Source organism: Alternaria arborescens (assembly GCF_004154835.1).
Source record: "Alternaria arborescens strain FERA 675 chromosome Unknown contig_76, whole genome shotgun sequence".
Classification (NCBI taxonomy): domain Eukaryota; kingdom Fungi; phylum Ascomycota; class Dothideomycetes; order Pleosporales; family Pleosporaceae; genus Alternaria; species Alternaria arborescens.
The window spans coordinates 1-57687 of record NW_021167931.1 but is presented as its reverse complement, the minus strand read 5'-3'; the positions used below and the strand labels follow the sequence as shown (position 1 = coordinate 57687).

The 57687-nt window shown below is 50.7% G+C and overlaps 21 protein-coding genes across 21 annotated transcripts; 6 read left to right on the top strand and 15 right to left on the bottom strand.

The window, feature by feature from the left end:
- Nucleotides 1-696: 696 nt before the first annotated feature.
- On the bottom strand, nt 697-1635 carry AA0111_g12366 (hypothetical protein; the record flags this gene model as incomplete). Its single annotated transcript, XM_028646337.1, has 1 exon — nt 697-1635. The coding sequence occupies one exon, from the start codon at nt 1633-1635 to the stop codon at nt 697-699; it is 939 nt and encodes a 312-aa protein (XP_028500052.1).
- A 672-nt stretch (nt 1636-2307) lies between these two features.
- AA0111_g12365 (hypothetical protein) lies at nt 2308-2802 on the bottom strand (the record flags this gene model as incomplete). The annotated part of the gene is made up of 1 exon (XM_028646336.1): nt 2308-2802. The coding sequence occupies one exon, from the start codon at nt 2800-2802 to the stop codon at nt 2308-2310; it is 495 nt and encodes a 164-aa protein (XP_028500050.1).
- Nucleotides 2803-4360: 1558 nt separating this feature from the next.
- On the bottom strand, nt 4361-5927 carry AA0111_g12364 (hypothetical protein; the record flags this gene model as incomplete). The annotated part of the gene is made up of 2 exons (XM_028646335.1): nt 4361-5455; nt 5505-5927. The coding sequence occupies 2 exons, from the start codon at nt 5925-5927 to the stop codon at nt 4361-4363; spliced, it is 1518 nt and encodes a 505-aa protein (XP_028500051.1).
- Nucleotides 5928-8221: 2294 nt separating this feature from the next.
- Nucleotides 8222-9580, top strand: AA0111_g12363 (hypothetical protein; the record flags this gene model as incomplete). The annotated part of the gene is made up of 3 exons (XM_028646334.1): nt 8222-8613; nt 8709-9183; nt 9242-9580. The coding sequence occupies 3 exons, from the start codon at nt 8222-8224 to the stop codon at nt 9578-9580; spliced, it is 1206 nt and encodes a 401-aa protein (XP_028500048.1).
- An 822-nt stretch (nt 9581-10402) lies between these two features.
- On the bottom strand, nt 10403-11233 carry AA0111_g12362 (hypothetical protein; the record flags this gene model as incomplete). The annotated part of the gene is made up of 1 exon (XM_028646333.1): nt 10403-11233. One exon carries the CDS (start codon nt 11231-11233, stop codon nt 10403-10405), a length of 831 nt encoding a protein of 276 aa, XP_028500049.1.
- A 3470-nt stretch (nt 11234-14703) lies between these two features.
- AA0111_g12361 (hypothetical protein) lies at nt 14704-15993 on the bottom strand (the record flags this gene model as incomplete). The annotated part of the gene is made up of 6 exons (XM_028646332.1): nt 14704-15011; nt 15065-15132; nt 15190-15572; nt 15634-15698; nt 15755-15794; nt 15844-15993. The coding sequence occupies 6 exons, from the start codon at nt 15991-15993 to the stop codon at nt 14704-14706; spliced, it is 1014 nt and encodes a 337-aa protein (XP_028500046.1).
- Nucleotides 15994-17459: 1466 nt separating this feature from the next.
- On the bottom strand, nt 17460-18926 carry AA0111_g12360 (hypothetical protein; the record flags this gene model as incomplete). The annotated part of the gene is made up of 3 exons (XM_028646331.1): nt 17460-17772; nt 17825-18734; nt 18788-18926. The coding sequence occupies 3 exons, from the start codon at nt 18924-18926 to the stop codon at nt 17460-17462; spliced, it is 1362 nt and encodes a 453-aa protein (XP_028500047.1).
- Nucleotides 18927-20163: 1237 nt separating this feature from the next.
- On the bottom strand, nt 20164-21433 carry AA0111_g12359 (hypothetical protein; the record flags this gene model as incomplete). The annotated part of the gene is made up of 2 exons (XM_028646329.1): nt 20164-21347; nt 21403-21433. 2 exons carry the CDS (start codon nt 21431-21433, stop codon nt 20164-20166), a joined length of 1215 nt encoding a protein of 404 aa, XP_028500043.1.
- A 3532-nt stretch (nt 21434-24965) lies between these two features.
- AA0111_g12358 (hypothetical protein) lies at nt 24966-25939 on the bottom strand (the record flags this gene model as incomplete). Its single annotated transcript, XM_028646328.1, has 4 exons — nt 24966-25135; nt 25188-25462; nt 25539-25779; nt 25840-25939. The coding sequence occupies 4 exons, from the start codon at nt 25937-25939 to the stop codon at nt 24966-24968; spliced, it is 786 nt and encodes a 261-aa protein (XP_028500035.1).
- Nucleotides 25940-27472: 1533 nt separating this feature from the next.
- AA0111_g12357 (hypothetical protein) lies at nt 27473-30858 on the bottom strand (the record flags this gene model as incomplete). Its single annotated transcript, XM_028646327.1, has 7 exons — nt 27473-28478; nt 28936-29047; nt 29101-29706; nt 29753-30111; nt 30175-30199; nt 30253-30445; nt 30496-30858. 7 exons carry the CDS (start codon nt 30856-30858, stop codon nt 27473-27475), a joined length of 2664 nt encoding a protein of 887 aa, XP_028500044.1.
- Nucleotides 30859-31289: 431 nt separating this feature from the next.
- AA0111_g12356 (hypothetical protein) lies at nt 31290-33006 on the top strand (the record flags this gene model as incomplete). The annotated part of the gene is made up of 7 exons (XM_028646326.1): nt 31290-31390; nt 31440-31662; nt 31774-32387; nt 32471-32572; nt 32623-32651; nt 32706-32915; nt 32969-33006. 7 exons carry the CDS (start codon nt 31290-31292, stop codon nt 33004-33006), a joined length of 1317 nt encoding a protein of 438 aa, XP_028500038.1.
- A 2684-nt stretch (nt 33007-35690) lies between these two features.
- On the bottom strand, nt 35691-37590 carry AA0111_g12355 (hypothetical protein; the record flags this gene model as incomplete). The annotated part of the gene is made up of 5 exons (XM_028646325.1): nt 35691-36442; nt 36504-36693; nt 36742-36969; nt 37018-37351; nt 37424-37590. 5 exons carry the CDS (start codon nt 37588-37590, stop codon nt 35691-35693), a joined length of 1671 nt encoding a protein of 556 aa, XP_028500037.1.
- Nucleotides 37591-38300: 710 nt separating this feature from the next.
- AA0111_g12354 (Isotrichodermin C-15 hydroxylase) lies at nt 38301-39975 on the bottom strand (the record flags this gene model as incomplete). The annotated part of the gene is made up of 3 exons (XM_028646324.1): nt 38301-38648; nt 38765-39877; nt 39928-39975. 3 exons carry the CDS (start codon nt 39973-39975, stop codon nt 38301-38303), a joined length of 1509 nt encoding a protein of 502 aa, XP_028500036.1.
- A 3869-nt stretch (nt 39976-43844) lies between these two features.
- On the bottom strand, nt 43845-45083 carry AA0111_g12353 (hypothetical protein; the record flags this gene model as incomplete). The annotated part of the gene is made up of 4 exons (XM_028646323.1): nt 43845-43894; nt 43951-44821; nt 44875-45024; nt 45072-45083. 4 exons carry the CDS (start codon nt 45081-45083, stop codon nt 43845-43847), a joined length of 1083 nt encoding a protein of 360 aa, XP_028500042.1.
- Nucleotides 45084-45689: 606 nt separating this feature from the next.
- AA0111_g12352 (Replication factor C subunit 3) lies at nt 45690-46967 on the bottom strand (the record flags this gene model as incomplete). The annotated part of the gene is made up of 3 exons (XM_028646322.1): nt 45690-46649; nt 46696-46783; nt 46834-46967. The coding sequence occupies 3 exons, from the start codon at nt 46965-46967 to the stop codon at nt 45690-45692; spliced, it is 1182 nt and encodes a 393-aa protein (XP_028500041.1).
- Nucleotides 46968-47242: 275 nt separating this feature from the next.
- Nucleotides 47243-48007, top strand: AA0111_g12351 (hypothetical protein; the record flags this gene model as incomplete). The annotated part of the gene is made up of 4 exons (XM_028646321.1): nt 47243-47248; nt 47326-47371; nt 47427-47701; nt 47762-48007. The coding sequence occupies 4 exons, from the start codon at nt 47243-47245 to the stop codon at nt 48005-48007; spliced, it is 573 nt and encodes a 190-aa protein (XP_028500040.1).
- Nucleotides 48008-48487: 480 nt separating this feature from the next.
- Nucleotides 48488-49530, top strand: AA0111_g12350 (hypothetical protein; the record flags this gene model as incomplete). The annotated part of the gene is made up of 4 exons (XM_028646320.1): nt 48488-48494; nt 48551-48682; nt 48759-49098; nt 49257-49530. The coding sequence occupies 4 exons, from the start codon at nt 48488-48490 to the stop codon at nt 49528-49530; spliced, it is 753 nt and encodes a 250-aa protein (XP_028500039.1).
- Nucleotides 49531-50204: 674 nt separating this feature from the next.
- On the top strand, nt 50205-50948 carry AA0111_g12349 (hypothetical protein; the record flags this gene model as incomplete). The annotated part of the gene is made up of 3 exons (XM_028646318.1): nt 50205-50240; nt 50307-50397; nt 50524-50948. 3 exons carry the CDS (start codon nt 50205-50207, stop codon nt 50946-50948), a joined length of 552 nt encoding a protein of 183 aa, XP_028500053.1.
- A 329-nt stretch (nt 50949-51277) lies between these two features.
- On the bottom strand, nt 51278-52448 carry AA0111_g12348 (hypothetical protein; the record flags this gene model as incomplete). Its single annotated transcript, XM_028646317.1, has 2 exons — nt 51278-52126; nt 52176-52448. The coding sequence occupies 2 exons, from the start codon at nt 52446-52448 to the stop codon at nt 51278-51280; spliced, it is 1122 nt and encodes a 373-aa protein (XP_028500054.1).
- A 645-nt stretch (nt 52449-53093) lies between these two features.
- AA0111_g12347 (hypothetical protein) lies at nt 53094-53742 on the top strand (the record flags this gene model as incomplete). Its single annotated transcript, XM_028646316.1, has 2 exons — nt 53094-53253; nt 53312-53742. 2 exons carry the CDS (start codon nt 53094-53096, stop codon nt 53740-53742), a joined length of 591 nt encoding a protein of 196 aa, XP_028500045.1.
- A 716-nt stretch (nt 53743-54458) lies between these two features.
- On the bottom strand, nt 54459-55955 carry AA0111_g12346 (hypothetical protein; the record flags this gene model as incomplete). Its single annotated transcript, XM_028646315.1, has 1 exon — nt 54459-55955. One exon carries the CDS (start codon nt 55953-55955, stop codon nt 54459-54461), a length of 1497 nt encoding a protein of 498 aa, XP_028500055.1.
- Between the last annotated feature and the right edge of the window lie 1732 nt (nt 55956-57687).

Here is a 57687-nt window from a genome sequence, read left to right as displayed (position 1 = left end):
GCTAGCTTGGTAGCGTAGCTAGCCAACCGCGATCCTACTACCGCGATCCTACGCCTCGCTTCTTATCGCTCTCTTATCGCTACTAACAACACAGCGCGATTGTAGTGCAATCGCGCACATCCTCTAGAGTAGGTCTTGTAGAGTCTTGTGTCGTGATGAATCGGGGGTGTTGAAATTTGCGAATCGGGGGTGATATTTTTACCGGATGCGGGCGGAAACCCTAACGCTAAGCCTATTCTAGCACGAATCACCCCGGATTCGTCGCCTTATATTGGTTAGGATTCGTCGCCTTATATTGGTTAGGATTCGTCGCCTTATATTGGTTAGGATTCGTCGCCTCATATAGGGTAGGGCCTCTTTCGTCGCCTCATATTGGTTAGGCATCGCTGAAACCACTTCGTAGCGCTTCGCCAACATGCCTGGCCTGATTCTCATCATTCTTCGCATCAGAAGTGAGGCTGGCCCGAGAAAAGAGAATCGTTCCAGGGAAACCTGAGGGTACATGTTTGTTGGTGCAGGTACAACATGTAGGAAAAAAGACTACCTAGGTACGTTGATGATGCGAAAGTTCGGAAGTTGCTGTAGCGTAGTAGTAATGGAAGAGAAACTTGGAATTGATACCTTTGAGTCTTCACTGAGAGACCTCTTGTACTATGTCTCACCTTGCGCTATCTAAGAACATCCGCACAGAAGAGTCTACCTCTCAGCCGAAGCAATGCTATCCAGCCTGATGCCCTCATCGACATTGGTCATGCTCTTGGGGCCCTCTGATCGCTTTCCAGTAGCCAACACAGGGAAGCAATATCCGGGATGAGAGACAGTCAAAGCGGTCACCGCGACGACAATCATAGCACCTTCTAGAACGATGAATTCCACCTCTTCTCTCATAAGCTCACTCCTCCATCCGCTTGAGAGCTCTGGGATGCGATAAGCGCAACGGGCAAGGATGGTGACGTACGCCGTGATGATCGCCCCGACGAAGCATTGGAACTTTCGATCATGAAGAAGCTCAATGCCATCGCATCCAATCTCATTGCGATGTCGAAAAGTCCGCACCAGGTACTCGCCTAAGAAGTATCCGAACAATGTGAGACACATAACCTGCCATACGACACCTGCAAGCATAATGTCCGTGCCAATGTCTTGCAGGTCAGATCCAAAATCGGCTGTAGCAGCAATACCGCCTCCAGCACCTTGCAGCACCAGAGAAAGTAGGTCGCAGCCAATGAAGATCCAAGTATACCATGTTGGCCTTAACCTCGACCAGCTTGCCCCAAAGCTGTACACGATGTGCTTGAGTGTGAGGTATATAGCTGCAGATATAAATGCCGGAGCAATGATCAGACAGCAAATCTGCATCTGAAAGCCTACTTCGGAGAACGGATTATCCCACATCATCACCCGTCCAATGTAGCCGACTACTTCTCCAATACACCCCAGTGACATTGCGATGCAGTAGCTCCATGTCTTGTAGCGGATGCCGAGGATGATGTGAATGACTAGGGCTAGGCCGAAGAAGCTGGCGTATGCGGCGTTCCATCCGAGTGATGGGTAGTAGCCATAGATGGTGCCCTCGACGGGACATTCTGGTGTGACTTTTGTGCAGAAATCGGGAGCGGGAGGTGGGACCGTCATCGTAGTGTCAATCCGATTGATGGTTCAAGCTCAAATAGAGGGTTAAGACTATCGAACCAAAAAGAGAGAGCAATTGTGGCGAAAGCTCTGACAGTGGATTTGTTGAGATACTCGCTAAAATGTACAGAACGGCGATGCTGAGGTCGGTCGGTGGTGTCGTGAGGGACATGAATGTAGGATGATAGGACGATATATGTGCGATAGCTCCGTCATCTTCCCGCACAGCCGCATAGCTGACGACGGTATGGGTCTCCATCGCATCCGAGCGATGCAATTTTTACGTTGATGTCGAATAGCTTGCACCGACAAGTCTGTGCAAAGGGCCCGAAGAGCATAGCTAGCCATACGTCACCCGTCTGCCCGGGCGTTCGGTCTCGAGATATGCGAGAGCCTGCTTCGGTCCGTCTGGGTTTGACGCCGTAACAGACGAAGTTCCTATCGTAATGTGGAGCGAAGGTTCAATGCGGTGACAGTTTACCGCATCGGCCCCCGATCGGATTGCTTGGCAGGCCGAGCTCTCGGGTCGGACCGACCACAACACTGCTTACAAAAGTCTAAGTTATATGGTCATGTACTGCTAGCCGTTCCTACTTACTCCAAGCGACTCGCGTCTGCATCGACAACAAAATCCTCTTATCTACATGCTGTGCCTGCAACGCTCAACATGTACCGTCAAGTTTCCTTTGAACTGTGGATTTGTAGCATTGTATCCCAGTCTGTAGCACCAGGACGCTTTCGATGCAGACTGAATGTATGATAGAGAACGAAGATGCCAAGAACGATGAGAGATACGCCAGGTATGTGGGCGAAGCGCCACGGAACGAACCTGGCAACGCTTCGGAGGACCTTGTTCGTTCGCTTTTCGGAGTCAGTCATGACTATGTGCTTTCCTCTCAGATCTGGAATTTTCTCGTCCTTGAACACATGCCAGACCAGACAGAGATTTGTGCCGGCTAGAGTTAGAAGGTAACCAGATACAAGGACTAGCCAGATCAAGAATCTGTAGTATCTGCCGGGGTCTGTGTGTGTGAAAACGGTGTGGAGTGCATGGCCGAAGGTGAAGAGACCGAGCAGTGCAATGTACAGGCCAGGTATGTAGAGGTAGCGAAACGGAATTCGATAGAGGACCTGGAACGTCACGATGTTTGTTGTTGAGGCGTCGGTCATCTTGAGATGCGTGGTAGATGTATGGTGCACGTTGGCATTAGGCAGTGATAGTAGTCGGGTCTCAGAAGATGTTAGGACTCTGATCTGAGAACCTTGAAACCTTGCGATTGCGGTTGCGGTTGCGAGACGCTCAGGTGGCCGCAGGAACGAGGCGAGACATCCCGCCGTTCAACCACCTTCTTACGTCATCGCACGCTCTCTTAGAACACCCAGCCCAATCGTCACAAATTGGCACAGATTAATGCCATGTATCTCCGAGGCTTGGGTCCTAGGCCGTGCCTGATCCCTGGCAGATAGTCGTGCCTCCGGATAGACGGCAGTCACGGCAGTCACGGCAGTCACGGCACTCTGCCCCAGGATTTCTCGGAGATCACGATTTCACATGTACCCTATGCTTACAAAGAGCTGGCGTTTATGGACTTTCATGTTTAGCCAAGGTGCGGGGCTACAGAATAGCCCCTGAGTTAACCGCGGGGCGGCGTGCCGCCTCTCACCCGTCTATCTATCGCGCATTTTGATGCTGTCCTCTACATCTAAGCTTTTGTAGATCCGCAACTTGACTCGATTGCATCTCTTCCACATAATCAGCTCTGTGTGCCATTATCTCTGAAGGTTGTTGCGACAATAGTCGGATGGCTTGCCCATCAATGTCGCTTACAGTAGGGTTCTTGGCTTCGCGGTCCTGTCTGAACAGCATGAAGCCAGCGGCTCTGAGCGAAATCTAACACATCTATGCGATAACTCTTGAGCGCAACCCCCTTGTATGTCATCTTTCTGCATAACGCGTAGTATCATCGCATTACTAAGAGGACGCCGCTTGAGAACGACTACCACGATCTGCTTGATTGGGGCAATTACAAGGTTGTGATATTGTAGCACAGCACTTTCGCGACGTTTTGAAAGAACCAGACGCGACTTGAGGGCAAAAAGGCTAAGCGAAAGATCGATGTTGTGGTCTGCGTGGCGAAAGTTGTTTCTTTCACTAGCAGTGGTGCAACTCAGGGGTCAAGAACGAAGACAGCGTAGAGATGGAAAACTTGTAGTAGAAAGGCGTGAAGAGAAATATGAGACTTATGATAACTGGACTGTTGCACGCATTCATGTCGCACTCACTCCAGGCGATAACTGCGCTTTGCAATAGGCTGACCGTCATCGGTGTGTCCTGTAACAACCTAGTAGATGACGCTCATATTTGTCTGCTAGTCTAAGATAGAATTCCAGGCTAACTTGATTGTATCGACCATCGTGTTCCTTTGAGCAAAGCAAAACGAATATCGAGCCCGCAAGAGACGTTTAGAAGAATCGAAACACTGACTAGAACGCCATGGTGAAGAACATGCTGTATCCGCTCGCTAGCGGAACACTGCGAACATCGCTAGGAACCCAGCGGAGAATTAGATCTATACTTTGGGGATCCGGCGCATGAGAAGGAGCAGCATGATTGGCTCACTAGGGGGCAAACTTTGGAAATTGCTGGACGGCAGTAATAATAGAGAGATTTGAATTCGATATTCTTAAACCTCCACCGAGAAGGCTCTTCTGCTTGGCCATCCTTGTGCTATCTGGATCGCCCAGATATCGTAGTTTGGATTGCGAGGCCGAACCCAGAGAACAGGTCTGTAGGATCAACAGCAGCCTTGATCTTGCGAAGCCTTGCGTAGTTGGCACCGTACAGCCTAGAGCTCCACTCCTTCACGCTGAGTTCCGAATTCACGTAGTTGACAAAGCTGCGGAGCGGGGCAGACTTCATCAAAGTGTTCTCAAACGGTTTGAAAAGATTCTGCATGTATGCAACGCCATCGCTCGGCCAGACACCACCAGCTCCAACCCCATCAACACGGACCAGCCAGAGATTGTTGCCGTGCGCGAATGCGTGATCGCTGTCGGCGACGTCACGGCTGACTCCGCCCCAAAGATCGAGGAACCCAGAACCGGTGATATCGGTGCGGTTGAGTGAATCATATCCATCCAGCAATGCTTTTACTTGCGTCAAGGTGAACGGGTGCTGATTGGTCGTGGTCCACGACTGAACGAGCGACGCGCGGCCACCGAGGGTGCCTCCAGTCGGCAAGTTCATGCCACTACCAGTCGCTGCTACCTCCGACTCCCAGAACGTTGGGATAATGATCTTTGTGAGGTTGACAGCCGGGCTGATAGATTGGAGAGATTCGACAAGTGGCGCAATGGCGGAATCAAAATCTGCTTCCGGCCCATAGAAAAATCCGGCAGACGCGAAGTTGGACAAGCTGAAGCGCAGAGAAAGCGTATCTGGCGCCTGACCATCAAGCACCCATTTTTGGATCGCTAGAAGCGCAGCAGAAGCGGCGTCAGTGCTCATTTCTCCAATGGCAAGCGAGTAGCTCACGGCTCCATTGTAAGGAAGCTCATATGTCTTGGTTGTTGCAGAAAGAGCAACTCCAAAGTTCGAGCCAGCGCCCTGAGCCGCCCAAAGGAGATCCGAACCAGGACCAGCGTTGACAATGGTACCGTTGTAAAGCATGTACTCAACAGAGACGAGATTGTCGGAAGGGATACCGAGAAGCCTGCTAGTCGTGCCGAAGCCACCGCCGAACGAACTTCCAGTCAGACCGACATGAGAACCTCTCACGTGCGGAAAGTGACGTCCAAAGTTGTCGTGAACGTACTTAGCAGTCTGCCTTAGTCAGTAAGGATCCTCTCATGCGTTATCCAGGGCTATTTACAGGTCCCACGTTTGATCCACCTCCAAAGGTCAGTTGATTCGTGGAATCATCAAAGCTCAGTTCGGTGAACGCGCCCATATCGATGACAAGATTGCCTGGGGTTCCAAAGCTGTAGCCTTGGAAGGAATGTCCACGACCAAGGACAGATACCTTCACTGACGCATTCCGTGCACATCCGAGAGCTGATACAACATCGTCTTTGGTTTCGGGAAAGGCGACAGAGACAGGCTGTCGTGGAAGTCGAAATTGGAAGGACGCTGTGTCGTTGGCCCAGGTCTCATCCGTTGATATCGTCGATTGTACGCCTGCGCTTGTGAGACAGGTCTGAATACTGTCTGCTTTGCTGCTCTGGCCATGTACTAAGGTTGGTGCAAGGCAAAGCATTCCAAGCAGACCATGCTTGTACAACTCAGAAGGCGCCATATTCCTTGATCTGGTCTATCTGTGTCAGAGTTTGAGGTTCCAGTTATCGATGTTGAGTCGTAGTGGATGTTCTATCCTGCTCAAGGGAACTGCAGGCTTTCTATACTCAGGAGCATAACCAGGTCTTCGCCTCCGAACGATGGCGCAATGGCCGCTACGGCCCTTCTCGAATTTGAGACCAGCATATGGCATAGTCGCACGCTTCGGCGCATCTCGGTGTACCATCAGCTTTGTTCTTGTTCCTGCCTGATGCGACTGGGCCAAGCCTTGGCGTTCCTTTCACACCTTCCGCAAGGCGTGCTTCACCGCAAAGCATATGCCCGTGCCATCGCATCATGCTTCACTGGATTCCGCAATCGATAAAGCACAATCCTTTATCTGATGTCAAGATAATCGCTCCATCCTTCGTATGGCGACTTTCCTAACGCGGTAAGATACCCGGCGTATCTTGTGGGCTCTCGGAGATTAGCGTCTTGCCCAGGCTGTCACCGATGGCATCCGCTGGCAACGCGTTGCTCAAACGCTGCCATGACTGTGATCACTCGGCGTCCGTTCAGCAAACAAGGCCACTTCACATGAATGTGTGGCCTGGTCCTTGAGGTATCATGCTGATATATGAGATGGCGTCTTGGAAACCTCTCATTGCATCTCTTCGACCATGGATAGCCTGTGGAACAGTGATAAGACGAAGTAACTGGAAGGATGACCGCCGCGTCTAGATATCTCCATTATATCTTGATAGGATACTTCGTGGCGTACTTTGTACACCTCAAGTTCGTTCTTCCCTCGCGGCCCGCTGAAGTCAATCCCGAGCTCAACTCCTTGTTGTGACGACGAATGAGCAGACAGGGCGCTGCACAGTCTTCGAATCGTTAAAGAAAGATTCACGAGGCGTCTGCTGTTATTCCTTTGTGATTAGACGTTGCGCGGACGGTCGTTTTGTGAAGGTGGCGGGAAGCTCGGCGGGACACGATGCATGATGCTTTCATTACACATACACTCTATGCTTGACAGACCAAACAAATGAGTTCCAGATGGTGCGCATCCATAGTGTAGCTCGCTACTCTCAAGACTAGATGTCATCATAAGGTATGTCGAAAGACATGTTAATCGCGTGCCTTGATGCTGTGCAGGAGAAGGATGGCAGTTTATGAGGCTCTGTGGGCTCCTGCGCCCGTGCATCGGACGTGCGCTGTGAACAAACACGCGGAATCGGCCCGAATTATTACTAATCAATGTGAGGCTGTACGGATACCACAAAAGCTGTGATATCCAGACTATCTAGCAGGGCAACGTTTAAACCTATGCAGTAAGTTCCGCCACCATAGCATACGTATTTCATAAATCTCATGGCCGCGGCTGTGTACTGTAAACACGGGTGCGAAGCAACACTACTACTATGCGCACCTGAAGAGCCACATCTCTGCTTGTTCTGACTTCTTGTTGCTGCAAAACTTCTACCCTCTCGTGATACTTACATTCGTGAATATCTGATCGCCTTTGCTTTATCAACAGCATTCCTTTGCTCCCCACTGATCACGCTTTCTCATCACTTTAATTCTCGCTCTCGTGGCACAGTTTAGACTCAAAGTACCACAGAATGATTATGCAAATCATGCGCATCTCGTGGTATGCTGGGCCGCAACACTCCCTAGCGTTGTACGCTTACCAAGTTTCATGAAATATATGATAGCTAACTTTTACCCTAGGCAATGTCTCGGCCCGCAGAAGAAAGGTAGCATGACTTGTTTCATATCGCCATCGTAGGCGGTTTTTCGCAGCCAGCGCTCAGGTGTAGAAGACTCGTGGTCCTTGCATTCGAGTGGAAAAGAACAGACAGCGTCTTCAAAGACGTAGATACGAGTCTGGAACTGAACTGTCTGACAGGTTGAGAGATCACATACAATGTGTTCTTTCATGTACCTTTGCTGGTGCCCAAGATCAAGATTAGATAATCACTCTATCCAGACCACATTCGAAGACGCCCCCCTCAATGAAAGAAGGAGAGTAGAACGTCTTGGCTCTTGTATAAGCCACTTTATATCGGACCTTGGCTGGCTTGGTTTGCAATTTCCGGACTATCCGCACGTACCAAGACACCGGAGTCCAAGATACCGGAGTCCAAGACCATCGGTCTTGGCTCGCGCTTACTGTACAAGGTAGATTATCGAGACCAGGTCGCTGCAAATGGTATATACCACTGACACTTGATCCCGCGACAGGAGCTCATCAAAAGCACTTCCCCGTTTTCTCTTCTTTTCGATTCAACGGGAACATACGAACAAGCACACACAATGCATTCGCTCATCTTGCACTTCGTGCTTCCCACTCTTCTCATGGTTATGCCCAGCAGCGCTTCCCAACTCTTCGCTGCCGATTCTAGAGGAAACGTCAGCACACTTTTACTCACAGAGAACGGGAACACGTCGAGTTTGACTGTTATCTCTGTGACGGCAGATTGCGGACCTAACCCGGCGAGTTTGAATGTTGATTACCAGAACCGCATCTTGTACTGTCTGGATCGTGGACGGGCCCCTGGTACCGAAGGCTCGCTGAACAGCTTGCGTATCGCGGCTGATGGGTCGCTGAGTAGAATTGCGCGGGTGAGCGCGCCGTTTTCAGGCGTTGCTGCTGAATTTTTCGACGACGAGGAGACAGGAGTTCGAGGATATGTTTCTACTTCCTAGTAAGTTATTTCAGTCCCTCACTCTTTTCCCTTCTTTGATCCTGCGGTCTTTACCCGCTCTACGCGATACAAGCGGCTAACGCATCCGTGAACAGTAATAGAAGCGCCATCGGCATATACCGCCTCCCCGATGACAATGGCGGTCTTTCTGAGCCAGCCCAGATTATCTTTCCTAATACGACTGCCATCGGCCCCGTGACTGCGAGGCAAGATCGGAGTTACCTGCACGGCGTCTTCCTAGACCCTACCCGCAAGTTCTTACTCATGACTGATCTGGGTCAGGATAGAATTCGGGTGTTTCGCTACAACCAGCAAACCATCGCGCCGTTAGCAGAATTGGCTCCCTTGGTTACACCGCTGGGATGTGGACCGAGGAAGGCGGTCTTCTGGACTGCGCCGGAGACGGGAAACTTGTTTCTGTTCGTTAACGGCGAGTTGGATCAGAGGGTTTATTCGTATCAGGTTGAGTACAAAGAGGACGGATTGGAATGGAGGCTTGTGGATGATGTTGTATCCATCAGTGAGTACCTTCCGGTGACGACGGCGCCGACGAGTGAGATTGCTATCACGGTGAGTTCTTCTCCTACGATACTTGTGAGTTGTCATGCTAATGTTGTCTCGCCAACAGCCCGATGGTCGCTTCGTGATTGTATCGAACCGCGACGTTTCTTTTCTTGGTTCCCCTATCCACAGAACCAGATCCAGCGATACTCTGTCCGTCTTTTCTATCAACGCAAATGGAACGTTGACACTGGTGCAGCACGCACCGTCTGGAGGCTACTCGCCCCGCCAACTAATGATCAACACGGATGGTGACAAGATCGCGGTTGGTCACCAGAACAACAATACTGTTGTTATCTGGAAACGCGATGTCGAGACGGGTAAGATTGTGGGGGAAGAGGATGGAGGAATGTTGGGTGTTGTGACGCTTTCCGGGCCTGTTGTCTTTACCCAGTGGGATCCTTAGAGAGCAATGCAGTAGCACGCTGTAGCACACATCTAGCCCGAAATTCGTCCTTTACTAAGCCTTAATTCCAGAATTTGTCTTCACCTGCTTTTCAATTCTGCCAAAATGACGAATCCTTGTGGCAGGTTGCTATACGGCGAGTACGTCAAGCCATGGTGCTATTGTTGTTCGCAGCGGAAAACGTTCGGCAAAGTTTTGTACTTCAGATCGGCTATGTCGGATGCTCCTGGTCGTGCATCTTCACAGCGCTACATCCAATGAAAATGCACTGGAAAAAACATGCATGTGGTTGAGATGATTGTGCTGAGCTAAGTACTGGGTGTGACAAGACTTCGAGGTCTATCTAACTACGTAGCCAATTCCCCGCTGCCTGAAACATTTAAAAAAGCAACTGTTCAGCCTTCTTTCTTTACCTTCCATAACCCGATATCGTTCCGAGATCCCTCTGCTACCCTCCGACTTCCGCAACAATTCTAGAGCGCAGAGTTCTTGGTCTTCAGCCATTCCTCGAAGCCAGGAACTTTGGCGTACAGCGATCGCTTATGACGCGAGAGCGCAAACCTTGTTGGCGAAGGGTCCGTAACGGGAGTGTTGCAGATACCAGTTCCACGCTGGTCTGGAGGCACGATGACTGTAGTCAAGGTACCCGCTCCGTTGCTGCCAGCCAGCACGTCGGTGCGGATAGCGCTAACACGGCTGGCGGTCGTGGTACCTTCATTGATGGTGGTGCGAACGGCGTCTGATTCTGGCCCCGGGATGCAGTCTGGTGCAGAGCCAAAGTACCGAGCGCCGATAGCGCCAGTTGCTAAACCCACGGTGAAACTAGAAACGTATGGATTCTTTAGGAAGTTCCAGATGCTCTCCGCTGCTGGCTTTGCGGCATTGATCTGATTGACGGCGTTCGGTTTGCTCAGGGAAGTAGTAGTTGGCCAGGATAGGGAAACCATAGACGCATTCACGGATTCTCCGGCAGACGTCTTGACGCTCGAACAGCTCTTCTGCCTCACGGAGAGAGTTCGGAGTAGAGTCTGCATCCAGCCCGGAAGCGGCGGTGACAGCGCGTTCCATCATGGACGACGACGGATTCTCAAGATCGTATTGAGTGAAGTTGAAAGGGAAGTCTCTGCCATACTCAAGAGGCGCAAAGTTAGCAAGGCGAGCGGTGCCGGACCAATCCTCAGGTTTAACACCAGAGAAGGTATCCTGGGCAATCTGGTTCCAGCGCCATAGTTCGCCATCCATCTCGAAGAAGTCGCCATGAGTGATGCCTATGGCAGAGATGGGGGCTTCTTCTTGAACTTCTCTTCGCTTAGTTTCTCCACTGATGACAGTGAATCCTCCAAACGAGTCTCCCTGGTAGACGTTGACGCAGCCGGTATTGCCAGTCGAGATGGCCTCGCCGAGAGCGCAGTCAACATCATTTGGAAAGAACACCACTGTCGACAGGGGATCGTCGCCGTCCTCAGCAACGATTAGGACGGAGCTGGTTTGCGAACCTAGAGGGCTAGGGTCGTAGCAAGTGCCGTCTTGAACTGCTTGTCGAGCTCGGAGCCTTTCGCCATTGCAATCGAAGCCAGTATAGAACACAAGTCGGTATGCACTTGCTAGTGGAAGCAGACCTGCCAGAAGTGCCGCTTGCTGTTTGAGAAACATGTCGTAGGTGTGTCCTAATCTCGTAAGGCTAACGGAAGGCAGTTGGCGCAATGATGAGACTGAGTGAGGATGAGAGATGTTCCATGTGCTCGAGAAATGCCCGCCTTTTATATTCACAAATCGCTTCTTGCTTGCAATATAGCTGTCTTGGAGGTCGCACCAGTAAGCATGCTTCCGCCTAGTGACCTCGAGTTCATTCGCCGCGATAGCTGTCTTCACTTGCCGGTAGCCGATGATGAGAGAGCATGCCTCAAGGCTATCTCTTAATGGGGCATTGAACAGCTACGCATGTCGCAAGTATGACGGTGCGACAACAGCATAGTCGTGTTGGAGATCGTGATCGTTGGCTTGGTCTTGGTTTAGGCCCCCGGGAGCTGCTCGAAAACTGCATCCAAGCCTTGGTTCGTGATGAGGGATGCAGGAGGTGTACTGGCAGTATGTGAGCTTCAGGCGGACATGTTCAGTTTGCAGTAGTCCATACCAGAGCAACCGTGACCGGTTCCCGACCCTCACACGCCATAGTATGCTAGTCGCATTCTTTCAATGTTGAGGTTAATATAAGTATCCTATGATAACGTGGTAGTGCCTGAACGTCTTCCCATAGATGTCCACAGCGAGTAGTAGAAGCAGAATAGGTAGCGCGGTTCGACCAATGTTACGAGCCCTTTGACAGCGCTTTCTGATCCATCGACTATTCCGTCAAGATTGTTGGTAAGGTCAGCAGGAAGTGCTGATTCGAATAGCCCAGCAAAGCGGATGCGGCGAACCTGTACGCCAAGAAAAGTTCAGGTAAGTACTGTGATCCCCACATCTAATGATAAGTACGGGCCTAATATGTGATGAATACCTAAGCGCTCTGCGGAAGGTGAACCGCAAAGTCTGATAAGCTCCTGTCAACGGCACGCCCCGTTCCTTCGTGTGGTTAGGATGGTCACCTTGATGGTGGACTAAACAAAGTTGGCTTGGCAAGCGACTACACATTTCATGGATCCAATGGCTTTGAGCTTGTCGAGAGCATCTTCATCTTTGACCTTCACGGAAGTCTGTCGTTGTAGAACGTATAGTGCGAGGATGCGAAGTGCTAAGTCCTTCCATGCTGATGCAGGGTTGGATAGAGAAATGGGCCGACCATTCAGGACGAGATGCGGAGGTTTGAACCAACTGTGACTACATCATTGGTTGCATTAGCGATGGGACAGTTGATAAATCAGAGGTATCGATGATGTAATGCCTGTTGCGGAAGGTGTATTCGGGTCCTTCCGAAAAGGATTAGCTGAGCTTGTAGCTCAACCTTGAGGCTGCGTGAATGAACGCCGCCGACTTGGCTTGGTCGCCTTACCTTCGCATCGATTGAGTAAAGTCCTGTGGTAGCGGAGATCTGCGTTGTCTTGTAGATCAAGTCCGAATGGGGCACATGAGTTTAGGTGGGGACGGAGCCTGAGCCGGATATATCGGTTCCCTCGTGCTTGGCGTGGTTGGACCACGAGACAAGAGATGATGAAGGTACGTGACGAAACCTAAGCAAACTCTCGGCACTTTGAACAAACGATGTGGTATTGGCGACCTGATCTCAGTGATACATTACGGTATGGACACGAATGACATTTCGCATACCCGAATCATCTTCGTGCATGTCCTCGAAACGCTCTCCAATATCCTATATAAGGAGCGTCCCGACCTTATCAACACCTCTCCACTCACGAATCCTGCTTTGCATACCTTCTCTTGTATGAACCCTTCTTTCGGACAGCTACCAGGATGCCTAACGACAAAGCCTCCCAATTTGAAGCACCACGCTCACCCAACGGGACGAAGACCGCGTTCGCGAGAAGTCCCGCGACCGAAGAGGAACGTCACGACCCGAGGCATGATATCGACGCAAATTCAGCGCAAAGCGCAAGGTTGACGTACTGGCTCAAGTTTGCTGTTGGGAGTCTCGTAGGCCTGCTTGTCGCGCTCCTGTACGACAGGTATGTAGGCATACCGCGTCGGCCTTGTCCTCCTTGCCCACCCGGATGAGATTTGCGACATTGTGAAAATGGAAGAGAACGGTTGTGGGGTCAGTGGAAGTTGAATGCAGCTCATGAGTTGATGGGTGATAAAGATAATGTGATATTCAATGTGATAAGACGTCTGGTGTTGAAGCACATTTCCTCTCGCGTTGTTGCGTTGTATAGCAAGCAAGGATGGTGGCGTGGAGGTGCGCGTAAACGTCGTCATTGCTGCAGTGAGCAAGGCGTTGGTGATAGATCACACGGATGGTTGAGACACACACCTGCAAGTAACGACGTCGAAGAACGAATCCAAAGCAGGTAAAGCAGGCGGACCGAGATACGCAGAGCATGGTCTGCTCGTGCTGACACGACGGCAACCATTGCGCAACACTAATCTCACCTTCCGCGCACGACCCTGCGCTAACATGGAGCAGCTTCTTGGCCGCGGTCTACGCACGAGTGGCCTACCCTGTGATAGCTTTCCAGCCAGCTGTGTTATTGAAGGGTACTCTTTCAGCGCAAGGCCAGGCGCACTGTTGCGACGACACCAGTGAGATGCTGCTAGTACTCGTCGCAATTCAAGGCGATGGGCGTGCAGGACCACATTGCCTGGCATTGTTCGCTCTACTTGCGCACGAGTGAGGGGTCTGAGCCAGGCTTGGTGCCGCTTCGCTGCCGGGCCGTTGTGGCGTATGCTTGACTCTCCGAGCACCGACTCTGAGTATGGCTGGAATGATTTGTGCACGCCCATGTGTACTGTTGCAGTACATATCGATGGTGTTGAAACCTGCGCGAGAGAGGTCCCACACGTCGCCCTCCAAAAGGAACCAACTATCCAGTTCCTTGTATAACCCGACCGAAAACCGTGCCGTTGGTTCGTCAAGGTGTAACGTGTGCGAGGCGAAGAGCCGTAGAGAGGTGAACGAGGGATGCGTGGCGCGTTGCGCTGATGGCAAGGGCGGTTCGATCGAGGGAGGTGATGGCGACAGACGTTACCACGACGAGGATTGACGTGCGCACTGAATGCAGACCCGGTCCAGCATGGCGTCGCAAAATGCTCGGTGCGCAGATGCGCGCTCTTGCCCGCTGATGCAGTTGCGTGAATCAAGTCGTGGTATCGAGACCTCGTCCCTCTGCATTATTGAGGCCTATACTAGCTCCAATTCCACGTCATGGAGTGCGCGTTGCTGGGAAACATTGGCTTGGTATTGGAGGGCAATGCGCCGAGTGCGCTGCCCGCGCGGAGGGGTTGGATGGATGTGGTCTTGGTCGGGCCAGCGTGTGTGGAGCCACACGGCGCGTCCGTCTGCAGTCGTCGCTTCACGCCGTCATCAGGCATTCCGTGCCGGCATCGCGAAGAGTTTCGCAGGCACTGCGCATGCCAATACAGGGTGTGGCATGGTGTGTTGGTGAGGAGTGACTATGACGTTGGTCGCGCGATAAGGCAGGACAAATTAAGCTAGCTGCTGGCTTCTCTTAATTCGTCTTGGTACTGCCCTCGTACCCGTTGATTTCTACCAGCTGCACAAAACTTCCTTGATCACTGTCATGCGGCTTTCGCGCATGCGATACACACAAGTTCGTCTGCACCGCAATTGCGTCCGGCCTTGAACTTGCGCCTTTGACTCGGCCGCCCAGTGGGGTTTTCGAAATCGACTGATTCGTGCTTCCTAGGATTGACGGGAAGAGGTGAACGAGGCCAAGGCGAATCGATGGCATGCAGGCACAGATGATGCCAACGTTGACTTCGATGACGGACCAGAGTGCGGCTTCCAGGTAATCCCCTAATGTTCTGAGCGTCAGACACGAAGCGTGCGTGGTGAGGGCTAGAACTTACAGGTGATGTTTTCGCCGCGTGCGAAGGAGACAAGAGCTCGCAAGCGCAGGATAGACACCACGGTGACACTGTCTGCGTTAGCATCGCTTCGAGCTTCTATATACCTTTCTCCGATCACGACTTACAAAGCACCCACACTGAACATCAATAGCACCCCAATCTTCTTCTTAGTCTTGAGTTGTAGATTCCAAATCTGTCCAATTGGCAAAGCCAACGTGACAAGATCCAACACTATGCTGACCCCAGCATGCGAGAACGCGAGCGCGTTGTTATTTCCGCAATGACCTTGATGTTTGCCGTCTAAGCTCGTCCACATAAAGCTGACGGGGGTGCATATGAATGCGACTGCGAAGGTGAAGGCAATCATAAAGGCTATGTTGAGGATGATGACTCCCCAAATAGTGGCGCGGAAGCGTTTATCTGGAAAGATCTGCAAGAAGAAGAGTAGGAAGGCGATCTTGATGAAGCCGATAAGGTTGAAGTAGACCATCTCACAGATCCAAAAGAACTATTTCAAAACTGTTGTTAGATGCTGCGGAAGGGAGAAGATTGTTCAGAGGTCGACTTACGCGGAGCATCGATGTTATATGCTCAAAGGGGACTTTCCATATATCCTGTCCGAGCCCGTCGAAGGCTGTTCAAATGAAATCAGCGCAATGCATCTCAAGAAAAGAAACGTAAGCAACTGACCCATTTTATACGTCGTAGCAAACAAGACAGAGTTCAAAGCCTGAAAATCATCAGAAATGAATCGCCCCTGTCGGAGCTTTACCACGTACCAAGACCACACCCATGTTACCATCGTTGAGCCATTGCACACGCCCAACGATTACATGAGCTGCGAATCGTCCAAAGATAGCCGCGGTCGCTAGTCCGAAAAATACAATGTTTACGGTCTTGTACGTGCGTGTTTTGGAGCGGACCGGCATGTTGCAAGTAGTCGTGGTAACGTTGATCGCGCTAAAGACGTCTTTTGGGGGACATGACAGGGCGAAGCAGTCTTGCAGACTCGAAAGATAGGTGGCATCGCTACACATGCAGGGCAAGCTATTAGAGGAATCGCATGCTGGTGTGCTATCACGGCATGTTTGCTGCGATATAAGTAAGCATTCGTTACTTTACGACAAGATCAACGGAAAGAAGACGTACAGCACATGCTGGCAGGTTGGCGAGACCATCAGTCTGAGCGGAAATAGGTAGAATCAGAACTGAAGTGACGGCAAGAATGCAAGACACAAAGAACATTCTCATTCTGGCGGCAGGCTCCTTAGACTGGAGGATTGGCACGTGGGAGAAGAAGGTCTACGAAGCCAAACCTGAAGGGACATTTCAGCTTTATTCAACTGCTACTACGACACAATCAAGCCCCGTTGGAAACACAACAAAGTTTAAACCAGCTTGGCCATTTGGTCTCGAAAAGCCATTTGCAGCACTAATCCGAGTGATGCCATCGTAGTTTTTGTCCGTAAGCCGCGCTGCGCTAAGGTTCAGTTGCCTAACTGAGCAAACCGAGTATGAAACCCCGATTTCCTCATAGCGCAGGCGTAGTACCAAACCTTACCAGGTGGGACAGTAATCACGAAAAGCACTCTCCGCCAGACATCGATCTCGCGAGAGTATTGCCCGGTTCGTCCATGAGTCGTCGATGCCGATTATCTGCGACGCTAGACTGTGCCAGGATTAGCTGTTTGCCCAACAGAGCGCGCCGAGATGCCAAATTGTTAAATCCGTAGCTCCGGGATGGGAAGGGAGAACCGTCGAATTCATTTTTTCCCTCTGTTTCTGTGGGCTTTGGACCATTGGACCCTGACTAGGAACAGGCGGCTCACGCTTGGGTTGTTTGGGACTAATATGGCGCTCATGCCGGGTCGCTGGGCTCCTACCCAGCGATCATGCACGACGAACACGCAACTTGCGCTATCCGGACATAGTCTTGGTCAAACCTTAACTTCGACAAGCCAGAAATTCCTCAGCAAAGCTCACCAGTTCATGGTAGCGGTACATGGCGAGAAGCGTTATGAAAGATGAAACCAAAGAATTGGAACCACGACACCGTTCTCGCGCTTCGGCATGCTATTTCCCCGCTGTCAATCGGTCTGAGCTGTTACACATTCCGCTAAATTGATGTCCACCGTCAAAATCAAGCGAGTGCGTCAACGGGCGGCTGGCACGACGTTTGAAGCGAGGACGGAAGATTGTAATAGACACAAGACCTTGACTGTGCTGATAGTGAGTTTGTGCGAGAAACATAGAAGATAGCAAGCGTCCGAGGCGTGGGGACATGGTTTGTAGTAAAATCTAGAGATTGAGGTCTTCAGTATAGGCAGGTAAGATGACACCCACTCTACATAGATCTTGTGGGAAAAAGCTACATCAAGAAGAAGATATGCTCACTCTAAAACCAAACACCCTCGTCCTCCACCACCTCACCGTGGTCTGAAGCCGCCAACAGCTCGCGCACAGTCCACGGCTTGTATTTGTATCCTGGTGGAATGTTGGTATTTTCAAACGGAGCACCAGTAAGCAAGTGCTCAGCAGCCTTGTGGTAGTTATCATGAGTGTACTTTTCTGGGTCGTGAAGAATCAGCCAGTCTCCCACCATCTTTTCATTTTTCTTCGGAGCTGCATTCTGACTGCTCCAATCAGTATTGTGGAAGACTTCACGGTTTTTGAAACCCAGTTTCTGGGCACAGGAAACGCGCTCGAATCTGATCAAAAAAGTTTCAGCTGGTGTTGTGCGTATGTATAGGCATAGCTTACCTCAGCTTGTTATGAACTTTGGTGGCAAGCTGGACGTTCTCTCGGCCAGCAAGGCTTAGGCATGCTGCCAGCGAGTACCCATCTTCCATAGCCATGGTTCCGCCGCTGAAAGAGGTCGGCAAAAAGGGGTGAGCTGCATCTCCCAGCTGGACAACGCGGCCTCCTTTCGACGCCCATTGCGGCTGCGGGTCGCGCCACATCAGCTTCCAGTCGAGGCACTCGTCTCTTGGTGAGGCCTTTATGAGCTCAATTACCAAGGGGTCCCAGCCCTTGACGGCTTTTAAAGCGTTGTCAGTTGATGTTTTCTTTGACCAGCTCTCCGTGGCATCGCTGTGCTCATCTTTAGTTGTCAATAGATAACAAAAATCACCTCTGAACTGATGAAGTACTACATGGGTACCCGGGCCGATGTACAGAAAACCTTCCTCGTCCTTGCCAGCAAATTCCTTTGCGGTGATGGGGCTTTTTGTGAGCAGCTCAGCTGGGTAAGTGCAGCGGTACATGACGAAGCCTGAGCTAATGGGTGCTGCTTTGTTCCCATCCATCAAGTCGCGAGACTTTGACCCAACTCCGTCGGCTGCGACGACCACGTCAGCCATTAAGCGATCGCCGCCTTCAAGAACGACACCAGCCTCATTGTCACTCTCGATGAACTCCACTACTTTTGCTCCGAAAGTGATTGAAATGCCTTGTTCCTGGGCGTAAGAGGTAAGAAGACCGTGTAGCGATTTCCGATAAACGTTGAGTGTTGGGTTTTCTATGTCGCCGACTGTTTCGCGCTTGATAAAAGTGCCATCGAACTTGCGCATCGTAACGTCCGGTTGTCCAGAGATTGCTCTGGCTCGCTCCATGAATCCAGGCCATTTCTGTGGCGTCACCAAGGCCGGGCTTGTCACCATGATAATCTCACCTATATATTTGACATCAGCATCTATAATTGTGCCATTCTGCAAAGGGACATACCAGAGTACTGTCCTTTATCGTTTCGCTCAATCACTCGTACCGTATGGCCTTTGCGGTAGGCCTCAATCGCGAAGGCAAGCCCTCCGATTCCGCCTCCAACGACAAGGACATCGATGTCCGTGGGAGGATCTCTCTGCATCTCGATTTTTTGGGTTCCAAGAATATGGGTAATGGGATACAGGACGAATTGGGAAGAACGAGGTGTGTATCTGATTTTTGTCCATGTTGCTATTCATCACATAAGAGTCGATATATATACCACTCGACATGGCCTCGAAGCATCGCACCTCCCTCGCCATGCATTAAACTGTCGGTCGAAAGTTAACGGATGAAAGGGTCGGATGATTACAGAGGTTTCACGATGCGATGTCCAAGCGGATTGACTTCCCGAGAGCACGAATGTTGTACTGTTGTACGAATGTAACCACGAGGCCTGCTCAATTCCCCTAAATTGCGACCCAGAAACGAATATCCATGTCTAAGTGGATGCGCCGACGGCCCTGACCAAGAACTCTTCTCGAGCTCCAAGTCTGGATTGGACCGCGAACGATACTTCCGGCATCCGAATGGGATTCTCCACAACTTTAGCATTCACAAACAAGCTTCATTGTCCGCGGAACTGCACACGGAAGCCTTTCGCTCATGCACCGCCAAATTTTCTGCATTAAGCAACTTGCCCTAAGAAAGGAAATTGTGAGGCGACGTAGCAACGTAAACAACCTTGCATCGTGCCTAGGCATGTACGGAGCAATGTACGAAGCAATGTACAATGTGGATTGATCGTCGCTAGAAAAGAAGTTAGGCTTGGCTAGGTACTGCAAAAACGTAAAACTAGACGTATGGTGTCTGGAATAAGTACAAAGATCATCCATAGATAATCTATTCTACTCTGCTTTACTCTACCTAGGAAAAGGCGGTTCATGCTTGTATGTTTGGGAGAAACACGGCGTTCGTGCGGGTTCGCTGGGCGTAACCTCTACGAAATCTTCAGTTTGATAAACCAGAACTTTGCAAGGAAAGTCCACCAGCTCATACATGGTGAAAGCACTCAGGTGGTGTGCCAAGTAAGGAGTGGTTGTCGTGTCGTCGATGACGCCGACGGCATGACGCCCGTCTGCCGGGCGTTGTCCGTGCGCATGCCGCTCGATTAACTACGTTCAAGCCTAGCCAGGAACGAGATTTCGAATACAATCATTCATTATCACATGACGTTTCATTGAGTACACGTGCGACAAGATGACTCGTACAGGGCGAGTAAGTAGTGGTGATGAGACCGAACGTCCAGCGATAACGTACAGGAACGACGAGCCGGGAGGAAATATGTCTCAATACTAGACGTCATATAACATTAAATACTACAGTATCAACCTTACCCATCAACTCGGCAGCTCCTGCGCCTCGCTCTTGGGCCCTTGATTATGTCCATACTTGACATTTGCCGGCAACTCGCTCATGCTCAAAGCGTGCACCTCAGACCGGCTGGTTCTCGGACTATACGCAGGCGTCGGATCGTAAGCGGCGCCTCCAGCGGGCTGTGCGTACTTATGCACTGCGGAGGCCTTCCTGGCTTTCCTTCTCTGCCACCAGAATATCACAAAGCCAATGGCGGCGAGAGCGGCGATGCCACCGATGACTGGGCCCGCGATCCATGCTTTGCTTGGTGAAGAGCCGGAGGAGGTGTTGTCGCTGTCTGAAGAGGCTATGGTGGCATAGGTGGCGTTTGCTGAGTCGATGACTTCGTTGATCGTCTTTTGTAGGTGGCAGTTTTGGTAACCGTCGTCGAGGCTGGAGGAGTATAGTACTGCTGTACAACCATCCTTGTTAGCTGCGCATGCGTCCATGCAATATGTGATGTTCTGCGCTTGCAAGCTAGTGATGTTCAGGCCTTGGTTTAGTTTCCCGCAATGGATGTCAAACTGGGTACCGTTCGCTTGGCCTCCGGAATGATACACGTTGTCCTGGGGACATGCGCTATCTGGGGTAGGAGCTTCGATGATGGCGGCCGAGTGCATGGTGCCTTGCTGTGAACTGGGTTGGCCCAGCTTTGGGTTTTGATTACCGAACCTGGGCCAGCAGTTTGCGAAGCCGACTTGGAGACCTGGGTTCCAGGACACTATGCGACAACGGGGGTGCAGGGCGACGCAGAAGCCCAGGCATTCTTCAAGCGACTCGGCGTGGTAAAAGTAACGAGCCGGATCAAGGCAGGGATACTCGTCTTCGTCGAAGCATTGTATCTCGCCTTGATACACCTGATTGCAGTTCGTAGTGTAGGCGATGCCATCGACACCAGCAAGTTTCTGGTAATCCTCGTCCGTACATGCAGTATCGAAGCCTTTCATTTGATTCCGATTGACGAGGGCAGAGACCGATCCAGTGTCTGGTTTTAGGTCCGATGTCGAAACATTGCTGTTTCTTAACCAACAATGTCCTCCATCTACGGTCCAGTGAACGCCGAAGCAGCCTTCGCCGTCTCCCGCAAAACGTGAGCAAAGCTCTAGGCAATCTCCGTACGTGGGTGTGTACAACCAGTCGTAGTTTCCTTGCGGGTTTATGTATGCGTCTAGCGTTCGTCAGCTGGGAGTTCCGTCGCGAAGCAAGTACTAAACGAGGCGCACCGTTGTTTGGGTTCCTCTGCCCGCAGTACATCGTAAAGTTGAGTCCATTCTTCGTCGAATATGTCCCTTGATCGTCACATTGTCCAATCGTATTTTCCCGTACTACGAGGTCCCGCGTCGTTACTGGTGCAGCCGTCGGCGTCGCGCCGCTAGCGCACACGAATGCTAGCAAGATCTGGCATGTCAGGGCCAGCATTTTGTAGGGTCTTGGTTCCGTGTAGCGTTCTCACGCCGGTGGTGGTATGGGAAGCGGAGAGCGAGGACGCGCAGAGGCAAATCTGGGATCGGCCTAATTGTATCTTCTTGCTGGCATTGCACCAGAAGAAAGCAAACGTCTAGACTAAAGGGCGTTACGGCATAACGGGCAAGCCAGAGGCGTTAGGCGTCCAAACGTTGGACAGCGTATCGTGGCCCCCAAATTAGATGAACCCTGGCCCCCTATGAAACCTTGCTAAAGTCGTTGCAAATGTGCATCGCGGAGTATGCACGACGGGTGGGTAGAGGCAACGCTACCTTCCACGATATGAAGCGCATGCTGTGAGTGGACATTATAGATGCATAAGTCAGAAGAGGTCGGCGACCCGGCGACCATTAACAGATTGAACAGGGTGCTGTTTTGTGGGACTAGGAACGCCTTGTAACACCAGTTGGCGCCTCACCAGACCCCTGAAGTCGAGATTCGGTAGTCGCTCGATCGTATGAACCGCATACCTGCTATGTTGTTCCAACGTCGTTTATGATTTGACTTCCTTTTCGTTACGACAAAAGAGATCAAGCAGCTGGATGTTAGCTTTCCGACGGGTTTCGCGGTATGGCACCAGCCTCAGGGAAAATGGGTCTTGTGCAGGCATCGTTGACGCGGTATGGTTATCGTAATCTGTGTCGCCAGGGTTGCAGCTGCACAGCCGATCACAGCAAAACCAATGAATGCTCAGCTATCGCAGCAATCAAAATGATTGCGCTTGACATTTCCTCCTCTTTAGTACCGTTGCGGTAAATGCACAGTATTGCTGTTGCACTCGGCGGTAAAGTCAGCAGGCAACGTTTGGCAACGACGTGCACCTCACATGTATAAGGATTCAGTATCTTGGAAACTGAAAACCTGTCTCGCGACCGAGTGTGTCGCTGAGTTCGAGCCGCACTTAACTCTGATGGTCGCCGAGCCCAGGCCAGGTCGGCGAAATGCTCCGCGAGGCGGGGTGCGCGCGCAGAACTAAAGCTGCGGGCCCTGCGGAAGGAAGCAACCGGGCGGCCATATTGCGGGGTCTTCCATGCAGATAGCATGCCATGTTGTCAGCCTTGCTCGAGACCCAGCTGCCTGACCGGCGGTCAACAGCAGGCACCTTTCACAAGATAGGATATCGCAATTCTCATTCCGATCACATGCTAATCATATATCCGTCATATCCTGAGCACCGTCTCAAACAGCATAGAAACAAGCCTCAGTGTGTCTGCTGCGCGAAAAGCCCTTAACTGCGCAGTTTGTGCTATAGAAGATGAAAGCCAGGGTCGCTGTCAATGTGTTTCTTCTCGTCGAAATAAGCTTCGGAAATCAAGTATGATATCTCGTGTGGCGAGGCCTTCGCTTATAGCCACGGAATGAGCTCCAAGCGTTATTCTGTTGCTTTTCTATGCGAGGAGATCTCGGCGCTCCATGGTGGGTCGGCGAACGTTGTAATGATGAACGTGACCCAAGGTGGGCCGAGCGGCTCTATCATATGTTCCGTATACTGGAGCATAGAGAGGAGAACGGTTGATGATAGCGTCTTCAGCATATGCACCTGGTAGTTCGTGTAGAACAAGAAGAGAGTAATGTGTTTGTTCTATGTAAGAGGGAGGAAACCCTGACCTATATAGTAGGAAGGGAGTTACTAGTGAGTGAAAGGAAAGTAACACGTGATAGGTATCTAAACCAACAGTTCGCAGGTAGTTGGTGACCTAGAAACGGAGATGATAGCATTGTGAGTGAGTATAAGAAGTTTAAAAAAAAAGCTATAGCTTGGCCGTGAAGGCTGAGGTACTTTTTTTCACTTGTCGTCTGCGCTGGACATGGTAATTGCAGGCAGGCGGGGTCTGGGGGGTCTCATTGGTCAGCTTACCTGCTCATCCACGCTAAAGATTGCAGTGCACGACAGACGTCAGCGGGGCCGCTTTGCTCATGTCTATTCCGCTACCTCGCGACCTTTACATCCTGCGACACATCACCCACAACCGCGTCGCGTACAACTGTTCCCATACCGTCATTTACTATCATCCGCAGCGCATGCTATTCAGCCGATGAAGTAACTTATCATGGTCTATCACTAACCTTAGCGACCCATTCGACAAGCCTCCTTCCTCCTTCCAGCTCCATCGCGGTCCTCGCCAGCGCAACGGCAACAGCTCGCTCGATCGTTAGCATCTCATCCACGGAACTGGCTGCTGTTGTCTAGACGAACAGTGATGCCATGCATGTAGCCGGCATGTGAGGAGGTTCCTATGCTGACTCTGAAGAGCGCGAATGATGGCACAAGAGGACGAATGTGTCAGGGAGGTCATATCTTCGAAGGGGCCGTTTCATGAAGGATATAGGAGGGAAGATTCAACCTTCCGCGATCCGATACACATTGACCGTCAATGACGAAACCAGTGTTCGTTATAATCGACCTATGCCCCGCTGCACTCACGACTCGATCCCATGACGAAGCGTTGCGGGTCGCCACTATGTCCATCGCCACCATCCAGTCGACCGAGATCATAAAGACGGACTCCTAACGGCTCTTCCCCAACGGTCAAATATCCCAGTCTGGCAACGAACACGGCGATGCACGTGTTAGTAAACGCCTAGTTTGAGTATATGATGAGATGTTATGTGCTGTTATTGATGCGACAGGGACATTACGCAGAGGGAAGTTTGAGATTCTGTCAATGATAGTCCACGCGTTCGGCGTTGCCCCAGGTCCCATCAGCGGTAGATGTGACATGATTTGGATTGTGATACTGGTACAAAGGGGTCAAGCCATGCGCGGGTACAGCCACGTCGAAGGGAGCTTGTTGTTCGGAAGCCGCACGTCTTTATCGCTCTGTACCTGACTTCTGGTGCAACCGAACTCAACGACTTGTCTGTCGGTCGGACTCGCAATGGCAAACACCCCCATCGAAGATGCGACAACCGGTGCGCTTTAAAGAAGACAGTCTACTCAATCGAAGGGGGTGATCGGAGATTTCATACTCGAGTCGACAAAAGGCGCCTAGTAGGGCAGCTTACGGCCGTCGTGAAGTGACGCCTATGTGAGGCCATGGGTCCGCTACAAGGTTCGTCTCACTCACACATTGTCACAGGATCCACAGTGATACCCATCGATATCACACCAGAGCGCAACAATGGCAAGGCAACGTGAGCTCGTTGGTGTAATGATCGGTACATCCGAGTTAGAAGGTAATGTCGCGTGCTACGGATATGTAAAGACGAGCCTTTTATCAAAAACGTTTTATATTGCCTACTCTGCACTGCATTCTCTAGCGTCTGTAAGGAATCCCCTCTAATCTATCAAACTGTGGGGTACATCGATCATCACTCAAGACTAAAAGACCTTTCCGACCATACCGTTCCTGCGCATCATGCCCGCCTTCGACTCCAGAGCAGCGTACGACGTCGCCGCGTAGATATCATTAGAAAAGTCAAAGAGATTGTCAACGCTAATCTCTTCACTGGGTATCGTCCAGCCAATCTCTGTCGGCAAGCGCTCGTTGACTGTTCGCTGATCAGCATGCGTCGACCTAATCACCATGAATAGGATACATACCAAAGAAGTACTCCACGAAGTCTCTGCTCGCTGTCTTCTCCGTCTTGTTGCCGAATACGAGCATGTATCCGGCACCTTCGCCCGCACTGAAGTCTGCGGCCAAGTCCGACAAAGCGAACCTGGGGTTGTACTTCACCGAGTCGATCATGCGAGCAAGTCGTGCGTTGGCAGCCATCTGGATAGTGATCTTTTCGTCGGTCCAGTAGGCGCGGGTTTGATTGTATATGGTGGCGTTGAAAGAGACGGCATCGTCATTGAAGAACTTGTCGGAACGACTGGATAACGGCTCGTGTCAGTCATGTACTCAAGATCGTGAGGACCCTGGCTTGCACTTTGAAATGAAGAACTTACCTCAGACTGGCATCATGCTCCAAGATGTTGTGATTGCCCAATGTATCGAGACCCCAGGTTGTAGCATTCGGACCTGGGTTTGTCGTGAGCGCGAAGTTATACAACAGCTCCGAGATGTCTTCGCTGATGTTAAGGCCTGTCAAGAGAGCGTGCTTGACGGTGGGGAGCGTGAAGTTGCGACCCTCACGAGGTAAGAAGCCGTGGTTTGCCAAGGTGTTCAGCATAGGGCAAGGGCCTCGAGCTGGACGGTATCAGCATTGGTCGTGATGGCTTGAGCAAAGGCGGTTGGATCGAAACGTACATTCTCCAGGCCTAGCTGGGTGCCAGCTTTCTAAAGAGCCTTGGGCGCTGACGAAGCCAACACTCATGAGAGCACCGATGATGAGAGATGGCATGTGCATTGTTTCAGTTTGCTTGGGGACGAAGGGGAGATTGATGGTAGTACTGGCAAGATCCTGATGGATGGTATCGCTGTGGATTGAGTTGCGATGGGTGACTTTACGATCGTCTTATAGTGTATCGCCTGGACTAAGATGAGCACTCTTGCATAGCCTTCACCAGGTCATGTCGCTAGTATCGCAGCCGCGCCATGTCTAAAACTCCTCTCGGACGTCTCTACAGTGCCCATTACGTGGACTTTCCCCAGCCGATGCTCCTTTCGGACCATGACGCGAGATGATGCGAGATGATAGTACTCAGGTCCGCCATCTGCTTAGTGGTAGGATTTTATCCATGTCCGAGATCCCGAACGACATTATGTTAGATATGCTGCAGTTTTGAAACAGTGGAGACAGAGCCGGGTGAATTAGCAATGCCTGCGTCTTCAATGGTCAATCTGGACAGGGGATTTGCTTGTCGGTAATCGTACAACAGATGTCCGAATAGCCCGACGACCCAAATTTCCTTCAGACGCATTTGTAGTCATCATGTTATAGTAGTGCGCCGAGTGGTGGGACGACTAAGGTACCAGTGTACTTCGTAGGCGTGGGCTGGCTTCCTAACAGCTTGCTTCGCCCATCACGCACGGCTATGGGAGGCATACGTCGTCAAGAAAAAGAAATAAGCAACGGCTGTGTACATGCAGCCACACGAGCATGGCATCCAAGAATAGACAAAGTCGCGAGGGTGGTACCGGCTGAGGCGCAGCGGCATCGCGTAGCGAGGAACGCGCAAAGTAGCGAGACTCGGCAGGGCACCCTCCCGCCCGTCACCACTCGGGACGCCAAGACAACCGCATCCGGGTCATGATCCGCTGCGAATTGGTGGGGTAGGCGGCGATCAGTGAGGATCAAGTGATTGTCGATATATGCCGTGGGGATATATCCGAGTTTCGAGGCTACCATAGTTCCGGCTCTGAGCACTACCAGCGTCTTGCAAAAGCGCTGCAAGATTGTCGCTCAAGTCAACTCACGTCGCGCTGCAATCTCCAGCGCATGGAAAAGGTGACGCAGTGGCCAATCATATTGTTCCGCGACCTGTATGTCGTAGAACTAGTCATTAGCCGATGACCATTGAACGTCGAGGCAATAGGATACACCACGGGATGTCATCACGTGCTTTTACGAGCCAACCAATCACAGGATCATTGGCCCGCATGTGCCCACCGGATGAATAGCATGTAAGATTTCATTAGTCTGCACACGCCCTGCGACACCTTAAACGCCAAGACATCCGGTCTTGAGGGCATCCTGATATGAAAAGTTCAGCCATGGAGAGAGACGATATCATCGAACCCTGAACCATTAATGAACCACTTGGATAGTTCACATATGTTAGGCAATGGGGTCCTGTTGCATCGTCAGTGAACCAATACTTCCGACCCGCGATACACGCACGCGCAGCATCTACATCACACAGCATTCCAGGATTGAAGGGCGTCGGTTTGATTATTACTCTCGCTGCTACATTACAAAAATATCAACTGTAAGGGTCTTCTAGACTGCGCCATTATTGCCGGGCCTGTCGTGTATTTTCTTATGTCTTGTGAGATCGTTAAGTCTCGTGAAAGCTTTGCCACATTCCTCGCACTCGTGTGGTCTTTCTCCTTTATGACTGAGCTCATGATCCCTACGATGGTAGCTGCGTGAGAATGTTTTCCCGCAGATCGAGCATGCATGATTCGTGTTCCCGCGTTTGGGTGCGATAGCAGAGATAAACGTCTCTGCTAAATCACTCTTGTCAGGATGGAACGTCCGAGTGTGTTTCTCGAGATCCTTTTCATTCACAAACCCTTCTGCGCCTACGCAGTCCGGTATCTCGCATTGGTACGGTCTTTCGTGAATGTTGACATGCCGCTCACGAGATTTCTCGTCTTTAAATCCCTCAGAGAAGTATCGGCAGGTGATCCGTGTGCATTTATAACGTCGCTTCTCGTTGTAGAATTTACTGTACGCTGTCTTCTCTTCTGCTGTCGGACCAGGTTTGGCTTTGTGAAACTCCTCAAGCATTTTCCGGTTCCGATCTAAGGCCTCCGAAAGATCGCTAATGCTAATCTTGTGTGATGCATCGAAGCCTTTCTGTTGGAACGTGTAGATATGGCTAGTGAGCTGCACAACATGCTCGTATAGACCGAGATGTTCAAACACCCTGCACTTGGTCTTGCAGTCATCCACAAGTCCTTTCGCCCAATCCACCTCACTATAGCGCGTCATGAAGTCTTCCATGGCATTAAAGATGGCAGATAGTAAAGCTACCTGGTCCTGAGCTTCTTCAAGGAACTTTGTGCCACTTGCCACCCACGCATTGATGTGGTGAAACCATTTCGCAATCGCGTAGTCTTGGAACGCGAGTGATCCATCCAGTGCGTATCGCCGTCGTTGTACGACATCGTCAGGATTGTCAACATCGAAACAGGGGAAAGTCAAGTATTGCATACACAATGTCGCAAGCTCGCACTCGATAGATGGCTCATGTATGTCTTTGGTGATGGCAGTGATGTACCTAATACTGTCAGCAAATTAAGCTTCTCGTTGGGAGTGAGAAGATTACGTTTTCGCCGTGCTATGAACGAGGGTTACGCGGTCCCCGTTAACAAGTACTAATGAGCCACAAGTGACGTAAATGTGATCGCGTACCCGCTGGTTTTCGTAATCAATGATCTGCCTCTCGGGATCGATCGAAAGCGCGACTTGCATCTCTTTCCATGTGAGCCTGCGTTTAGCACAAACTAACCTAAACATCCGATAGTTATTAGCTTTCGATTCACACACAAATTGGAGTTAGGAACCACAAACCATCCAAGCAGCTTCTTTGCTTTCGGCCAACCTCTGCCAGACGTAGTCTTGATACGTCTCAGGATTCGCTCGTATCTGCTAGTGTATCAACGCAAGCCCATGTATTGGTACAGGAATATGGATAGATTGAATGCCCGTCTCTATACATCTTTGGGAATACTCACGCGTCTGCTAGCTTGTGTGGAAAGTTTTCGGTCTTGATACTGTCTTTAAGCTCCGCTAGCGTAGTAGAAGCATAAAGGTCAAGTAAAACAAGTTTGGCGTATAGAAACATGCCTATAACAACGTTAGAGACTATAACAGGATTGGGTTAGCGATGTACAGCATACCTTTTGCGTTGACTACTGTAAGATTCTGAAGGTACTCTTTCATATCCTCTGAGAATGGCGGAAATTTTGATGCGATCTTATCTACCCATAGCCTGGTGAAAGCTCGAATATCACCTTCGTTGTCCGTCTCGGAGATCCGCAAGATTATTGGTGCAACCTTGTTAGATGCAGTGCTGTTAAATCCTTTTCGAATATCAATAAGATCTTGGCTAGCAATGAGAAGACGGAGTGTGCCTGGGTCGATCGTGTCGCGGCAACCTACGACTTCGGTCAAGATGTCCAACACCTGGCTCCTTTCTGCCTTCTCACATTCATCCAGCCCATCGATAACAATGAACGATTTAGGTATGGTATTACAGAAGTCCTCCAGGAGCTTCTTCGCTTGAGAAAGTGACCGGAGCGATGGCTCTCCGCTCGATCTACGCCTTGTGAAGCAAGGGGGCAACATCTGCGGGTATTGATCCAAGAGTTGGTCAACGAGCCCCTTTAGTATACCGACTGCAGTGCTACTCATTGGATCACCATCGTGACAATAGAAATAGCAAGTCAGGAATCCCGGCTGAGCTTTACACTCATCAATGATGGCCGATGATAGTATCGTCTTTCCTATTGCTTATCAGCGTTGAACTATGTTCACTTTGAGCGTACTAACCAGCACCAGGAATTCCATACATCCAGACGACTGGGCTTTTCGGTACATCGGCGTGTATCCAATGTTTGACAGTTTTGTGCTGCGATATCCACTTGGTTGTAGTGGCATAATCTGCTCGGATTTTGCAGTAGCTAGCATGATCAAGTTGTGGTAACTCTCCTACACTAAGCCATTCCTTGACAACCATTAGGTTCTTGGTTTCTTCTCGCGCGACGTTTTCCTCGAGCTTTGCTTTGAAATCTGCGACATCATCCTGGTAGAGGCGGTATTGGACGAGGTTAGCACGGCATTCTACGATGTCTTTGTGACGGCGAAGACTGCTAAGAATCCCATCGAACTTGGTATGGAAGTTCTTCCACCTGTATCCCAGGGTCAATTGTATATACAGGCTTACTGGGTTTCCTTCTATGAGGAGCACCTACATCGACTTGAAAAACCGAACCCATACTGAATCACTCTTAGTCTCTAGAAATGAAAGCGACATATGCGCTATCACTCACATCTGCCTGAGAAGAATTTGCACGCTTGTTGGTGGAAGTCCAGTATGTCGATGTAAATCAACTCGAGGGCATCAACCATGTGAGGTGAGTTGCTGAACAATGAGTGATACTCTGCTAACAAAGGTAGTTGCTCGCCAATTCTTTTGTACGCATCCAGAAGTGAATCGAAAGAGTCTGCAAACGTACTAGCTGTCTGTGCCGTATGTCAGTTGAAGCACTACTTTACACAGCTAGCAAACTCACCAACAAGAGGAACTTCATCGGGCCCCACACGAACGCGACTGCATCCGAAACGTTGAGGAAGATCTCGATGACTTGGCCGAACTGGTGCATCGCTTCGAGACAATGTTTGATGCGAGCAAGACTCATCATCTCCAGGCGAGCCTCTTGCTTCTCCTGAACTTTGAAAAGCTCTTCGCGCAGATTATCATGTGTAGTCCCCTTGAATTCCATGAGTTCTGTGCCATTGAGTCGATTGCGGAATTGGATGATGGCTCGGTCAAGGGCGGCTCCGGCTGCACGTGGTGGTGGGGTTGTGCTTCCTATCACTGTCGATTGCTGAGAAAAAGCAGTGGTCGAGGTGCGACTACTCTGCTGCGAAGGCATCGGGGTCGCCATCATCCATGATACTCAGCTACCACGCCAAGACACTCATATGATACTATTCGATATATGCAATCAGAAGCTGCGCGTTATGTGCTTCTACAATCTGGCGAAGTTGCGGTAAGTATAAACCAGATGTGAAAGTCGTAGGTAAGAAATCGACGTTCCTATGGATGGGGCGGAGCAAGGCTGAAACGCTGCGCGTGGCTCACCGGTGTGCAGGAGGCTGCGACTCAGCCTTCCGCATGCACAACACTGAGATGCGTCCAATTCTCCAGCATATCTGGCTGTGCCTCCCTCCTCCACATTTCATTTGAAAGACCTTGACCGTTGATTGAAGTTGCACGTCTTCACCAACCCAGGGCGACTCATCGAGGTAGCGCGTTTGCCAAGCCGCTAATATACCACGCGCTTACGTCACACCCAAGGTCCAGATGGCGCTCAAGCACCTACTGAACGACGAGGAAGCCGGCGACGACTACCAAAACAACTACCGGCCGAATGTGCAGTCCAGAAAAGACGATGATTCAAATCAGTATGCAGTAAACGGATTGTGATTGTTGAAGCAAGGCTGACAAGTGTAGGTTTATAGCGGCTTTACCAGCTCAGTCTTGGGACCGATACCTGGACGAACTCCTTGGCTCACAAATCGCTCGATGTGACCTCGCTCTTGATGGAGATCAGATTGAGTTGTACAGCTCGTTCCAGGAAACCAGCGCCGATATTGAGGAATGGACGACCGGAGATGCGTCTCATCGACTTCTCGACCAACCTCCACCCGAGGAAGCGTACGTATGTTACGGCATGGTGAGTAAAATGCTATGTGATCTATATGACGAGTTCATTTGGACCTCTTTCACCCGAGTGCCATCACTAACCACAACCAATCTCTCTCTCGGTTAACTGACACGCATCCAGGTTTTCAGAGCTGCCGTACGGCTTTGCGGTAACATGATAGAGCTCAACAAGAAGCTCAATATGATTGCGCTATCACCTCTTCACGGACATGCTCAGATGGTGATCATCAAGCCCGAAGCTCAATTTCTGGTCGCTTTCTCAGACGGAGCAGTTGTGGGAGAGGTGAATGCGCAGCTGGATAAAGCACTGACTAGCATTGCGGAACAAGGTTATGAGCTTGACCTCGAAGTTTTTGCCCCGACAAGAGCTATTCAAGACATTATAGGTCGGGCTAGAAGAGAGAAAGAAGCTGTAATTCGGGTTCAAGTGAACGTGTATGGCCCACCAGCAGCGGCTAACGAGATTGGAAGAGAGCTCTCTCAACACAAGCTTTACCTCCAGCGTCCTGCGTACGTCAAAGACGGCGTTAGATATAGCAACCCTCATATGCTTACGCTCCCTGAGTTTGAGAACTCAATGACGGTGATACGACCATTACTAGAAGAGCCTGTACCTGAGAAGCCTAGCCTGCAGACGTTCAAAAACACGATTCAAGACGTATATTCATCACTAACGCGCGATCGTGATCTGAGTGGGCTGGAAGGTGACGAGCGCCTTGATACCACACTCCTATTGTATGTAATCACGCTGCTGCAGAACATGCAAAATACCTTCCGTGACTAGGTGTGATTCCAGAATTCCATACTAAGCGACACAGGCACCAGAAGACAGCTCTTGCCTTTATGATGCAGCGCGAAGATGGTCCGATACCAGAGAAATATGCGCTGTGGAAAGCCATTGAAGAGGAAGGGCTACAATGGTAAGTACATGGCAAACAAGCTAGCTTGCTCTTGCTAATCGAAATTGCAGTTACCGGCATGCAATCTCAAACGCGCGCTGTAGGTTCTGTCGTCCATAATAGTGAGCTTCAAAGCATACTAACAAATCTGCAGGCATGTTCAAGCCCGAGGAAACAGGCGGCGGTATCCTCGCAGATGAGATGGGAATGGGCAAGACCCTCTCTATATTAGCCCTCATTATACGAACGCTGCATTCTGCACATGATTGGGCTACTCAGAATGAGACTTCAGAGGGTGAGATGTCGCAGACACCAAGATGCAATCGCCGTTCCAGAGCAACCTTGATCGTTGCGTCATCGGACCGTAAGTGAATCATGGCTTTGTTTCAATCACAGCTTCTGATTGTCTCCATACAGTCATGATCAACGAGTGGTTTCAAGAGCTAGACAAGTGAGTGAAGACAATTGCATGAATATGGGTAAGAAGCTGATGATTGAAGGCACTTTGACGAATCTTCCCGTAGAGTTTTGAAAGCCATCAAGTATCATGGTCCTCATCGACACGTCTCGGCAGATAGCTTTGTCGAAGCAGATATTGTCATCACAACTTACCATACGCTCGCGTCAGATCTCACTGGAAACAGAGGTGTGCTAAGGGACATAGAGTGGTATCGCCTTGTTCTTGATGAAGGTCGGTATCCCATATACCAGTTGTTGTATCTCACTAACGATGATCTTCTAGCTCATATCATAAGACGGCAGTCCACGATACTATATCGCACCGTAGCTGAATTCTCAGCCCGATCGAGATGGTGTCTCACTGGCACACCTATACAAAACCGTCTCGAGGATATCGGCTCGTTGTTTGCCTTCCTGAGAATTAGCCCGTTTCACAGCTTGTCAAACTTTCGGAAGTGCATCGCTATACCCTTCGATGAAGGCAGTAAAAGACGTGATATGGCAATCGAACGCTTCACACGCCTGTTAGACTCATTGTGTCTTCGCCGGACCAAAGATGTACTTCATTTGCCGGACGAAAAACATCGTGTGAGGACGATACATCTGTCATCAGAAGAGCGCGCTCAATACAAGCACACTTATGACGTCATGTTTCGGACGATCAAGAACCAGAATGGTGTGTTTGATCAGAAGAGCACGTTAGGCATGTTTCAGGTACAGCTTCAACTACGTATCATCTGCAATCATGGCACTTGGCAACAACCGTTTTCTTGGAATCGGCGCAAATTGCACCTTCTGGATGAAAGAGAGGCTGTGGAAGCGTCATTAGGAAGAGATGGCGAGATCACCTGCTCTGCTTGTCGACAGACGTTGCCTCTTTTTAATACTGGTACGTTGTTCCATCGCTACACGGAACATTGCCGGCACGTACTCTGTATGGAGTGTCTCTCAACAAGCATGACGAGTGATCAGGAAAGCCTGCCCAGCAGATGTCCCCTCTGTCAACCACTTTGGGACGCTGACTCTAGAGCGCCGCGCTCCAATCATGCGTCACAGGAGGATACCTACTTTCGACCCAACGGGCGGTCCTCGAAGATGGAGGCTTTGATGCAAGATGTTTCCGTTGACGTGTGGAACACAAAGAGGTACTTGCGATAGCCTCACAAATCAATCTACTGAGTCTAACGAATTGGCAGCATCATATTCACATGTTGGACGCGAACACTGGACTTGCTGCAGTTCTACCTCCGCCATATATCCAATAACACATGGACCCACGAGCGAATTGATGGCGACTGCTCCACGGCTAAACGTGAACGCATCCTACAAAGATTTGCAGAAGACCCGAAATTACGGGTACTCATCATGACTACTGGTACTGGCGCTGTAGGGTGTGTAAAAATCGTCGATATTGTGGTCTGTTCAAACTGATAATGTCTCCCAGGCTCAACCTCGCAATGGCAAATCGCGTCTTTATCGTGGAACCCCAGTGGAATCCTTCTGTCGAGAACCAAGCAGTCGCACGAGCTTTACGTCTCGGACAAAAGCAGGCTGTTTTAGTCACGCGTTATGTCGTGGAGCAAACGGTGGAGCAGGTAAGGTGACATGATCTAGATCGCTTTTCGTTGCTTACATCAATAGGATATGCGATCACTCCAGAATACGAAGCTTGAAAGGGCTAATCTCATTCAAAGCGGCTAAGTGAGGCTTGCGGTGTTTAGCGGAGCGATTTTGATAGCATTTGCAGAAGTTACGACAGGCGCCGGTCACTTTGGCGCGAAAGCTGGAAATCGATTGGCGAGATCTTTGTGGGCACTTGGCTATAGCAATGTCCTCTTCTGATCGCACAATCTTTGGGTTGGCAGCATGTTGCAAGCACCCTCATCAGACACTGAACAAAGAATGACACCCATGGAGAGTTGTTCTGAGCCGCGATCGTTTTGCTGTCAACTGTATGAACTTGTTCTACTCTATAGCTATCTGTGCGTCCAGCCTCATAAGAATATCAATCCGATAAGTTGACCAACCGGTGAGCAATTCGCGCTCAGGCGCTAGATACCGCACGCTCATACCGCACGCATGCGGACGCGCCTCACCGGGACTAGCTGCGCCACAATCATTCCAGCTGCCAAGTGGTCACAGCCTTCTGTGTTGGACTGGCACCGTATCCAATCGGCCATGTAGCATGTGGCGCGCACTGCAATCTTGAGCTACAACAGAGGATATCTGCCTACGCAGCAAACCGCAACATACCATGTTGAGCCAACTCGCTCCGAATCCTACGTCAGGGATTTGTGTGCGTGGTGTAAGACGCCAGCCACACTCGTTACCCCTGCCTCACTGTAAGACTTGGTGGCCCACACCAGGCCATATATCCACTGTTTCACGTTGAGAACTATCACAGTACCCTGGTCTTTCTCTGGTGCTTGTGAACGTTGTGTACTGCGATCTGTAGTGCGGAAGAGCGCCTCTCATGTGGTCCGCGAACCAGGCGACCACTGCACCCTCTCCATTACGCTAAGAATCACAGTACAACCAGCACCACCACGTCATTGGGAAAAGTGGCGCATTACTGACACGAAAAAACTCTGTTTATATAATATATATGATACGCCCGATCGTTTCTAGTGATGCGGCGAAAACCGTCCTGTTGAAGACTATCTAGGTATAAGAGAACATTTTAATTCTTCTCCGCCTTCTTACTGGCAATCCTTCTCCAAAGCTCACACCTCGCACCTCTATTACCTTCCCAATTCAGCGCATCAACAACGCTGAAATCATTTTGTAGCCCAGGACCTGTATATTCTGTAATGGTAGTTCCTGTCAATTGCGGAGCAGAGTAAGGCACACCGCCTGTGGTGTTGAGATTAAGCATCTTGCTATGTCCATTTGCTGTCCATGCCGGCCACGTGAGCTTCGTGAGACCCTTTGCAGTGGCCGGGTTTGCCGCCGTGATAAAGTGGCCCCAGATCTGTCTGAAAACGGCAGTGAAGGAACGTGGCTGGCTAGCCGTTGCAGGGCCAAAGTATGCAGTCAAATCGCTGCCGTGTAGCGCGCCGGGTACAGAGTACTGGTAATGGAATGCGGTGCGATTGTTTGTTGCAAAGGCGCCACTAAGCCAGTATGACGGACACACAAAGGTCGCTTCGGCGTAGATGTTGTATGCGCGCTGTTGTATGCCTAAGGCAAATGAGCTGGTATCGAGGGCTGTCACTGGGCCGAGACCCGTGGTTGCGAACGTGTCGTTTTTTGTCAGATTGGATAGCGGATAGGCGGCGAGGATGGCTTCGAGTTCTGTTGAAGCAGATGAGGGGAAGGCATTTCGCAGCCATGCTTGAAGTGCATCGGTACTATCAATTGTGGGGCCCTTCGTTAGCGTTGTTGCCGACAAGCATGTTCTCGCCATTGACGAGTCCTTCTGCAAGAGAATCGCTTGGATGAGTATTGATGAAGCCAGATTCTGGTTCTGTAACGGGAGCGAAGGCCCAATGACCATAAAAATTGGCAGCGTTCACGTCTGAGTTTGCGGTCTGCAGTGTGAGTGAATCCTTGCTGCGCAGACAGGATAGCGTCTCGGTTGAGTTCGCACATCCAGCGCTAGTGGAAAAGCTCTCATACTGTCGTGTTGGGGCTGAAGCATCGAATTTGTGCTGTGGTGGAAGATAGGGCGAGGCAGCAATAATCTGATGCATTGTTAGCAGGGACCTTAGTGTAGTTAAAGGACCGCATACGTTTCTGAATAGTGAAGTACCTAGGGTGCCATTCTTCGCGATACCAAGTAGCGTCACACCACCAGCACCAGCACTTTGACCAGCAACAGTGACTCGTGACTTGTCACCTCCAAAATGATCGATGTGATCCTGCACCCACTGCAGCGCGAAAGCCATATCAAGGATACCAACGTTGAGAGCACCATTCTGCTGGATCTCATTCGACGAGAGAAATCCGAAAGCCCCGAGCTTCGACATAATTAGTTGGTAACGTCTCCGTCAGGAGAATAGACTTACTCTATATTGGATAGAGACAGCAATAAAACTGTTACCATTATCGTTGATGATCTCAGTCATGTCCTGCTGCCCGTTTCCAAACCCGTAACCACCACCATGGACCCAGACAAGCACTGGAAGCTTAGCTTGTTCCTTGCGCCTAGGCGCATACACGTTGAGAAATAAGCAATCTTCACTACCAGATGGCGCCGGGATAACGGGAAATGGCGCAGGAGCGGCTTGAGGACATCCTGGTGCAAATTCGATAGCGTCCACTATGTTATTTGAAGAGACAACGGGGGCCGCTGGTGCTCGCCAGCGGAGGTCACCAACTGGGGGTGCTGCGTAGCGAATGCTTTATGGCAGTGGTCAGCATACTAGGACTTCTCACAACGGAAGTCTCCGTGTGGTACTGAGTTTAACATACCCTTTCCAGATATTGAGATGTGTAGTTGAGTTGTAAGCGCCCTGGTAGATGCCATAGCCTAGATCGACTACCAGATCCTGCAGGTTGAAGAGCGATGCTGCGTATGCGGCCTGCCCACTCAGTAAGCAGAATGCTGTAAGTGCAAACTTCCGACACAAAGGTGACATCTTCATTAAGAGGACTTGCTATTGCTGCATTACTTTGTGGTTTTCCAAGGTATTTGTACTTGCAGCTCATATTACAAATTATAGCTTGACTTCCTATCTTTCTGCCTTCGCCCTTTCCGGTGATAAGTCTAAAGCCGTATCCTGTCGCCGGTCATTAGTGTTACCTCTTGAAGAAACTTGATCAGCAAAGTTATGTGTGACTATTCCTGCCAGGGGGTTACTAGTGCGATGACATTGTTGCCGCTTTTAGTTTAGAGAATTTTATTCGGCCCGGAGCATAGCACTTAAAGATCGGCTTGCGCCCTTTACACACCGAACACTTCACAGCAAGCAAGATATGCAAGCTATAGAACCATGTATAAGTCAGTGCGGCGGGCACGGTCATCGGGCGCTGAGATTCCTAAGCTCTGCCGCATGCCACTCCGTGAGAAACTATATAACAAGCGCTGCCGTCCTGATTCCTAAGCACTGCAAATACAAGCGACCTCGTGAGCAAGATCATCTCGAAGTTCAGAAGCCCAAAGCAAAAGTTCTCTTTACGTTCTTGTTGATACCTTCTGCTTTCTTTGTATCTGCCAATGCATACATGTCGCGCTACTCTGAGTTACATGCTACACCTCAAGGTCTGGGTGACGCGCGACCGCAGTACTGAAACACGCAAATCGCAAACATGCTGTCTAGCAGACGAGATGGAATATTTGCCTGTTTTTCTAACTTCTTTCAACTTGCTTCAGCTGTACCATCAATGGGACCTTCTCCCACAACGTAAACACTCTCTGCTTATCTGGCCAGTTATTGCTTTCGGGGTGCAGCGCGATGTCGAAGTTCCAGAAGAACCGAGAAGCGATGAGTCGAAGCTCAGCGTATGCAAGGTTCTTGCCGATGCAGTTTCGTGGGCCAAAGGAGAAGGGTTGGAAAGCTCCCTTCTTATCTGCGCTGAACTGCGGGTCGTACAAAGGATGATCGGGGCTTAGCCATCGCTCAGGCTTGAAGGTATCTGGCTGAGCGAAGTTGTTGGGGTTGTGGTGAACGGCCCATTGGTGGATTGTAATGAAAGTCTAGGGAAATCAGTTAGCGTTTGATCGTTCCCATGTTTGCGACTCTAAAAAATAATCTGTGCGGGTAGTAGGGTGAAGACGGAGCATTGCGTCGGCAACTGTGGAGTGTGACTTACACCCTGAGCAATGTAGTGGCCGTTGACGTATTCACCCGGAGAAATACGTGGGGGCGTCTCTACAACTGGTGGATACATCCGCATAGCCTCCTCGAGACAGGCATTCAGATATTTGAGCTGCCCAGTAGATACCATGGTGATCTCCTCCTCGGTACTGAAAGCTGCTCTGACCTCTTCCTGAACATTCTTCAAAGCTTGCGGGTTTGTCGTGATCCAGTAGGTCAGGCCGGAGAGTGCAGTCGCCGTGGTCTCGCTACCAGCTATAATCAAAGCATCCGAATTGCCTAAGATTTCCTCATGACTCATGCCCTTCTCATCGTTGTGGCGAAGGATGTACGTCATAATGTCTTTCCGGCCATTTGGTGTTGGGCCAAGTGCTATTCTCCGCTCAGTTTTCACTTTACTCATCGCCTTGTGTTCATTTCGCCTTTGAATGTCTTCTTTGGATACCAGTAGTCGAAGAGCCCAACGAAGCAAAGGCATCTTCAGTAGAGCAATCATGCCAGAGCCAGCTCGGATGCCCGCGAAAATCATGGCAATCCATGGATGATAATCACTGTTATCCAGACAATGGAATGGTTCCCCAAAGACTAGGTCTCCAATGATGTCGAAAGTCGTGAAGTTGTACCACTTGAGCATATCAACCGGTTCTTTTTTTGCGGCCTCTATGCGTAACTGCACAAAAAGCTTGTCAACATACTGCTTGATCAACGCTTCCTGCTCCTTGATGGCAGCATCAGAGAAGGCATGTGCCAGGAGACGGCGTTGGCGTCGGTGGCTCTCTCTATCGGCAGGGAAAAGAGACTGGTTCGACTTGTCTCCAATCTGGTAGAAGTCATGCCAATGGGAAAACTCGGGTCGCCCGCCGCGACTATGCCCGAAAACTTCAGGCCATCCAATGGTTCCGTTCATTGAAACATGGTTCGGCCCGGTACGAACAATGTCGCCGTACTTCTCATGAAAGCGGAGAACCTTCTTGGTAAAAAGACCTCTGAACGAGTTCTCGATGGCCAAAGGAAGTCCAGATACGGCATAATGTTTTGGCCCGGGAATTTTGCGGAGGGGGTGAAAGTAAACCCTGTAGATTGCAAGACCCACTGCGTAAACCACAGCCTAGGAGAACGATCAGGATGTATCTGCGTGCATAAGACAGAAATACGTACGATTTCAAGAAGCAGCAATGTAGCAGCTAACGACTGATGAAGCGACATAGCAACCTCGACGATCGAAGGGTTGCGGAACCTTGTTCAGGCTGGAAGGTTGTTAAGAAGAGAAAAATCCTGATTTTCAGACACGAGACGGGATGTTGGTATTGTGGGTGTAGGATAGTGGCAGGACGACTGTGCAGCAAACGGCAACGTAATATATACCATGCACCAAGGCCACTCCAGATACGAAGTCTCTGTCCTTCGTCTGCTCATCCATGACGTCTATAGCTCAACGGTAGCTATATGTCGCTTGCATCGTTTCGTGTTGAGCAGGAGGTGGACCCGATCAGTAACCACGAGACTCCACAAGTGATCGGGACTTGGCAGGACGCTCGGAACTTGAGCTCACCCGAGCCGCTAGACTTGAACAACGGTCCCTGTCATAATCTCCGATAGGGACGCTAGTGTCGGATGGCGGTTGCTCCCGCTCCCGTTCTCCTCGCAGCCAACGACGCAATTGTTGATGGTCAATTTGATCTGTTACCTGCGGTGTCGATGTAATATCAGTGGGTACATGGTTACTTCGCAGTTGCCTGTGCTATACATATTGGACCAACTCAACGCATGCTAATCTATCAGTTCACTCCGTCTCTCCAGATTCCTACATGAGTGTAGGTCGTCCGTCATTCGCACAGTGGTGTGATTGGTCCTCTCGGTTAGGGATTGCCGTCTTAGAGATGCACTTGATGCTAGCATCTTGTCTTCCAAAGCACAAAAGTCCGCTCTTGTGCGGCCAAAGTTTCCATTGCAGGGAGTAATGGCCAGTTACGCGTGCAGGTTCCATAGACCATGCTCGAGAGAGAAGGTTGCAACGTACGGAATAACAAGCCCGAACGTACGCGTCACCCAAACCTGTTAACTGCGCCGAGAGTTGCAGTACACCTTGTAGTAGTACCTCAAGCTCCTCGGACAGAAGAGTTCCGTCCTTGCTGCCAACCATCACGATGCGATGTGTGGAAGAGCAGTCGAAAGATCAAGGTGAAGCCTGCGGCGCCATGCATAACGTAATGAAGCTTTGTGCCATATATTCGTCCGGTGGAAAGGCCTATGAGCTCACAAGGATTCGTCTTCAAAAACTTAAACCTTGCTATTTTGCCAGATCGTTGAACCCATTTTACCGACATCTTATCCGCTCCACGGTCCACGTTCGAGGGATAGATTGAGAACGACTTTCTTGTTGCATGCGGGCCTTGCCATGCAAACCTTGAGATCATCGCCCGATCCTAACTCTTTTGCTGATTGTGTAATCGAACAGCTTCTCTTTCGCTTTTTCGTATGTGGAAAGCGGCTGCGGACCGTACCGGTGATCCTGAACTGCTGAAGGTGTGCTCTTCTGCAGAACGGAGATTGCGATGCAGCCATCCGGGCGCACCTACTTTTTAAGAGCTCGGCTCTACCCCGCACTTGATCAGATCAGATCTTGGCGCCTGCCGAAGTACAGCGCCTCTCCCGCCTCTCCAAGACCACTTCGCCGCTCAAGACCACGAAATTGTCAGCTGTCCTATCGTATACGACTGATCCTGCAAATGTACGGTAGACCGGGACACCAATGACTTCGTTGGATCTCAAGCACAGATACTGGAAGGTCCGAATCACATTGCCTCTTTCACGCTATAGTCTACGATGCTGAAAGCTACCTACAACCATCAGCCCTCGATCATGGTAAAGACCTAGCGGGACACGTCATCGAGTTGGTCGTCCGCACTAAAGATCGCAGTGCAAGCACCAGGCGTCTGGTTGGCTCGCAACTGCAAAGGTTTGCAGGAATGCGAAACAAGGCAAACGTAGTTCGCAAGACGTCTCTCACCGATGAGACAGGGGAAATCCTTATCATTCGTACAGGACCGGATTCGTCCTCCACGCGCCGTTGCGTTCACCGAGCCTATCACCTTTCTTCTGGCCAATCCTGTTCTGCTGCGCTGGAGATTGTATGTCCTCCCCGACACCAGAGATTAAAGTACAAAGTTGCAGTGGTGTCTGATAGAGTGTCTTCACAGGCGCCAAGGGGTTCGCGACAACATCGTATGCGTACGCTGTGCAAGACAGATATGCAGTGCGAAAGGTTTTCTGTGGTTTAATTACTGCTGCCTTACCTTGTCGATTGCCTGCTTCTTGATCGAGGTAGCTGCTATTGTGGGCTAAAGATTGCAGTGCACCTACCTTGGCGCCCTGTTGCCTGGTTGCCTCATAGCCTGGCAACTAGGCAAACGAATTTCGCAACCTGTATCTCACCAGCAAGACATGAGGTATCGTCGATTGATTAGAACATGACAGATACCATTGGTCGATGCTGCCATATGTTTCCTCTTCTACGCTAAAGATTGCAGTGCAGCGAATAACTAAACCCACCGGTGTTCTTCACCGGTAACGGGGCTTAGCAACCAATCACGCTCGACAACTTCCTTCTGCCCAGGTGCATACGTTCATCCGCGCTCAATCTAGAAGTGCACGGACGGAGGACTCTTGAGTAGATTTTTAGGTAAATATAGCACCCCCCTTCGCACTGCGATTTCTAGCGCAGACGAGCGAGTGCAGAGGAAATTCTTCGTCTTTCAAGCCAGAGATTGTAGCTTGTTGCGCCCGCGCACCAGAATTGGGACATGTTCAGGCCATTGCTAACAATTGGGAGACACCATTAGACCATTGTATGGGAAGTTCCCACTTCAGTCTATATGTCGAACCTGAATGAAAGCATAGCTAAGCAGTCTGGTAATGGCCTCTTCCACGCCAGACATATTGATGCGATTCTTCGTTCACCAAAGCTTTTGGTGTCAACAGCGAAACCAACTTCGCAGTCCGGCGAAACATTATCAGTAATGATGTAGTGCCTGGTTACTCGTCGGCGCTCGAGATTACAGTGCAAAAGGTAAGATGGTGTTGGGGAATTGGCTATCCATTGATGACTCTTTTTGCCTCACACCACTCGTCGCTTAGAGTCCTCCTCAATCTTGGAACATGCAGTACACATCTGCTCCCTAGCGCTACGAAATGCAGTGCAGTAGCAGGCAAAGCAGGCATGCAAGTCGTTGTACGGAATGATCGAGCAGTCCCCACCAAGCAGCCACCCAAGGGCGCTCGATTTTTCCCTACAACCGAGTGCATAGAAAGCCTACAGCCTTGACCTCCAAGCCAACACTGCAACCCTGAACGGGCTCATGAGGGATAGCAAGAACCTGGATGTTCCTAAGAGCGACAGGTTTGTGTACATGTGCATTCCAGACAACCGCTACGAAACACAGTGCTTACGATAGCAGAACGTTGACAAGCCATGCACGCACACTTTCGGAAATATTCTTTTGACGCTGTTCGAATGTATCATACAAGCGCACGAGCTTTTCTCTATTAGAGAATCAAGCTTTTGAACAAAGACGGCTGCGCCTGAATTGTTTCGCTGCTCGAGGCGCTGTTCAGTATGACTAGCTACTGCCGGCTCTAGTTAGACATGACACATCTGACTTGCATTCACAGCTTCTCTTCGATGCTAGAGATTGCAGTGCACAAAGTCTCGTTGGCTCTCTGTTCACCGGTGAGCTATGTGCGCCCTTCCTTGACCGGACTAACAAGGATCCCTCCTGTGCCACTCTTACTTTGGTGGACATTACTGGTCCATATCCTTAGACCTACGCCTACTCTTCTACGCTAAAGATTGCAGTGCATTGTGCCTCCGGTGGGGAATCGCAGAGCCGCATAGCAGAGAGAAGGATAAAGGCACTTCACCCCACGATCAAACCCCCTCCCACTCCGGTCTACATGCACACCCCCTCCTTCTAACATGCAACACCCCCCTCCTCCCCGCCTCCACCATCCACCACAACAATTCAATCTCATGTTCCACCACCCCCTTCCATTCCCCCGTCGCCACTCTCTCTTCTCTACTCCCCACCAGCCACCTCTCCAATCTCTCCGCACAAGGAAGTAAAGCCTTCGTGACACTATCTTCGGTAGCGTCCGGTTTCTTTTGCTCAAGATAGAGCATACGTTCGAGCCGGGTGAGAAGAGAGAGTTGAATGGAGGCAGATTCGGTGTATTTGGAGAGGAGAGCCTGAGCGCGGGCTTTTAGTTGGATTGTGTCTTCTCGACTTGCATGGGTACAAGGAAGGTGTCGTTGCGGCCGCGCGAGGTGGAAGGAATCTACGTCGCGAAGGACAACGAGGTCGTCGAAAGACGGCGCGTTGGTTGTCGATGAACTGAAGCTTTGGCGGGGCGTTGGTTGTTGTGTCGGCTGTGAGTATTGCACAACATGTTGCACTTCATCTATCCGTGAAACCTCCTCTCCACTGTCCCAATTCAGAAGATACGCGGTACTGCCAAATGACGTTGGCGTAGTCGGCGTATTCGGCTCCGTCTCCTGCCCTTGCTCCTGCTCTTCTGCATCTGGATCCCACTCACACTCCGTATCCGGGTAGTCATCTGAATCGTACATGAAGGTTTCCGAGTAGCTAAAGCCATAGCCTTCCTTCTTCTTCTTCTGGCCCGGTTTGGTCAACACGGGAGCTTTGACCTCCTCCTCTTCGTAGATGGATCTTTGCGACGACGACACATGCTGTACCGGAGACGCCTTTTCAGTGGAGTGAGAACTTGGACTTGAACTGGAGAAGGATTGGGTGGACCTGGGGGTCATAGAGAGGCCGGAGAAGGATTGGTTGAAGCGAGCCTCATTCTCGGAATGGAGTTGTCGCTCCACATCATCAATGAAAGATTGGGAGAAGGAGAACCGAAGTTGGATGTTTTGAGATTGCGATGGCTGATGCGACGGACTTCTTTGGACATCACGTGCTGGATTCATGTTAGACTCTGGTAGCACGACTGATGCAGCTCTTTGCTGCATGTTGCCAGTGTCGTTGTGTTGCTATAGCCAGATCAGTCAACTTTCCTCCGTACCATGGAAGAAATGGTACGTACGGGCCCCCGCCATCTTGGTGGCCGCTTGCTCTTCCCTTCGCTTGCGCGACGCTCTTGCAGTTTGGTAGGTTCGGGTGCTGCTAGAAGAGGAAGTGGATCGATGCTGCGCCGCAGAGTAATTTGTCGCTGCTTTGTTGGACCTTCTCTTCGCTGACTATGATCAGATTCGTGATTGTTGGTGTTGCGCGCCGACTTACCTTTACAGGCATGGTTTGGATGTGCATGCGCGACTTCGTGTCGGCTGTTTACTATACGAGATGGTAGTCGCGTGGTTCTTCCTCAAGCGGCGGGCCTCGCGTGTCTTTAAGTGTGAGTGTTGCAAAGTAAGAGTGTTGTGTTGATTGTTGATGTGGCGTGCGCCGTGTATACATCCTAGAGTACGCCGATCGCAAGGCGCGTTCGGGTCGCGTGAATGTTGACTAGCGTGGTTAGCGCAAAACACGACTCTCGTCCTATCACCACGGTGATTCTCAGAGTCTTGATACACTTTGCCCCACTCTTGTGTAGTACAACATCACGGCTGCGATTCTCCAATGGTGCGGATGAAACCTTGTCAAACTGCTTTTTGCGCATGCGAATGGCGCGGTTTCTGAAGACTCTCTCGTAGCTCTTTTGCCACAACATGCAATGGCCGTGCTACTTCCCTCCCTCCAGTCTTGACACTCAATTACCCCACACTATCGTAGTACAACATCACATTTTCGATCGTTGGTCGGCGGCGATTCAAATCTTGTCGCATTGCTTCTGCGCATCGACTGGTATCATTTTGCCAACACTCCTGCATACATCTTTTGCCACAACTCATGTGGGTAGCGCTACTTCTTGCCCGTCTCTAGCAACTCCACGCCTGTCCTTACAACGCCAATCGCCGCGCCTGTCTGGATGGCTTCACTTCCACCTCCACTCAGCCTGTATTCTATATCTGCCAGGCCTGCCATCCAAGTCACCATGACCTGGGGTGGAACGTCGTTACTGACCAGCTCCTCACTAATCGCCGTCAGGATATCTGCCAACGCAAGTCCCTTCATGATCTTCAAGTTGTTGACCGTCCTCAAACACTCCGTCATATCGTTCTTCGATAGCAACGTCTCGATGATGTACTTGATGTCTGAGGGGTGCGGGGCTGCTATGCAGTCGTAGATGGTAATCTGCGTGATCTGGTCGCGTACGATGGTGCTCGGGTCGGGTGCAGGCTTGCCCGGTGTTTGAAGCGGCGTGCTTGATGCGTGGCAGGCCTGCAATACATTCAGTGCACGCCTCATGTCTCCTTTACTGAGCGTGACAAGCGAGTCGGTGGCATCTTGTGTGACGTTAACCTTCTCCTCCTCAATGACTTTGTCAACTAAATTCCTGATGTCCTGATCCTTGAGCGGAGAGAACCTGAACCTCGTGCATCGCGATAACAGGGCCGGAGAAAGTTTGTGTGTGTAATTTGCGATGATACAGAAGCGTGTGTTGGCGGTGTACTTCTCCATGATGCGTCGCAGGGCCATCTGAGCAGTCGCAGTCATGGCATCTGCCTCGTCCAGGATGATGAGCTTGAATGTCGCAAGCGATGAGTCTCCTGCTTTAGGCGCCGCAGCGAAGATCTGCTTTGTGCTACTGAATGTCTTGATCTGCTCTCGCACGACGTCGATACCTCTGTCATCTGATGCGTTGAGCTCCAAGACCATTTGTCGCATGTTCTTGTTCCCGTATATGCGACGTGCGAGTGCGAGGACGGTCGACGTCTTTCCGGTACCTGGTGGGCCATAAAGGAGGAGATGGGGCAGTCGCTGATAGAAGTTAGCGGAGTTTCATGAAAAGAGAAGCAGATCGTACATTTGAGTCTACGAATTTGTTTATGGTAGCTATTATATCCTTGTGGCCTTCGACGTCATCTAGAGAGTTTGGCCTATACTTCTCCACCCTGTGCATGGTTAGCAGCTGTCTGGAAAGTAGATCCTCCTAGAGTCTCACCATGGCAAAGAGTCCTCAGCCTCAACAGGCAGGTTTGCAGCGCTCCTCTTGCCTTTCTTCTGGTCTCCGCCAAATGTGATAGAGTTGTCTACAGCGGGCGCATCCACGTCCATCTCATCTTCGAAGTCGGACATTGCGATGACTGAACTCGTGCTGCCGGGTGCTTTATTGGATATTGAGGTCGGATTGGAGGAGTAGGACTGGCGGATTGAGGGTATGTAGTCTGCTAACAAGAAAGTTGGGGAGACGCGCCGCGCGCAGAGACGCGTTGATTGGCCGCTTAGTCACCCCCGCCTGGTCAGCCCTACGAGCACACCTCACCAAGCGGAGCTGCCCCGTCACCTCCGCCGAGCTCCAAGACAACAAGAACACCGCCAGACACAACACCACATTGGCAACATCACCCACCATGCCCGTAAGTCGCAGATACACAATCAACACATCCGTTTCCAAGTATGCATTCGAGGAGATTAGGCAGCTAACACCTCTCAGGCTTACCACTCTGTCTTCCTCGATGAGCCCAATCAGCAATTGATTGGTACAGCTGCCCCCTCAAGCTTCGCCATGTACAGCACAAACTGACGACCCGCCAGGCAACTTCGCCCTCCTCCCACTCCGCACACGAACCCGTGGCCCTGCCATCACACTGCCAGCCCTGCCCGCCGACGTCACAGAGCTTACCATCGATGCCTCACACGACTCATACGACCCTCTAGACGAGATCCTCGCTCTCTTCCGCGCAAACACGTTCTTCCGCAACTTTGAGATCAAGGGACCGGCCGATCGCGTGCTCATCTATGGCATCCTATACGTCAGCGAGGTATTGGGCAAGATCAAGCCAGGCATGAGCCGGAGAGAAGCTGAAAAGGTATGGTGTCCTTGAGAAGTCTTGTTGGTAAGGCAGGACGGAAGCTGATGATGCGGACAGGCTGTCATGAACATTGCGCTCGACACCAACTTTGCGATTCCAGGCGACGCTGGATTCCCGCTGAACCAGGCTTTCGAGGCTCCCGCGGACAGGAACGGAGCAGAGGTGCTGCGACAGTATATTATGCAGATGCGACAAGAGCTGGCTACACGGTTACTCAACAGGGTGTACGCGGACGAGACCAACACACCGAGCAAGTGGTGGCTGAGCTACACCAAGAGGAAGTTCATGGGCAAGGCTTTGTAAATGGGTAGTTGATTAGGTCGCAGCATGAGCCGAAAGGCATGTCCAAGCTCCATGAGGATTTTTCAAGTCAAAAGCAATGGTCCTGTTTGCGACAATGGTCGAGTATTCCTGTCTCATTCTTTCCAATGCCTCTTTCCAGTCAAAAGTGTCCTAACCGTATTTCGACGTCTCGTGATACCGCACCATTTTCCAGGGTCTAGCCACGCACTGACGTCATGAGCTGTTGTTCTGCACCACCCGCGTTTGAGCGGGCAGGTAGGCGCAAACGGAGACTTTCTATTTGCTTGGTTGCTCTAGCTCGTGCTGCGGCTTTCGCATCAAAACCACCACAACCCGACTCTTGATCTTTGATCCTTTTGCTGTCGGCGCGTTTAATTCGGCGGTTCCATTACGCGGCTTTCCTTACTATCGCTTTGCATGTCCTGAGTGCCTTCGTTCTTTGTTAGCAGTCTAGCCGAATCAACAGATCAGATACCGACGATGCAGGGTACGCTAAGATCGGCATGGGGATTACGGCTGATGCGAAGGCTCACATGTACATAGGTAGTCGAGAAGATGATGAATGGTGCCACGTCTCAGTCAAGGCCATACCCAAGGAGGATTCTAAACCGGCTGTCGACTCACAACATATTGACGGCGCGTCTAACGACAATGAAGTCGGGAAAGATACATCCAGTACGTCCGATTCTCCAAACACATGACAACCCAAAGAGCCACGCTATGCGACTGGAGACGCCCACTAACCGCACAGTGCCCACCCTCTTCAGCACCGCTCTACCCCCCTGTGGCCTCCTCCCCCAACTCGCCTACGACAACATAGTCCACCGCCTCCGCGCCCTCTGGCTCTCGCGCTCTCAAGACCCCTCCTCCGGCAATCTCTCCATCCTCAGCCTCTGCCGCACAGTCCTAGCGGACCTCAAGACCGAAGAAGACCAACCCGTTTCGCAAGCCCTCAACCCCTGGCGCCGCTCCTCCGTCTTCGCATACGAAGTCCGCTGGGCGCGGTATTTTGTCCGAGAAGCGGAAACCATGGACAAGAGACCGAGGATGACGGAGAAGCAAGCTGATAAACAGGATTTCATGGATCGCATGTGAGTTAATAATATTGCTTTCTACTGTTCCGATTGTGTGTGTGTGTGTGTGTGTGTGTGTGTGTGTGTGTGTGTGTGTAGATTTCTGCGCGTTACACACGTTGAGGAGGACACGGAAAATTGATCTCTTTGTTGTTGCGCTAATGCGCTTCTTCTAGGTATCCTATTCCCAAGGAATTGAAGATTGTGGTGGCGAATAGGAAGAATCAGAAGCAAGTGCTGGATCTATGGAAGGAGTGGCATCATAGGAAGAGGGGCACGGTGGAGACGGAGGATCCTGGGCTTGGTGTTGGTGGGGCGAGGGAGGAGGAGGTGGAGGTAGATGGTGTGAAGAAGATGGATGGTGGTGGTGAAGAGGGAGAAGCTGGGAGTGATGGGAATGAGGATGTGGAAAGGAGCTTCGAGGAGATCGTGGAGGAGGCACAGAAATAGTTACGAAAGGTGGATTAGGAGTTTTGTGTCTTTCTTATCATACATCGCTGGAAGTTGAGGGGTGGATTTGTCGAAGATGCTGGAGAAACGGTTTGCGTTCGAGAAGTTGTGGTAGATTTGTTTCTTGGTTTTCTTATCTCAAGTTGGCTGGAAAGTCTCTGTTCTGTTTTTTCTAAATGCGTTCGATACCCCAGCTCCCCGTCCAGTGCATTCATCCTCTCATCCCACGCCAACGACCATCGAGATGTGCTACGTGAATCTGGACAAGACAGCATTTTTTCAATTCTCACTGATTCGTGTCTTCCAATTTATGTCTCCATCTTTGTTCCTCACCCATTGCCTTGATGTGGGGCTGGGATGAGGGTGAGAGCAGGATGCCAATCTCCTGGTTGGGTGATGGACTCACCTTCACTTGGGCTCACCAGCCTGTTCTCGTCCTCCTCACTCCTTAGTGGGGGTATAAAAGCAGGCTATCCCCACAGCCCCTCTAACTCTCTTCCTACTTCCCAACATCTACCAACAACTGCCTGGCGTCGCCTTTAATCACCCTTTTTGTGCCCTGCCTAGCGCACCGGAATCGCTCTGCAGAACACAGCAACAGGTATTATGTTCCGATACCCCATTCAGTTGTTTTCATGCTAACAGGCTGTTAGATCGTGTGCCTTGTGTCCACGATGCCAATCAAGTGGACCTCAGAGTTGGATGCCATCGTGAGTGCACTTCCAGCTCCCCCACAATCACATCAATGATGTCGCTGTCGCTGACCTAACCTACAGCTTCTCCACGGCGTCTTTGAAGAATGCAACATCTCCTTCAACAAGAGCCTTTGTACCAAGATCGCTGAGCGCGTTTCTGCCGCTGGCATGGGTATGTGCATCCCTCACCGTTCCGATTCTACCTCCCGCCTCCAGCATCGCATCCAGCCCCTCATCCTCGACCTTGCCCACTCCTGCTGTTACTATCGCCATTTCCTAAACTAACACACCCACCTAGAATGCACAGCCAAAGCTGTCGAGAACCGCTTGTACTCGTGGAAGAAGAAGAATGTCTCCGGCCAGACCAACCTCAATTCCGCCACCAACACGCCGTCCAAGTCCTCCGCTGCGAACACCCCAAAGTCCACTCCACGTCCCCGCGCCAAGGCCACTCCTCGCAAGAAGAAGCAAGTTTCCGAGGACGTCGACAGCGGTGGCCCTTCCGGGCTTATCGATGATGATGAGGTCCTGAGTCCCACCGCTGCGAGGGGCAAGCGCGGTATGAGCGGCGGTGTAAAGAAGGAGGTTCAGTACAAGGAGAGTGATGCGGAAGACGAGGGAGAGGTGGAGGAAGATTATGTTCCCATGGCAAAGAGGGTCAAGGCTGAGCCGGTTGAGAATGACGAGATCTTCTGCAATGACTTGGTCGAAGACGAGGTCTGAGGAGTTTGCTAGGTGCATATGTCAGTGGTGGGAGGTGGATGATGCTGAGTGCTCAGGTTCGATGAGAGTGTCCAAGAACGAGAGTTATCGTTTGCTGTTTGACGCATAGTAGCGGTGTTCTGAATGGTGCATGCCTTAATGGCAACCATATCTAGAGTCTGAGCTCAGATCATTCATGAAGAAGAATTCTACGCTGCTGCGAGTATTCAATCAGTCTCGTGATTAGTACTTATACTCAAGATGCACACATCAATGATCAGTGGAAGCTTAAAGACACAACATTAAATTTCACAGCTACTATTACGGTCGAAGCCATCTAGAGTCTCAGCTTACTGGGGCCAGGTGGCTGAGTCCCACTCCTTAGCATCCTTCCTGATCCTCGCATCCACTGTATCAGTTCCAGCACCGACATATAAAACCTTCGAGTACACAGACTGGCCCCAGAAACTGAAGGTAGTGTTGGCAGGTATAAAAACAACATCTCCAACAGAGAGTGTGGTAGTGCCTTCGAAACCACCAACATCAACGCTGACCAGACCGTCAACAACCTCAAGCGCAGTGTGGCCGGGCAGCGAATATGTAGCAGGCTTAGCTCCTGTGGCGGGTTTCGACAAAGTCATGGTGCCTTCGGTGAAGTTGCCGTCAGACTGCTGGCTCGTGATAAAAGGTTCGACAATGGTGTAAGAAGAATCCTTGTCGCCAGCGAGATACTTTGGTCCGTAACCCTTGGCGATGAAAAAGGGTGTCTGAGAATCACTACCGAGCTCATTGCTGCCGCTGTGCCAGATTGCATCCTCCTCAGTAGCACCGTTTGCGCCAAAGTCCATCGGTGGGCTGAAAGTCAGCTTTGCGTAGACATCGTAGCCCTCGAGTGTGGTGATCAGACTAGAGTCGCCTCCGGGGTCGGGGAAGTTTCCTTGTGGGAAGGGCGAGTTGGTGTTGGAAGTGTAGTTGTCGCTCGCGAGGAAGTAGAAGAGGTCTTCGAAGCCACCAGGCTGGATCACGCCGACAAGCTCGACGAACGGGTCAAGCAGCTGAAAAGTGTGCGTTGTATCATGAGGAACGGCACCGTAGTCACCCGGTGTTAGGATCCTTCCTGATGTAGCGTTGTCTTTGCTCGTCCAGAGAGCATACCGTCCCTTGAGGCAGTAGAAGTTCTCGTAGTGGATCGCGTGAGTCTTGATCTGTTAGCATTTGACTAGACCCTATCATTTCATAGAGACATACATGAGGTAGTACACCAAGGCTTGTACTTGCTGGGGCAGCAGTGCTGATGAGTGTAAAGGCGTAGTCCGAAGAAGGACCGGTAACTGGGAAGCGGTAGACTTGAGACCCAACTTGCACTCCGTCTAGGGAGTATGCACGCACGACATAGGGGCGCACATAGTCGGGAACCTTAGTGACAATAAGATCCCCAGCTGCTTGCGCTGCACGAGCATGTGAAGTCGAGGGCACGCCTGCAGCGAGACCTACAAGGGTTGCAAAAGCGCCGAGAAGCATAACTGAAGGGACCGAGTTCAAATCTACGTGTGAGCTGCTGTTGTCGGTTGTGACTTTCTTGACTAGGAGACAGAAGGACTAAATAACCCCGACATCGATTCCTTCATCGTATCTCCATGTGGATTGTACAATCTAAACATCGCGACTGTTCCTGGCATGCTGTGGGTACACGTATACGTAACGCGGGTGGGTCAACACAGGGATGCTCGGCTAAGTTTTGTTCCTTCGATAAACAGATCTCGGCGGTGGTATCTATCAAGACCTGATCCTGGTTCTCTATTTATTTGCTTTAGGTTACATTCACCGTTCAGGAGCAAAACTACAACGTAGTTAGATTACCCGCACTTACGTACATGCGCCCGCAGCTTTCTAAAATTGCGGACCTGCAGTACGCGGCTAGCTAGTAACCTGAAAGAGTAATTTCGGAATCGGCCCGCGTGAGTGCTGGTAGTTGAGAGCGGTAGTTCTGCGATGCTATAGTAGTAAACAAGAATGTGGTTGTACTGAACGCAACGCTTCATGATCTGTGCATGGCGCCCTCGGAAACATTTCCGACGTCTTTCCGCGTCTACTCTTCATGGACTGTTCTCTTCAACTTCATGGTTAAAATATTCCTAAGAACACTGATATGCTCAACGACACATCATGATCGGTTTGACACAGCGCAGCGCGCAACCACGGATCTCAGCTCAGCAAGTCGCCGCTGCCTCTCGGCACATGTCGACCACGCCACGTGTGGCGGTGCTCTACCAGGAACCCGAGCCACCATTGATCAACGGAGTGCGCAAGCCCAAGAAGCCTGGAGGTATGGAGTTGCGCATCTTGCGCGTGGGCATTCAACCATGACTGACAGCTGTACCAAGGATACAGAGATTCTGAAGCGGACATTGTATACGTGCTAAAACACCAGTGCGCGATAGATGTCATCATCCCAGTTTCCGCTCCCGATCCTGAAAGAGATGCAGACTGGTGTTTTGGAGATTCAGAACGTGGGATGGCGGACGCGATTGAGAAGGGAGCAACACATTTCTGGGCGAACACCATACTATTCGCGAATCATCCACTGCAAACGTCGCCCAGTCTGACAAGTGTGGCTAAGACATTGAGGGTTGTTGGTCAGCCACCCAAACTGGTCGAATTCTACGATGACAAGTCTTTCGTCAACAATCTTCTCCGTGCTCGCGGCGGCTTTACGCTACCGAGCGCACACGATGTTCACGACGAGCAAGCTCTTGTGGATATTCTTCATGTTGATCTAAAATATCCTGTGGTCGCAAAGCCTGTCCGGGGTTGAGGTAGCTATGGCGTCAAGGTATGCCGCTCCCCAGAAGAACTGAGCGAGCACTGCCGCGGTTTGTTGAAGGAGGAGACATCTGTGATCATTGAAGACTATCTTGCTGGGCAGGAAGCGACCGTCACTGTTATGCCACCTTCGCCATCCACACGCCATGATGATTACTGGGCGATGCCAGTTGTGGAACGATTCAATCACGCCGAGGGTGGGTTGGCCTAGAGTATCTAGCTGCTGTGATACTTGCTGACCGTGAATAGGTGTAGCACCGTACAACGGCATAGTTGCTGTTCTTCAGAACTCTCGGTGTCTTTCTGAGAGCGAACATAGCTCCGACCCGTATTACAGTGATATACAGCGCCAGTATGTTGAGGTAGCAAAGCTGTTTCAGTGTACTGCGCCCATCAGAGTTGATGTTCGTCGGCTTGGAGAGGGTAAGTCATCGCCGTTCGCGTTGTTTGATGTCAATATGAAGCCGGTAAGTCAACAGACGTCCGCTTTATTTGACATGCTAAATTGTATTCAGAACATGACAGGTCCAGGCAGGCCGGGAAGGGAGCAGCAAGCTAGTCTGACGGCATTAGCTGCTGCTGGTTTGGTATGGGATTATCCAACTTTACTGTCGGGGATACTAAAGTCCAGTAGTCTCTTGCAAGATCTGAGAGATGTCGGATTATCGCGAGTGGTTCGTGCATAAGTATAGTGTGTATTTAACTCGATCATACAATCACGATGGTTTGTGTGGTGATATCAGGAAATATCGCAGCTAACAATACATCGGAAGGTGCTTCGTGCCACTGGTATTCTCCATCAACGTCCCAGGAGACACGCAACTCGAACCAACCAATTCGCCGGTAAATCTTACGTGAATCGTCGTAGTCTTTATCGCTTGCTGATGGCAGTAATCCGACAACCAGACAGACAAGATATCCCACAGCGGCATCATCACTGCATGTCATGCGAAGCGGAACAACATGGTAAACGCTCTTTGCCATGGCAGGGTCTTGCAATTCATCCCAGGAGAGTCTATAGCTCACCGAAGACACATGTTCGATGTCCAAGATCTCGAAACGCTCTCGCCTTTTGTTCTCCTCCGGCAAGGATACGCTGAACATCCGAGCACGAAACTTCAAAGCCCCGTCTTCCATGTTTCCGTACGGATTACTGGGCTGAGATGGGGACATAGAAACGCCTTCGAAGTTTATCAGAGTTTCTTTTGTGTCGTAGATATCCACGTCAGGATACATGATCCCGTCCGGAACTGATGCCCAACTCCATGATGGCGCTATAGCGAGGTATTGTCTTCTTAGATCCACAGAGCAAGGATCTTTAGCGTGCCAAGAGAGGCATTCTACAAGATGTTCTCCCCATATGCCTGCAAAGTATGTGGTCCCGAACAGCTCCACTGGTACAGATCTTGCAATCGATGATAACGCTATCAAGCGGTCTGTTAGTTGCGTGAAATCTGACATTGAGTAGAACTCGATGAAAAACAGCCATTTTCTGAACGTCAGGAGAGAAGGATGTTCGAACCAATCGTCATCGTTAGTTCCATCATCGTCAGGTGCATCAAATGCTTGGCACTCCCAAAACACTCTTTCTTCGGTAAAATGTAGTATCCTTCGCGAGAGCAAGCGCTCTTGTGCAACCCAACCACGTCTATTCAAGCTGGACGCGAACACTGAACCATAGTACGCGTGGCTCGCAAACATGGAGGGCAGAAACATAGGCGGTGCTGCTCCGTCTTCTGTCTCTTGAGGAATACTGCATGGTATAACGTAGTCTGTCCCGACTTGAGATAGAAACCCTTCATCAGGATTGCCGGAACAAGTAGCCGCAATATTGCAGATTGCATTCTCGTATACAAGCCACATGCGTGGTCCTTCCGCGTTCCAATCGTTGAAATTGCCATGTGCACTAGGCTGTACTATACACATGGCATCGATCCAGATGAAGCGTATCTTCAAGGCACGGGCAACGATTATAGCATCCTTGAATGTCTGTGGTAGACTTTCGAAGAATGAAACCTTTTCCCCTGTGAATTCTGTGCTTAACATGCAGTCAGGTGGCCCCTTGCCCCAGCGATAAGTTAAGGTACAGTAGTCGGACAGCTGATCGACTGTTGCGCGGGCCGTGCTGATCCATGTTTGCACGTCAAGCGTGAGAATATGATCGTCATGAGAGAGGTCGAGGAGACGGCGAGGAAGCTGTTCCATTTTGGCTGGCATGCCCCTTCTGACGGATCTGCAATCATGGTGTAAATCCTTATCGCCGAGCACGCAAGCTTCCAAAAGCTCACACGCATGCAAGACTGGATTATAAGGAGTCTTCGGAACTGGTATTGCTGCATGGATAGCAACGGGCTTCATATCAAGAACACGATTCCATTGAAGCGACGGGATCTCTATAGAACCAAGGTATTCATCTTTATTACGAGGGGCGACGGAAAGAGCAATCTCGTTATGATAGTCTTGAAGCACGATCGCGGCCTCATTTCGCAGCTGTCGAATGTTTGTTATAGAAACCTTCTCCGGATGTTTCCTAACAAATGTGCATAGTTCGCAACCAGTCGTCTCAGAGAGTCTAACCAACTCGGGTCCTGAGGACCATGTACGAATTCGTATCATCCTCTTATCTGGGAACTCTTTCGGTATCAGGGCTTTGCTACAATCAGGACATCGAGACATCGCGAAGATTGCGTGAGGAATGTGGTCCGATTGAGCTGGTACAACTGATGCAGATGTCCCTTTGATCTACTGGATATTGACGCTCGTATGCTAACGGTCATCTATTTTTTGCTTCGGCAGATGGTAAGACAACAAATCCGATAATTTAAGTGTTTCAAAAGATTAACGATAGGAAGGCAGAGATGGTAAAGAGGCGGGCTTGCAGGTGTGTATATGCGTACTCGCTCCCGGAACGTGATGTATGGCACAAGGAGTAGAGGCCGACGGCAACCACCAATCAGTGACGGACCACAGCAAATCCGCGTAGCAGATCTGCGAACCGAAGATGAAAGATGTGGGATAAACGCTGAAGCGAAACACCAGGAAGAAGGAACACGAAAGCAAGCCGAAGACGAGAAGGAAAGAGGTGAGGGCTCAGCGGGGTAGACCACCAGGCTGAATTTGCCAAGCCCTCTTCACTGCGCCTCCACCGTCGACCGCCCAATCACGTGTGCCAGCCAATCACAAACAAATTAGCAAGGACCGGCACGATTGATATGTATGATGAAGAGAGACCCTTGAGTCACGGGGTCGTATTTTCCAAAAGTGGTACGTTGTACCTCTCCGTACCCGTGGAATGTGCGCGAGACAGATACTGACTCATCTGCAGCCATGTACATTGTTGTGAAAACCCATTCTCACACACACGACTATTCAACGTACTCGTCTTCAAGTGTCAATCTCCTACATACTCATCACCAAAAACCGCAACATTCAACCACAACCATGTTACACGCATCCACAACGCCATCAAACATCATCTAATCATCTTTATTTCACTACGTACTACGACTATCTAATGCTATCCTATGCTACCTAATCGTATACTGGTATCTATAATCACACGGGCACCACCACAATTCCCCCAGCCGCCCCCCCAAGAATCGTCACGCCTCCGCCTCTCCACCAAAACCTCCTCTGATTGCACAACGCCGTGAAAATGCCGAAAAAAGAATACGCTCTACAAAGAGGTCGTGACAAGTGAACCACAAGAACCACGCCATTCCCCCGCCTTGAAAGAAAAGAACGCCTTCATTGCCCCCCGCCCCAAAAAAAAAAAACACAGTACCGTCTCGGAACAGGTAACCTTGAAATCTCCAATCATTCAAACTGGCTGCCACAGCAAGCAATCCTCCAGCCTACGATAAAGTCGGCATTCCTACCGCCTACGATAAATAACGTTATTATCCCTCTCTCTTTCTCTCCCACCCCCACCCCCACC